The sequence below is a fragment of the Acipenser ruthenus genome, chromosome 13 (assembly GCF_902713425.1).
Source record: "Acipenser ruthenus chromosome 13, fAciRut3.2 maternal haplotype, whole genome shotgun sequence".
NCBI lineage: Eukaryota > Metazoa > Chordata > Actinopteri > Acipenseriformes > Acipenseridae > Acipenser > Acipenser ruthenus.
The window spans coordinates 27,119,895-27,191,983 of record NC_081201.1 but is presented as its reverse complement, the minus strand read 5'-3'; the positions used below and the strand labels follow the sequence as shown (position 1 = coordinate 27,191,983).

The window sequence follows — 72,089 nt, the reverse complement described above, 5'->3', positions numbered from 1 at the left end:
TTTTGCAATGGTCATCTCAGTCTCCGGACTTGAACCCCATTGAAAACCTGTGCTTTCAATTGAAGAGGGCAGTCCATAAGCGCAGACCAAAGGATATCAAGGATCTGGAAAGATTCTGTATGGAGGAATGGTCTAAGATCCCTCCCAATGTGTTCTCCAATCTCATTAAACATTATAGAAAAAGACTCAGTGCTGTTATCCTTGCAAGGAGAAGCTGCACAAAGTACTGAAAACAAGGGTGCCAATAATTGTGACACTAAATTTATAATTTGAGAAATGTGTAATTTTGGTTGATTCCATTGAATCATTAATAAAGTCAAATATATTCCACATGTTGGAAAATTACAATATTGCTCAGTACTGGTATTATTTATTTTATATCTTTTTTGATCATCTTTATCAAGGGTGCCAATAATTTTGGAGGTGACTGTATATATATACCTTATATACCTTTTTCAATTTATGTCAGTTTTTCATTAAGTATATGGAAAATGCAAAGCGGCATGTAATTCAATATGTTAACGTAACATTATTCAGTAGTTTTCTTTCGACTTTATGAAATAAAATTAGTTCATTCTATTGGGTGATGCAAAACTTTTGACCATAGCTGTAAAGCAGTAAAGTGACTGAGAAACGTTTTTCCAGCAATAGTAAAAACCTGATGTAATTATTAAGATGTAGCACAGTTATAGTTCAAAACCTGCTTACGAATGGCAATTCCATAATAAAAATATATCCGTAGGCTTTAGCTAACGATTCTATGAATTTCACAAATGCATGCGTATCAATAATTATTTAAAAATAACTTACTGTATGCCTGTACTGATACTTCGATCTGTGAGAATAACACAACAGAACTGTCCTGAAATTGCTTTATTTTGTTTGTCTGATTACATTATTTAAGAAGCAAGCTAACCATTTTACATCCAACAAGTGGAAATCACATCTGTGTATTCATATTAGCATACTGTAATGTGACAAAAAACCATAACGAATTGATTCTTATTTCTATTCCTCATAACAAACAGTATCATATTCACTCATAGCAATCTCTGAAGTACTTACTCCATACTGTTGACTGGGGACAATCACAGCCGGGTAAAGATTTCTTTAAGTTGTCTTGCAATCAGGACACTGCAAGATGCAGGAAAACATGACAAAAACCCCTCTTAAATACTGTACCTGATGGCACACGTGGCACAATAGGTCCATAAAATATCGCTGTTGTAATCCAAATCAAAACGCAATAGATACGTGATTCTTATCATATCATTAAAAAAAATGATTGATGAACAAATTGAGCTTAAATGTACTTTGAACTGTGCCACGTTTTTAAAAATGGAGTAGTTGAAACCAACATGTGAAAAAGTTAAGAGCTAAGAAACTGGGACAGCAGTAAGGGGCCAGGCTGTCAAGCAATGTGAATCCAGTCATGCAATGTAAAGTGCATACTTTACAAAGTGAGCAGCACATCATTGTAAATACTTCCTTTGGAATCCTGTATGCCTTGGTTTGTTGATATATATGTTCATATATTACCTGAACTTGGCTGGAACTGGAAAAATGAGACGATGTATGTGTTTAGTTTAACATGCGTATGATATATACAATACTGTCAAGATACTGTGAGAGATGAATACATGCAGATTAATACAGTGGGACATTTGTTATCCAGTTTACCACACCCAGACCCTTTGCTATACCACACCTAGACCCTTTGCACCTAGACCCTTTGCTTTACTATTTAATACCTCAGCCGGCAGGACTGAGGACCGGGACCTATTGGCAGCTATGATATAAAATGCTCAGTGAATGCCTGACCTGTGGCAGGCATATCCCAAAAGTATTGGTTGGTGGTCATCTTTCTTTCAGGGAACCGGGGTTACATCCATAACCTATCGATATGCTGTGTATTGCAGCCGTGGAAAGTGGTTCCCCCTAGAAGTGCGTCTTCTAAGGCACTTGGAAATGTAAAATGCACACTGTCCACTCATGATGTTCCAGCAAGCATTTATAAACACTGCACAGCCTATAATTTGACTTTTATATTAAGAAACCAAGGGGAAACCATTTCTCACAGCTGGATTACATTCGGGATGGGGTAAAATTTGTGCCGTGGCAGAGTGCTGCTTTACACTCTGCCAGTTTAGCACTGTGTCATTCAATCTTGATACATGTCCCCCTTGGTCTCTTAAGCATACAATCCACCTTACAAACACACTCCAAACATATGTCCTCTACAACAGATTTCAGCTTAAAAGATATTGGGCCATATTTTCAAAGTGTTTCCTCCATTCTTTAATTAACTCTGATTTTTGTTAAATGAGAAAAATCCTGTTAATGTTACAAAATGAAAAAACAAAAACTTGCAATGTATAACATAGTTTTGGGGTTCTGGTTTTGGAACACTTTCAAACAACAGAAGTTCATTAAAGACTGGGGTTATGAACATCATTTAGATATTTTATTTAACATCATGTAATCAAAGAAACTACAAAAGTTTACCGGATGCCATAACAGTAGTACAGTATTTCATATTAGATTTTGAAATGTCCAATTTTTCCATTTTTGTCAGTTTTTCGTTAAGTATATGGAAAACTACAAAGAGTATGTCATTCAATATGTTAATGTAACATTGTTCAGCAGGTTTCATTTGACTTTATGAAGCAACATTTGTTAATTCGATAGGACAATGCAAAACATTTGGCCATATTTTACCCCACTCGCTCACTACTGTAAATATATGTGTATCTCTAAATAGATAACAGTCTCCTCTCCCTAATATATATAACATATTTGAATCACTAATAGCTTCCCCAATTTCAGCGGCACTCCTTATTATATCAATTTTCTGCCAATGCATTCTGCAATGGCAATTGTGCAGACTGGTACTATGTTGAATGTTAAATACATACAATCTAATAATACATTCAAATTTGTTAACAAAGAAGTTAACCAATTTGAATTTATTCTAAAAACAAAAGACAAAGAGAAGAAGTGATACCTTTTATTAGACTAACTAAACAATAATTAATCACAAGCTTTCAAGATCTCAGAGGTCTCTTTTTCAGGTGAAATTACAAGAAACAAGAAACTCTATGCAAAAAGAAAAAAAAATGCTCAAGCAAATACAAGGCAATAACATCTATTGGTATTACAACACCTGGCTGTTAAAAACATTTTTTATTATAACCAAAACATTTCCGGTTTTTCATGTTGTGAACAATGAAGAAGGAATCTGGTATGCAAAACTATTGTCATTTACAAACACCCTTTCAAAGCTTTTCGTCTCACGCCACATGAGTATATATTTACATATATAACTATATGTTTAACAGCTGTCTCCAGTTTCCTTCACATTGGACTCTTATAAGGAAACCTCCTGCATTTGAGAACGATTTCCACCAGCCTGCAATCCTAACTGGGGCTGACAGAACCCCCAATCACACTGGTTTCATCTTAGTCTGCTGCTGTCTATGTAAACCAAGTGATTTTTTAAAAGAAGCCCCTGAATCAATGTTTCTGATGTTTAGAAACTGAGGAAGAGGATACATTCTGTATCATATGCAGTACAGGAGTCATTCTGAGACACTTTAATTATGTGCAGTTAATTATTTAACTTCCCAGCATGTTAAGACATTATTTAGTGCTTAATGTTTTGTGATGCAGATTTTGATTAGTTATTTTGTTTCAGTTCCTGTCAATCCACTGTAATGTTTTTAAAACTAACAGCCATTGCAGCTAAAATATTTTCAATGAACAAGGAAGCATCTAAATAATCCTCAGTGAAAAACAAGCTTGAGCAGAACAGAAACAAAAACTTATTGGTGAGAATGCCACCTAGGTTGGAAAGGAACCAACTTGGAACTCTGCCAGTTTCAGGTTTTGATAAATCGAAACATATGAGCTAGCATTTAAAGGTCAATTAAAGTGCAATACATCTACAGAACTTGTATCAGATAGCTAATAATAGGGTAACACCTATGCATCATCAGTCAAGGTTCAAATCGCGTGATTCTGTGATGACACTATGGGTCGTTGTACTGTGTAATAACTAATAAATATTGTTATTGACAACATATGTGATAACATCTTGTCAGTGGTTGCCATATGCGGAGGAGTGTCAATGAACTGTAAACTTGCACACTAACTTACAAATTCCCTAATAATTACAGCTGACAGTTGAGGACAGAAGGTAACAAATTAACTATTATATACGAGTAAGGCTGAGGCAATTATCGATTTCTTGATGCATTCTATCGTTTGACAACTATCGATAGTCAAGCCTGTGCATCGTTTTTGCGTAAAGAGTTTAATCAAAGGAAGTTTTTATTTTTTAATAGATTTGGAACTCGCTGAATCTGCATGCGATTGAGCTCACGTCCCCATATGCATAAAAGGTGGCGGTAATTTGCGGCCATTAAAAAAAATGACTGGGCAGTATTTAACATGGGATTTATAAAACTACTGCCTGGTTATTGTACCGGCCAGTAATGGGTTTAGATCATGGATTGTTACCGAGGATTGTATCTAACCAATTGTTAGAGGTATGCAAATGAGCTGTGTCCCCTACATAAGACGTAAATGGCATTCACCGTCAGTTTACATTGTCATGTTATGGCTATGGGACATGTCTTGAGAAAGACAAGTTGTCTGAAATAATCGAATGTCAGGTTTTAAAAAGATAATCAGAACTGGCACATACAGGTGCTGGACGCGAGTGAGAGGTTAGGGGCAGTGTATGTTTCTTTATTTAAAAAAAAAACGATAATATTTTTATATAGCTTATATAGACAAGCCTTCCTGAAAAAGAACTGTAACCACAAGAAATTTAATTTTTGTCACCGTTCATGATATTTGACTTTTGGTTGAGAAAAAAGTGATCTCTAATGTTAACACATTTCCTTTCCAGCGCATAAGAAAGTATAGAAGGCACTGGAGCGTCAGCAAGCTCCGGTTATTTTTCTCATATTTTTAAAATTTTGGTTGAATGACAAATGGCACAGCAAGACAGTAGCACAGAATTACATTAAAATAGCCTAGTATTCATTGTTAAATAGTGAAACAAATATGTTTTTACTGTATTCCCTCATTTTGCAAATACCTGCACAATTCATTCGCATACAATACTTACAGTCATAATACATATAAACTCTGTTTCTCATCACTAAATTTTAACACTAATATGTTTTGTGCGTTTAAAACAGCTTTCTTTTTATGTGTATAAAGCCTATAGCTGACAAAAAACAATCAGACTGCACCCAGCTACCTCCAGACCCTCATCTCTCCCTACACCCCCACTCGACCTCTCCGCTCCGCCTGCACTAGAAGACTAGCTCTACCTCCGCTACGCTCCCCTGCCTCCAGAGCCCGCTCCTTCTCCACCCTTGCTCCGCAGTGGTGGAATTACCTTCCTACAGATGTCAGGACTGCCCAGTCCCTGACCACATTCCGGCGCCTCCTTAAGACTCACCTCTTCAAAGAGCACCTGTAGAACTCCTCTGTTTGTATCCTGGGACACTATCACCCTTCATGTAAATGTGCTTTATTTTGCTCTTATCTGCCCCTATTTTACTGCATTTAATCCTGTACTTCAGAATACTGTAATCTGCCAAGTGCTTAACCTGTAGTACTTTGTATTTAATCATATCCTGATGTAACTATCACTATTATCTGCTGTATTATTGAATTGTGGTTTGTCACACTTATACTTTGCTTGAACAAAAGTTATTGTATTTCTTGCTCTTATTGTATTACTTGTATTGTAACACTTGAAATGTATTTGCTTACGATTGTAAGTCGCCCTGGATAAGGGCGTCTGCTAAGAAATAAATAATAATAATAATAATAATAACAATAATAATAATAATAATAATAATAAAATACAATGAGATACAATGTAAAGGCTTTTCTTTCTTTCTTTCTTTCTTTCTTTCTTTCTTTCTTTCTTTCTTTCTTTCTTTCTTTTTCTTTCTTTGGTGACTGCTATTTAGGTGTTTTTTGTAACAGCAAGGTCTATCCCTGTTCAAAATAATTGTAATGCTTTTTTGATCAAGGTGAAGCATAACCCATTTGTATGTATTCATATTGGGAGAAAAATAACTTATAATCAGCAGCTGATTATTCAACTTTTTTCAGTTTTACTTTAAGAAAATAAAAAAGCATTCTCTCAGACAAAGTCTAGATGTTTATTTGATAATTTCACTGTTAAAAAACAAGACAATGACGTTTCGACCACTAGGTCTTTGTCAGATTGAATAAAATCATCAGAGAAATCACTTAAATAGAGCAACAAAGTATCAATTAGTTACATCACAATTAGAATGATAATATTTTCAATTAGTCAAATCACATCACATAATTAAAAAATAATACCATTATACATTTCACAATTATGACTCAAATTAAAAAACATCTCTTTAATAATTAAAAGCAGATAAGCAATAACAGAGGTCAGTTCATTTTCTATTAGTCAATTCATGTCACAATTACAACAAATAACTATTTTAAATGGTACAATTCACAATATTTAAAAGTTGAAATATTTCTCTAATGATTCGAAGCTGGTAAACAATGACAAAAAGCAGTTCATTGGGTCAATCCACATCACATAATTCGGACCTAATACGATTATCAATGATACGTTTTGCGGCTGTTTTTCCAAATGGTAACATCTCTTTAATATTTAAAAACGGATAAATCTGTTGTCATAATGTCACAATCAGAAAATAACAAAACAGGAGTACCAAGAAATATTCCCACCTCTGTCATTGAATTTTTATTTATTTTAGTAGAGTATTTCTTAAGGTAGAGCATATTATAGAGACACATTTGTGGAGAGATTATACAGTGCATTTGTACTGCAATGATTCACACAGGTCAACAGAACCCATGTATCTTTCATTGCCTGGGTCATGCCTTCTCATAGTAGTCGAGTGCTTGTGGTATCTTGTTTCTGAGTTGATGAGCTGAACCCAAAATGGCAAAACCTTCTGCATGTTGATTCTTTGCAATTTTGGCAATTTTTTGTAGCTGACCATAACACTGGTTGCCTCGTGAAGATGTATTTTGGATCTGTAATCCAATTTTATAATGTTTAATAGCATCAGGCTCTGATTTTTTGTAATAGTACTGGAACTTCCCAAAACAAAGCTGTAATCCCTGTATATCATCAAGCCAGGTAATTGGCATGTCAAATAACCTCTGATATATATCTTCTGCTTGTGACATGTGGTTACATTCTGCATACATTTGTGCCATCTCTAACTGAGGTTGAATTTTAGATAGCTTCATCTTAACAGCCTTTTCTAAGTGTACAATACTTAATTTAACAAATTGCTCAACCTCTGTGGGATCCTGATTCCACTGGCCCTGGAATTTACCAATGTTGGATCTGTAGGTAAGTCCTAATTGATAGTGTAGAGGATATGAATCAGGAGCTGCTTTCAACGACTCTTTTAATATCTCCAAGGATTTGTCTGGACAGCCATGGTTTCTGAAAAACCTTGCCGCATATCCAGCAATACTGGGGCTTTGTGGTGACAGCCTCAGAGCTTGCTTCACTAGTTCCAGGGCTTCCTCATTTTGTTCATAAACCTGCAGTTTTATTCACAGGTGTACCATGAGAAATGGGTTTTCTGGATCTAGCTCTAGAGCATGTTTTAACTGTTTTAGTGCAACTGAGTCTTCAGCACAAACTGAAGGTCCAAACGTTTCAAGGCAGTACAGCACAATAGCATAATCAGCATTCCACTCCTTCTCATCTGGCTCTTCTTCAAAAGTCCTTTCAAAACATTCTTCTGTTATCTTATACTGTTTCTTGTCACAAACCTTCAAAAAGGACCATCCCTTTTCCCCATACACAGCAGGAAGGAGGACACTGTAGCGGGAGGCTGTGGGGAACATCTTGCAAATGTCTTCCAGTTTCTCCAGGTAGCTCTCAGCTTGGGTCAACTTATGCATGTGATAGTACACCCAGGCAAAGTTTCCATAAGTAACAATGGTCAGCTTCTCAAATTCATCTTCATGGTCCTTCTTTGTTATCTCTTCAGCTTGTTCTAGATATTTCAGGGCTTCTGCATTAAAACATTGTAGGTGCAAGGTTATTGTAGAGTTTTCTCTTAGATTTTTCCAGGGAGAATTGTATATTTTCAAGTGTTGTCATTTCCAAATCGTTAATTTTAATTTCTTCTTTTTTCAAACCCCATGTGAAGTGACACTCTAGTTGAAGCAGTTTGTCATGCAGGGTATTTTGTGAGCTGTAAATTATAAGATATCAAGATGATAATGAAATTCAATATTATGATTACATTTTCCAGAAGAATGAAGTATTTGATAAGAGCTATATTGACATTCCTGTACAGAACCCATGTGCTGAAAGCTGCTTACACACTGAGGCCTCAGACAGACCTGCTAATATACATTTATAAAACTAAACTAATCAAAAACCCTGAGATAGAAATGTAGCCTGTGTCAAGCTGCAATGCTTTCTCTTTACAGTCGATAGCTTGTGGTTTTTCCTTTCTGAGTTGAAGAGCTGAACCCAAGACAGCCATTGGAGAATGTGTCTGTATTGATTCATTGGATTCTTGCATTTAAAAAAATCAGAGGTGCAGTAGAGAGAAATAGTAGTAAAAGAAATATTGGATTTGTACTTAGTAGAGATACTAGTATGAATGTAAATTACAAGATATTCAAAAAGACATCGAGTCAAAACATGTGTAATTGAATTTGAATTTATTTTAGTATTTCTTAAGGTACAGCATATTATAAGGACACATTTGTGAAAAGTTAATACAGTAACACATCAGCACATTTTGTGAAATCAGCAGCTGGTTATTCAACATGTTTGTTTTTTTTGGGGAGGGGGGGGGGGGGGTAACTTTTATTTTCAGAAAATAAAAAAGTAATTCCCTCAGACAAAGTCCAGAAATGTATTTGACCATTTCAGCTTTAGAAAAAACCAAGACAATGACAAATCATCACAGAAGTCACTTAAATAAAGTAACAAAGTATCATTTAGTTCTATCACAATTAGAATGATAACATTTTCAATAAACCAAATCACATCACATAATTAAAAAATAATACCATTATTGATTATACATTTCACAATTATGAATCAAAACATCTCTTTAATAATTAAAAGCAAATAAGCAATAAAGAAGGTCAGTTTATTTTTTATGTCAATTCATATCACAATTACAACAAATAACTATTGAATTATATAATTCACACATTTTAAAAGCTGAAATATTTCTCTAATGATTCAAAGCTGGTAAACAGTGATGAAAATCAGTTCATTGGGTCAATTCACATCACATAATTAGGACATAGTTTAATTTTCAATTTTACGTTTTGCGGTTATTTATCCAAATAGTAACATCTCTTTAATATTTAAAAACAGATTAATTTGTTGTATGAATGTCACAACCAGAAACTAACCAAACAGGAAATACTAAGAAATATTCCCACCGCTGTCATTGCATTTTAATTTATTTTAGTACAGTATTTCTTAAGGTAGAGCATATTATAGGGACACACAGGTCAGAAACAGTACTCTTGTATCTTTCATTGCCTGGGTCAAGCTGCAATGCCTTCTCATAGTTGTCGAGTGCTTCCGGTAGCTCGTTTCTGAGTTGATGAGCTGAACCCAAAATGGCAAAACCTTCCGCATTACGTGGATTTCTTGCAATACGTCTTCTGGCAATTTTTTGTAGTTGAGCATAACACTGGTTGCCTCGTGAAGATGTATTTTGGATCTGTAACCCAATTTTGTAGTGTTTAATAGCATCAGGCTCTGATTTTTTGTAATGGAACTGGAAGCTCCCAAAACAAAAATGTATTGTTTGTATATCATCAAGCCAGGTGACTGGCATTTCAAATAATTTCTGATATATATCTTCTGCCTTCTTTATGTCTCCAGATTCTGCATACATGTGTGCCAGATCTACCTGATCTTGAATGTTTGATGGTTTCATCCTAACTGCTTTTTCAAAGTATAAAATGCTTAATTTCACAAATTTCTCAACCTCTGTGGGATCCTGATTCCACTGGCCCTGGAATTTACCAATTTTGGATTTGTAGGTAAGTCCTAATTGAGAGTGTAGAGAATATGAATCAGGAGCTGCTTGCAATGCCTCTTTTAATATCTCCAAGGATTTGTCTGGACAGCCACATTTTCTGAAAAACCTTGCCGCATATCTAGTAATATGGGGGTTATTTGGTGACAGCCTCAGAGCTTGATTCACTAATTTCAGGGCTTCCTCATTTTGTTCATAAACCTGCAGTTTTATTCCCAGGTATACCATGAGAACGGGGTTTTCTGGATCTAGCTCAAGAGCATGTTTTAACTGTTTTAGTGCAACTGAGTCTTCAGCACAAACTGAAGGTCCAAACGTTTCAAGGCGGTACAGCACAATGGCATAATCAGCATTCCACTCCTTCTCATCTGGCTCTTCTTCAAGAGCCCTTTCAAAACATTCTTTTGCTATCTTATAATGTTTCTCGTCACAAACCTTAAAAAAGGACCATCCCTTTTCCCCATACACAACAGGAAGGAGGACACTGTAGCGGGAGGCTGTGGGGAACGTCTTGCAAATGTCTTCCAGCTTCTCCAGGTAGCTCTGGGCTTTGGTGAGCTCAGCCATGTGATAGTACACCCAAGCAAAGTTTCCATAAGTGACAATGGCCAGCTTCTCAAATTCATCTTCATGGTCCTTCTTTGTTATCTCTTCAGCTTGTTCTAGATATTTCAGGGCTTCTTCGTTAAAACCTTTCAGGTGCTTCACATAGGCAAGGTAATTGTAGAGCTTTCCCTTATATTTGACCACGGAGAATTCAATATTTTCATGTATCGTCATTTCCAAATGGTTCATCTTAATTTCTTCTTTTTTCAAATCCCATGTGAAGTGACACTCTAGTTGAAGCAGTTTGTCGTGCAGGGTATTTTGTGAGCTGTAAGAAATTACAAGATATCAAGATGATAATGAAATTCAATATTATGATTACATTTTCCAGAATAAATATGTATTTGATATTGACTATATTGACATTCCTGTACAAAACCAATGTTCTGAAAGCTGCTTACACACTGAGGCCCCAGACAGACCTGCTAATACACATTTATAAAACTAAACTAGTCAAAACCCTGAGATGGAAATGTACTCCAAACCCCTTAATTTACAAAAGTAATTTACACTAACATTAAAATGAAAAACACTTTTTGAAATGTAACTTCCTATAATTTTCTTTCATTTTCCTCTGATTTTGTTTTAGTGTGCATACCTAAAGCACGCTTTGAAAAGGTTAGCAACATCCTGCAGTTATTAACTGAAAGAATAAATATTTGCTTTAAAAATGAAACATTGCTTTGGTATAGATCGGTGGGGGGGTTAAAAAAATCAATCCGTTAATGCTTTGAAACTGAGTCGATGAATCAGTAATGAACGCATTTCTCATTAAAATTCTTAATTGTCGCAGGTCACGTACATCCCTTCCTGTCTCAATTACTAGATATCGGAAACTTGTTAGTCAAAATGCATGTTAACGAGATTAAGAAAAATAAATGAATGGAAGCATAATTCGCTGTTATGGAAACTACAACCATACAGGGAGACAGCTCCCACCAGCTAGCAGCAGCCAAATGGAAATAAAAAATAATGGGAATATCTATTTTGTGTATAATTTGTAAACTTCATTTAAAATTGTGCGTTTTGTCATCCAGAATGTACACATTTTTAGAACACTTCACATATAAAATGCTGGTTTACGATTATCTGGCGTGTGGGTAAAAAATGGACGGTACGGATTAAAAAAAAAAAAAAAAAAAAAAAACTTAAATCCCACTAGTCATTTACCCTCATTATTTTGACACAGCTTACTATATAAAACTCTTTTAATGTGCATTTTTGCTTGCCTCTTTGAATAAACTCAACATGATTAGAAGTAGCCACCGAACACTTACAGTATTATAAGAACATTTTATATGCATACAAATGTGTGAAAGTGTACATTGTACATTAAGTGTGGGGGAAGTCTGACAACATTATAAATACGTTTAGGCAAAATCCATGTCAATGATCTATTGCCTGTAAGGAAACTTTATTGTAATATCTATCTAGTATGCCGTTTTCTATACCAAGATATCATTATTTACTCTTAGGTTTTTATTTGTATAATTCAAATAAAATCTACAGTACAGGTCAGTTGTCATATAATGTACGTATCCAGAGTTCATATAGGCTACAGTTGCATTGGTAATTTGTGTAACAATACATAGGTGCAAATAACGGTATATCATTTTAGCAATAGAACAAACTTTCCGTAAGGTTAGAAATGATTAAAACAAGTGAATACATTTTATTTATAACCACAAGTATAGAAAAAGCTTAAATATTTTCATACCTACAAATATTGAATTATCTAGTAGTCTGTAAGAAAGGAACCCTACTCTTGTACACTCTCTCTCTGTATTGTCGGCGTCACAGCCGCTACACTCTTTCTTTAATTAAAACCCTCCTTTTCCAAGTGCAAATGAACTCCTGATCAATTATGACAATTAACACAGATTTCCTTTTAAATTCCCACGCAAACAAAATAAATAGTCTCAAGAAGCACTGCTTGTTAAGATATTATTAACATTATTTTGTAAATCAACATAATTTTGGAAATCACATTAGCAAGATTATTTAATAACGAAATTTACGAACTTTTGAAAATCCTGCCATAAGCATACATTTAAATATTAAAAGAATACTTGCACACAATCCACCTTACAAACACACTCCAAACATACGTCAACATATTTTTATTTGAATTATTTTTGCCATATACGATAAATGCAATGGAACAATGTTACTCCATAATACATTTTGGAATCTAGAATGTGCTATGGCTTTCAAAAACACTTGAACATTATATTTCCCCAAATTAGTTAATAAAATAATAATATTAGTGCAAGCCTGGTAAGTTATTATTATTATTATTATTATTATTATTATTATTATTATTATTATTATTATTATTATTATTATTATTATTTATTTCTTAGCAGACGCCCTTATCCAGGGCGACTTACAATTGTTACAAGATATCACATTATACATTTTTTCACATTATACAGATATCACATTATTTTTACATACAATTACCCATTTATACAGTTGGGTTTTTACTGGAGCAATCTAGGTAAAGTACCTTGCTCAAGGGTACAACAGCAGTGTCCCCCACTGGGGATTGAACCCACAACCCTCCGGTCAAGAGTCCAGAGGTCTCTGATGGGTTCTTAGGGAATTGTAGAATTGTCCCTTATATTTTTGCAGGGAAATTCTATATCTTCAAGTAGCCTCGTTTCGAAATTATCAATATTAATGTCTTATTTTCTCATTTCCCACGTGAAGTGACACTGCAGTTCATTCAGTTTGTCTAGCAGGCTCTTTTCTGGATTTGAAATGCAAGAAAGGGAAATCCAAGGGCCACAGTTGGAGAATTACAGAACGTGGTTGCATCTTGGGGTTACCAAGTCTCCAAATCTACAATTAGACGCCACCTCCATGCCAATAGGCTATTTGGGAGGGTTGCCAGAAAAAAAAAACCTTTATTGAGAGCAACCAACAAACGTAAGCGCCTGGAGTTTGCTAAACGGCATTGGCACTTCTATTGGAACCGGGTGCTATGGCAGATGAGACGAAAATAGAGCACTTTGGCCACGCACACCAGCGGTGGGTTTTGGCGTCGAAAGAAGGATGCGTGTGCAGAAAAGAACCTCATACCTACTGTGAAATATGGAGGTAGATCTTTGATGTTATGGGGCTGTTTTGCTTCCACTGGTCCTGGGGCCCTTGTTAAGGTCAACGGCATCATGAACTACCCAGTACCAGGACATTTTAGCCAAAAACCTGGTTGCCTCTGCCAGGAGGCTGAAACTTGGCTGCAAGTGGATCTTCCAGCAAGACAATGACCCCAAGCACACATCAAAATCCACAAAGAAATGGTTAATTGACCACAGAATTAACATTTTGCAATGGTCATCTCAGTCTCCGGACTTGAACCCCATTGAAAACCTGTGCTTTCAATTGAAGAGGGCAGTCCATAAGCGCAGACCAAAGGATATCAAGGATCTGGAAAGATTCTGTATGGAGGAATGGTCTAAGATCCCTCCCAATGTGTTCTCCAATCTCATTAAACATTATAGAAAAAGACTCAGTGCTGTTATCCTTGCAAGGAGAAGCTGCACAAAGTACTGAAAACAAGGGTGCCAATAATTGTGACACTAAATTTATAATTTGAGAAATGTGTAATTTTGGTTGATTCCATTGAATCATTAATAAAGTCAAATATATTCCACATGTTGGAAAATTACAATATTGCTCAGTACTGGTATTATTTATTTTATATCTTTTTTGATCATCTTTATCAAGGGTGCCAATAATTTTGGAGGTGACTGTATATATATACCTTATATACCTTTTTCAATTTATGTCAGTTTTTCATTAAGTATATGGAAAATGCAAAGCGGTATGTAATTCAATATGTTAACGTAACATTATTCAGTAGTTTTCTTTCGACTTTATGAAATAAAATTAGTTCATTCTATTGGGTGATGCAAAACTTTTGACCATAGCTGTAAAGCAGTAAAGTGACTGAGAAACGTTTTTCCAGCAATAGTAAAAACCTGATGTAATTATTAAGATGTAGCACAGTTATAGTTCAAAACCTGCTTACGAATGGCAATTCCATAATAAAAATATATCCGTAGGCTTTAGCTAACGATTCTATGAATTTCACAAATGCATGCGTATCAATAATTATTTAAAAATAACTTACTGTATGCCTGTACTGATACTTCGATCCGTGAGAATAACACAACAGAACTGTCCTGAAATTGCTTTATTTTGTTTGTCTGATTACATTATTTAAGAAGCAAGCTAACCATTTTACATCCAACAAGTGGAAATCACATCTGTGTATTCATATTAGCATACTGTAATGTGACAAAAAACCATAACGAATTGATTCTTATTTCTATTCCTCATAACAAACAGTATCATATTCACTCATAGCAATCTCTGAAGTACTTACTCCATACTGTTGACTGGGGACAATCACAGCCGGGTAAAGATTTCTTTAAGTTGTCTTGCAATCAGGACACTGCAAGATGCAGGAAAACATGACAAAAACCCCTCTTAAATACTGTACCTGATGGCACACGTGGCACAATAGGTCCATAAAATATCGCTGTTGTAATCCAAATCAAAACGCAATAGATACGTGATTCTTATCATATCATTAAAAAAAATGATTGATGAACAAATTGAGCTTAAATGTACTTTGAACTGTGCCACGTTTTTAAAAATGGAGTAGTTGAAACCAACATGTGAAAAAGTTAAGAGCTAAGAAACTGGGACAGCAGTAAGGGGCCAGGCTGTCAAGCAATGTGAATCCAGTCATGCAATGTAAAGTGCATACTTTACAAAGTGAGCAGCACATCATTGTAAATACTTCCTTTGGAATCCTGTATGCCTTGGTTTGTTGATATATATGTTCATATATTACCTGAACTTGGCTGGAACTGGAAAAATGAGATGATGTATGTGTTTAGTTTAACATGCGTATGATATATACAATACTGTCAAGATACTGTGAGAGATGAATACATGCAGATTAATACAGTGGGACATTTGTTATCCAGTTTACCACACCCAGACCCTTTGCTATACCACACCTAGACCCTTTGCACCTAGACCCTTTGCTTTACTATTTAATACCTCAGCCGGCAGGACTGAGGACCGGGACCTATTGGCAGCTATGATATAAAATGCTCAGTGAATGCCTGACCTGTGGCAGGCATATCCCAAAAGTATTGGTTGGTGGTCATCTTTCTTTCAGGGAACCGGGGTTACATCCATAACCTATCGATATGCTGTGTATTGCAGCCGTGGAAAGTGGTTCCCCCTAGAAGTGCGTCTTCTAAGGCACTTGGAAATGTAAAATGCACACTGTCCACTCATGATGTTCCAGCAAGCATTTATAAACACTGCACAGACTATAATTTGACTTTTATATTAAGAAACCAAGGGGAAACCATTTCTCACAGCTGGATTACATTCGGGATGGGGTAAAATTTGTGCCGTGGCAGAGTGCTGCTTTACACTCTGCCAGTTTAGCACTGTGTCATTCAATCTTGATACATGTCCCCCTTGGTCTCTTAAGCATACAATCCACCTTACAAACACACTCCAAACATATGTCCTCTACAACAGATTTTAGCTTAAAAGATATTGGGCCATATTTTCAAAGTGTTTCCTCCATTCTTTAATTAACTCAGATTTTTGTTAAATGAGAAAAATCCTGTTAATGTTACAAAATGAAAAAACAAAAACTTGCAATGTATAACATAGTTTTGGGGTTCTGGTTTTGGAACACTTTCAAACAACAGAAGTTCATTAAAGACTGGGGTTATGAACATCATTTAGATATTTTATTTAACATCATGTAATCAAAGAAACTACAAAAGTTTACCGGATGCCATAACAGTAGTACAGTATTTCATATTAGATTTTGAAATGTCCAATTTTTCCATTTTTGTCAGTTTTTCGTTAAGTATATGGAAAACTACAAAGCAGTATGTCATTCAATATGTTAATGTAACATTGTTCAGCAGGTTTCATTTGACTTTATGAAGCAACATTTGGCCATATTTTACCCCACTCGCTCACTACTGTAAATATATGTGTATCTCTAAATAGATAACAGTCTCCTCTCCCTAATATATATAACATATTTGAATCACTAATAGCTTCCCCAATTTCAGCGGCACTCCTTATTATATCAATTTTCTGCCAATGCATTCTGCAATGGCAATTGTGCAGACTGGTACTATGTTGAATGTTAAATACATACAATCTAATAATACATTCAAATTTGTTAACAAAGAAGTTAACCAATTTGAATTTATTCTAAAAACAAAAGACAAAGAGAAGAAGTGATACCTTTTATTAGACTAACTAAACAATAATTAATCACAAGCTTTCAAGATCTCAGAGGTCTCTTTTTCAGGTGAAATTACAAGAAACAAGAAACTCTATGCAAAAAGAAAAAAAAAATGCTCAAGCAAATACAAGGCAATAACATCTATTGGTATTACAACACCTGGCTGTTAAAAACATTTTTTATTATAACCAAAACATTTCCGGTTTTTCATGTTGTGAACAATGAAGAAGGAATCTGGTATGCAAAACTATTGTCATTTACAAACACCCTTTCAAAGCTTTTCGTCTCACGCCACATGAGTATATATTTACATATATAACTATATGTTTAACAGCTGTCTCCAGTTTCCTTCACATTGGACTCTTATAAGGAAACCTCCTGCATTTGAGAATGATTGCACCAGCCTGCAATCCTAACTGGGGCTGACAGAACCCCCAATCACACTGGTTTCATCTTAGTCTGCTGCTGTCTATGTAAACCAAGTCATTTTTTAAAAGAAGCCCCTGAATCAATGTTTCTGATGTTTAGAAACTGAGGAAGAGGATACATTCTGTATCATATGCAGTACAGGAGTCATTCTGAGACACTTTAATTATGTGCAGTTAATTATTTAACTTCCCAGCATGTTAAGACATTATTTAGTGCTTAATGTTTTGTGATGCAGATTTTGATTAGTTATTTTGTTTCAGTTCCTGTCAATCCACTGTAATGTTTTTAAAACTAACAGCCATTGCAGCTAAAATATTTTCAATGAACAAGGAAGCATCTAAATAATCCTCAGTGAAAAACAAGCTTGAGCAGAACAGAAACAAAAACTTATTGGTGAGAATGCCACCTAGGTTGGAAAGGAACCAACTTGGAACTCTGCCAGTTTCAGGTTTTGATAAATCGAAACATATGAGCTAGCATTTAAAGGTCAATTAAAGTGCAATACATCTACAGAACTTGTATCAGATAGCTAATAATAGGGTAACACCTATGCATCATCAGTCAAGGTTCAAATCGCGTGATTCTGTGATGACACTATGGGTCGTTGTACTGTGTAATAACTAATAAATATTGTTATTGACAACATATGTGATAACATCTTGTCAGTGGTTGCCATATGCGGAGGAGTGTCAATGAACTGTAAACTTGCACACTAACTTACAAATTCCCTAATAATTACAGCTGACAGTTGAGGACAGAAGGTAACAAATTAACTATTATATACGAGTAAGGCTGAGGCAATTATCGATTACTTGATGCATTCTATCGTTTGACAACTATCGATAGTCAAGCCTGTGCATCGTTTTTGCGTAAAGAGTTTAATCAAAGGAAGTTTTTATTTTTTAATAGATTTGGAACTCGCTGAATCTGCATGCGATTGAGCTCACGTCCCCATATGCATAAAAGGTGGCGGTAATTTGCGGCCATTAAAAAAAATGACTGGGCAGTATTTAACATGGGATTTATAAAACTACTGCCTGGTTATTGTACCGGCCAGTAATGGGTTTAGATCATGGATTGTTACCGAGGATTGTATCTAACCAATTGTTAGAGGTATGCAAATGAGCTGTGTCCCCTACATAAGACGTAAATGGCATTCACCGTCAGTTTACATTGTCATGTTATGGCTATGGGACATGTCTTGAGAAAGACAAGTTGTCTGAAATAATCGAATGTCAGGTTTTAAAAAGATAATCAGAACTGGCACATACAGGTGCTGGACGCGAGTGAGAGGTTAGGGGCAGTGTATGTTTCTTTATTTAAAAAAAAAAACGATAATATTTTTATATAGCTTATATAGACAAGCCTTCCTGAAAAAGAACTGTAACCACAAGAAATTTAATTTTTGTCACCGTTCATGATATTTGACTTTTGGTTGAGAAAAAAGTGATCTCTAATGTTAACACATTTCCTTTCCAGCGCATAAGAAAGTATAGAAGGCACTGGAGCGTCAGCAAGCTCCGGTTATTTTTCTCATATTTTTAAAATTTTGGTTGAATGACAAATGGAACAGCAAGACAGTAGCACACAATTACATTAAAATAGCCTAGTATTCATTGTTAAATGGTGAAACAAATATGTTTTTACTGTATTCCCTCATTTTGCAAATACCTGCACAATTCATTCGCATACAATACTTACAGTCATAATACATATAAACTCTGTTTCTCATCACTAAATTTTAACGCTAATATGTTTTGTGTGTTTAAAACAGCTTTCTTTTTATGTGTATAAAGCCTATAGCTGACAAAAAACAATCAGACTGCACCCAGCTACCTCCAGACCCTCATCTCTCCCTACACCCCCACTCGACCTCTCCGCTCCGCCTGCACTAGAAGACTAGCTCTACCTCCGCTACGCTCCCCTGCCTCCAGAGCCCGCTCCTTCTCCACCCTTGCTCCGCAGTGGTGGAATTACCTTCCTACAGATGTCAGGACTGCCCAGTCCCTGACCACATTCCGGCGCCTCCTTAAGACTCACCTCTTCAAAGAGCACCTGTAGAACTCCTCTGTTTGTATCCTGGGACACTATCACCCTTCATGTAAATGTGCTTTATTTTGCTCTTATCTGCCCCTATTTTACTGCATTTAATCCTGTACTTCAGAATACTGTAATCTGCCAAGTGCTTAACCTGTAGTACTTTGTATTTAATCATATCCTGATGTAACTATCACTATTATCTGCTGTATTATTGAATTGTGGTTTGTCACACTTATACTTTGCTTGAACAAAAGTTATTGTATTTCTTGCTCTTATTGTATTACTTGTATTGTAACACTTGAAATGTATTTGCTTACGATTGTAAGTCGCCCTGGATAAGGGCGTCTGCTAAGAAATAAATAATAATAATAATAATAATAATAATAAGATACAATGAGATACAATGTAAAGGCTTTTCTTTCTTTCTTTCTTTCTTTCTTTCTTTCTTTCTTTCTTTTTCTTTCTTTGGTGACTGCTATTTAGGTGTTTTTTGTAACAGCAAGGTCTATCCCTGTTCAAAATAATTGTAATGATTTTTTGATCAAGGTGAAGCATAACCCATTTGTATGTATTCATATTGGGAGAAAAATAACTTATAATCAGCAGCTGATTATTCAACTTTTTTCAGTTTTACTTTAAGAAAATAAAAAAGCATTCTCTCAGACAAAGTCTAGATGTTTATTTGATAATTTCACTGTTAAAAAACAAGACAATGACGTTTCGACCACTAGGTCTTTGTCAGATTGAATAAAATCATCAGAGAAATCACTTAAATAGAGCAACAAAGTATCAATTAGTTACATCACAATTAGAATGATAATATTTTCAATTAGTCAAATCACATCACATAATTAAAAAATAATACCATTATACATTTCACAATTATGACTCAAATTAAAAAACATCTCTTTAATAATTAAAAGCAGATAAGCAATAACAGAGGTCAGTTCATTTTCTATTAGTCAATTCATGTCACAATTACAACAAATAACTATTTTAAATGGTACAATTCACAATATTTAAAAGTTGAAATATTTCTCTAATGATTCGAAGCTGGTAAACAATGACAAAAAGCAGTTCATTGGGTCAATCCACATCACATAATTCGGACCTAATACGATTATCAATGATACGTTTTGCAGCTGTTTTTCCAAATGGTAACATCTCTTTAATATTTAAAAACGGACAAATCTGTTGTCATAATGTCACAATCAGAAAATAACAAAACAGGAGTACCAAGAAATATTCCCACCTCTGTCATTGAATTTTTATTTATTTTAATAGAGTATTTCTTAAGGTAGAGCATATTATAGAGACACATTTGTGGAGAGATTATACAGTGCATTTGTACTGCAATGATTCACACAGGTCAACAGCACCCATGTATCTTTCATTCCCTGGGTCATGCCTTCTCATAGTAGTCGAGTGCTTGTGGTATCTTGTTTCTGAGTTGATGAGCTGAACCCAAAATGGCAAAACCTTCTGCATGTTGATTCTTTGCAATTTTGGCAATTTTTTGTAGCTGAGCATAACACTGGTTGCCTCGTGAAGATGTATTTTGGATCTGTAACCCAATTTTATAATGTTTAATAGCATCAGGCTCTGATTTTTTGTAATAGTACTGGAACTTCCCAAAACAAAGCTGTAATCCCTGTATATCATCAAGCCAGGTAATTGGCATGTCAAATAACCTCTGATATATATCTTCTGCTTGTGATTACATTCTGCATACATTTGTGCCATCTCTAACTGAGGTTGAATTTTAGATAGCTTCATCTTAACAGCCTTTTCTAAGTGTACAATACTTAATTTAACAAATTGCTCAACCTCTGTGGGATCCTGATTCCACTGGCCCTGGAATTTACCAATGTTGGATCTGTAGGTAAGTCCTAATTGATAGTGTAGAGGATATGAATCAGGAGCTGCTTTCAATGACTCTTTTAATATCTCCAAGGATTTGTCTGGACAGCCATGGTTTCTGAAAAACCTTGCCACATATCCAGCAATACTGGGGCTTTGTGGTGACAGCCTCAGAGCTTGCTTCACTAGTTCCAGGGCTTCCTCATTTTGTTCATAAACCTGCAGTTTTGTTCACAGGTGTACCATGAGAACTGGGTTTTCTGGATCTAGCTCTAGAGCATGTATTAACTGTTTTAGTGCAACTGAGTCTTCAGCACAAACTGAAGGTCCAAACGTTTCAAGGCAGTACAGCACAATAGCATGATCAGCATTCCACTCCTTCTCATCTGGCTCTTCTTCAAGAGCCCTTTCAAAACATTCTTCTGCTATCTTATACTGTTTCTTGTCACAAAACTTCAAAAAGGACCATCACTTTTCCCCATACACAGCAGGAAGGAGGACACTGTAGCGGGAGGCTGTGGGGAACATCTTGGAAATGTCTTCCAGTTTCTCCAGGTAGCTCTCAGCTTGGGTCAACTTATGCATGTGATAGTACACCCAGGCAAAGTTTCCATAAGTAACAATGGTCAGCTTCTCAAATTCATCTTCATGGTCCTTCTTTGTTATCTCTTCAGCTTGTTCTAGATATTTCAGGGCTTCTGCATTAAAACATTGTAGGTGCAAGGTTATTGTAGAGTTTTCTCTTAGATTTTTCCAGGGAGAATTGTATATTTTCAAGAATCGTCATTTCCAAATCGTTAATTTTAATTTCTTCTTTTTTCAAACCCCATGTGAAGTTACACTCTAGTTGAAGCAGTTTGTCATGCAGGGTATTTTGTAAGCTGTAAATTATAAGATATCAAGATGATAATGAAATTCAATATTATGATTACATTCTTATCAAGTATTTGATAAGAGCTATATTGACATTCCTGTACAGAACCCATGTTCTGAAAGCTGCTTACACACTGAGGCCCCAGACAGACCTGCTAATATACATTTATAAAACTAAACTAATCAAAAACCCTGAGATGGAAATGTAGCCTGTGTCAAGCTGCAATGCTTTCTCTTTACAGTCGATAGCTTGTGGTTTTTCCTTTCTGAGTTGAAGAGCTGAACCCAAGACAGCCATTGGAGAATGTGTCTGTATTGATTCATCGGAGTCTTGCATTTAAAAAAAATCAGAGGTGTAGAAGAGAGAAATAGTAGTAAAAGAAATATTGGATTTGTACTTAGTAGAGATACTAGTATGAATGTAAATTACAAGATATTCAAAAAGACATCGAGTCAAAACATGTGTAATTGAATTTGAATTTATTTTAGTATTTCTTAAGGTACAGCATATTATAAGGACACATTTGTGAAAATTTAATACAGTAACACATCAGCACATTTTGTGAAATCAGCAGCTGGTTATTCAACATGTTTTTTTTTTTTTGGGGGGGGGGGGGGGGGGTTACTTTTATTTTCAGAAAATAAAAAAGTAATTCCCTCAGACAAAGTCCAGAAATGTATTTGACCATTTCAGCTTTAGAAAAAACCAAGACAATGACAAATCATCACAGAAGTCACTTAAATAGAGTAACAAAGTATCATTTAGTTATATCACAATTAGAATGATAACATTTTCAAAAAACCAAATCACATCACATAATTAAAAAATAATACCATTATTGATTATACATTTCACAATTATGAATCAAAACATCTCTTTAATAATTAAAAGCAAATAAGCAATAACGAAGGTCAGTTTATTTTTTTATGTCAATTCATATCACAATTACAACAAATAACTATTGAATTATATAATTCACACATTTTAAAAGCTGAAATATTTCTCTAATGATTCAAAGCTGGTAAACAGTGATGAAAATCAGTTCATTGGGTCAATTCACATCACATAATTAGGACATAGTTTAATTTTCAATTTTACGTTTTGCGGTTATTTATCCAAATAGTAACATCTCTTTAATATTTAAAAACAGATTAATTTGTTGTATGAATGTCACAACCAGAAACTAACCAAACAGGAAATACTAAGAAATATTCCCACCGCTGTCATTGCATTTTAATTTATTTTAGTACAGTATTTCTTAAGGTAGAGCATATTATAGGGACACACAGGTCAGAAACAGTACTCTTGTATCTTTCATTGCCTGGGTCAAGCTGCAATGCCTTCTCATAGTTGTCGAGTGCTTCCGGTAGCTCCTTTCTGAGTTGATGAGCTGAACCCAAAATGGCAAAACCTTCCGCATTACGTGGATTTCTTGCAATACGTCTTCTGGCAATTTTTTGTAGTTGAGCATAACACTGGTTGCCTCGTGAAGATGTATTTTGGATCTGTAACCCAATTTTGTAGTGTTTAATAGCATCAGGCTCTGATTTTTTGTAATGGAACTGGAAGCTCCCAAAACAAAAATGTATTGTTTGTATATCATCAAGCCAGGTGACTGGCATTTCAAATAATTTCTGATATATATCTTCTGCCTTCTTTATGTCTCCAGATTCTGCATACATGTGTGCCAGATCTACCTGATCTTGAATGCTTGATGGTTTCATCCTAACTGCTTTTTCAAAGTATAAAATGCTTAATTTCACAAATTTCTCAACCTCTGTGGGATCCTGATTCCACTGGCCCTGGAATTTACCAATTTTGGATTTGTAGGTAAGTCCTAATTGAGAGTGTAGATAATATGAATCAGGAGCTGCTTGCAATGCCTCTTTTAATATCTCCAAGGATTTGTCTGGACAGCCACATTTTCTGAAAAACCTTGCCGCATGTCTAATAATATAGGGGTTATTTGGTGACAGCCTCAGAGCTTGATTCACTAATTTCAGGGCTTCCTCATTTTGTTCATAAACGTGCAGTTTTATTCCCAGGTATACCATGAGAACTGAGTTTTCTGGATCTAGCTCTAGAGCGTGTTGTAACTGTTTTAGTGCAACTGAGTCTTCAGCACAAACTGAAGGTCCAAACGTTTCAAGGCGGTACAGCACAATGGCATAATCAGCATTCCACTCCTTCTCATCTGGCTCTTCTTCAAGAGCCCTTTCAAAACATTCTTTTGCTATCTTATAATGTTTCTCGTCACAAACCTTAAAAAAGGACCATCCCTTTTCCCCATACACAACAGGAAGGAGGACACTGTAGCGGGAGGCTGTGGGGAACGTCTTGCAAATGTCTTCCAGCTTCTCCAGGTAGCTCTGGGCTTTGGTGAGCTCAGCCATGTGATAGTACACCCAAGCAAAGTTTCCATAAGTGACAATGACCAGCTTCTCAAATTCATCTTCATGGTCCTTCTTTGCTATCTCTTCAGCTTGTTCTAGATATTTCAGGGCTTCTTCGTTAAAACCTTTCAGGTGCTTCACATAAGCATGGTAATTGTAGAGCTTTCCCTTATATTTGACCACAGAGAAGTCAATATTTTCATGTATCGTCATTTCCAAATGTTTCATCTTAATTTCTTCTTTTTTCAAACCCCATGTGAAGTGACACTCTAGTTGAAGCAGTTTGTCGTGCAGGGTATTTTGTGAGCTGTAAGAAATTACAAGATATCAAGATGATAATGAAATTCAATATTATGATTACATTTTCCAGAATAAATATGTATTTGATAATAACTATATTGACATTCCTGTACAGAACCAATGTGCTGAAAGCTGCTTACACACTGAGGCCCCAGACAGACCTGCTAATATACATTTATAAAACTAAACTAGTCAAAACCCTGAGATGGAAATGTACTCCAAACCCCTTAATTTACAAAAGTAATTTACACTAACATTAAAATGAAAAACACTTTTTGAAATGTAACTTCCTATAATTTTCTTTCATTTTCCTCTGATTTTGTTTTAGTGTACATACCTAAAGCACGCTTTGAAAAGGTTAGCAACATCCTGCAGTTATTAACTGAAAGAATAAATATTTGCTTTAAAAATGAAACATTGCTTTGGTATAGATCGGTGGGGGGGTTAAAAAAATCAATCCGTTAATGCTTTGAAACTGAGTCGATGAATCAGTAATGAACGCATTTCTCATTAAAATTCTTAATTGTCGCAGGTCACGTACATCCCTTCCTGTCTCAATTACTAGATATCGGAAACTTGTTAGTCAAAATGCATGTTAACGAGATTAAGAAAAATAAATGAATGGAAGCATAATTCGCTGTTATGGAAACTACAACCATACAGGGAGACAGCTCCCACCAGCTAGCAGCAGCCAAATGGAAATAAAAAATAATGGGAATATCTATTTTGTGTATAATTTGTAAACTTCATTTAAAATTGTGCATTTTGTCATCCAGAATGTACACATTTTTTAGAACACTTCACATATAAAATGCTGATTTACGATTATCTGGCGTGTGGGTAAAAAATGGACGGTACGGATTAAAAAAAAAAAAAAAAAAAAAAAAAACTTAAATCCCACTAGTCATTTACCCTCATTATTTTGACACAGCTTACTATATAAAACTCTTTTAATGTGCATTTTTGCTTGCCTCTTTGAATAAACTCAACATGATTAGAAGTAGCCACCGAACACTTACAGTATTATAAGAACATTTGATATGCATACAAATGTGTGAAAGTGTACATTGTACATTAAGTGTGGGGGAAGTCTGACAACATTATAAATACGTTTAGGCAAAATCCATGTCAATGATCTATTGCCTGTAAGGAAACTTTATTGTAGTATCTAGTATGCCGTTTTCTATACCAAGATATCATTATTTACTCTTAGGTTTTTATTTGTATAATTCAAATAAAATCTACAGTACAGGTCAGTTGTCATATAATGTACATATCCAGAGTTCATATAGGCTACAGTTGCATTGGTAATTTGTGTAACAATACATAGGTGCAAATAACGGTATATCATTTTAGCAATAGAACAAATGTTCCGTAAGGTTACAAATGATTAAAACAAGTGAATACATTTTATTTATAACCACAAGTATAGAAAAAGCTTAAATATTTTCATACCTACAAATATTGAATTATCTAGTAGTCTGTAAGAAAGGAACCCTCCTCTTGTACACTCTCTCTCTGTATTGTCGGCGTCACAGCCGCTACACTCTTTCTTTAATTAAAACCCTCCTTTTCCAAGTGCAAATGAACTCCTGATCAATTATGACAATTAACACAGATTTCCTTTTAAATTCCCACGCAAACAAAATAAATAGTCTCAAGAAGCACTGCTTGTTAAGATATTATTAACATTATTTTGTAAATCAACATAATTTTGGAAATCACATTAGCAAGATTATTTAATAACGAAATTTACGAACTTTTGAAAATCCTGCCATAAGCATACATTTAAATATTAAAAGAATACTTGCACACAATCCACCTTACAAACACACTCCAAACATACGTCAACATATTTTTATTTGAATTATTTTTGCCATATACGATAAATGCAATGGAACAATGTTACTCCATAATACATTTTGGAATCTAGAATGTGCTATGGCTTTCAAAAACACTTGAACATTATATTTCCCCAAATTAGTTAATAAAATAATAATATTAGTGCAAGCCTGGTAAGTTACTGCATTATTCTTGGAGGTCTCTGATGGGTTCTTAAATGAACACCAAAGAGCTTCACATAAGCAAGGGAATTGTAGAATTGTCCCTTATATTTTTGCAGGGAAATTCTATATCTTCAAGTAGCCTCGTTTCGAAATTATCAATATTAATGTCTTATTTTCTCATTTCCCACGTGAAGTGACACTGCAGTTCATTCAGTTTGTCTAGCAGGCTCTTTTCTGGATTTGAAATGCAAGAAAGGGAAATCCAAGGGCCACAGTTGGAGAATTACAGAACGTGGTTGCATCTTGGGGTTACCAAGTCTCCAAATCTACAATTAGACGCCACCTCCATGCCAATAGGCTATTTGGGAGGGTTGCCAGAAAAAACAAAAACCCTTTATTGAGAGCAACCAACAAACATAAGCGCCTGGAGTTTGCTAAACGGCATTGGCACTTCTATTGGAACCGGGTGCTATGGCAGATGAGATGAAAATAGAGCACTTTGGCCACGCACACCAGCGGTGGGTTTGGTGTCGAAAGAAGGATGCGTGTGCAGAAAAGAACCTCATACCTACTGTAAAATATGGAGGTAGATCTTTGATGTTATGGGGCTGTTTTGCTTCCACTGGTCCTGGGGCCCTTGTTAAGGTCAACGGCATCATGAACTACCCAGTACCAGGACATTTTAGCCAAAAACCTGGTTGCCTCTGCCAGGAGGCTGAAACTTGGCTGCAAGTGGATCTTCCAGCAAGACAATGACCCCAAGCACACATCAAAATCCACAAAGAAATGGTTAATTGACCACAGAATTAACATTTTGCAATGGTCATCTCAGTCTCCGGACTTGAACCCCATTGAAAACCTGTGCTTTCAATTGAAGAGGGCAGTCCATAAGCGCAGACCAAAGGATATCAAGGATCTGGAAAGATTCTGTATGGAGGAATGGTCTAAGATCCCTCCCAATGTGTTCTCCAATCTCATTAAACATTATAGAAAAAGACTCAGTGCTGTTATCCTTGCAAGGGGAGGGTGCACAAAGTACTGAAAACAAAGGGTGCCAATAATTGTGACACTAAATTTATAATTTGAGAAATGTGTAATTTTGGTTGATTCCATTGAATCATTAATAAACTCAAATATATTCCACATGTTGGAAAATTACAATAGCTCAGTACTGGTATTATTTATTTTATACAGTCTTTTTTGCTCATCTTTATCAAAGGTGCCAATAATTTTGGAGGTGACTGTATATATATACAGTATATACCTTTTTCAATTTATGTCAGTTTTTCATTAAGTATATGGAAAATGCAAAGCGGTATGTAATTCAATATGTTAAAGTAACATTATTCAGTAGTTTTCTTTCGACTTTATGAAATAAAATTAGTTCATTCTATTGGGTGATGCAAAACTTTTGACCATAGCTGTAAAGCAGTAAAGTGACTGAGAAACGTTTTTCCAGCAATAGTAAAAACCTGATGTAATTATTAAGATGTAGCACAGTTATAGTTCAAAACCTGCTTACGAATGGCAATTCCATAATAAAAATATATCCGTAGGCTTTAGCTAACGATTCTATGAATTTCACAAATGCATGCGTATCAATAATTATTTTAAAATAACTTACTGTATGCCTGTACTGATACTTCGATCTGTGAGAATAACACAACAGAACTGTCCTGAAATTGCTTTATTTTGTTTGTCTGATTACATTATTTAAGAAGCAAGCTAACCATTTTACATCCAACAAGTGGAAATCACATCTGTGTATTCATATTAGCATACTGTAATGTGACAAAAAACCATAACGAATTGATTCGTATTTCTATTCCTCATAACAAACAGTATCATATTCACTCATAGCAATCTCTGAAGTACTTACTCCATACTGTTGACTGGGGACAATCACAGCCGGGTAAAGTTGTCTTGCAATCAGGACACTGCAGGATGCAGGAAAACATGACAAAAACCCTTCTTAAATACTGTACCTGATGGCACTCGTGAGTTCAGTCTGGAACAATAGGTCCATAAAATATCGCTGTTGTAATCCAAATCAAAACGCAATAGATACGTGATTCTTATCATATCATTAAAAAAAATGATTGATGAACAAATTGAGCTTAAATGTACTTTGAACTGTGCCACGTTTTTAAAAATGGAGTAGTTGAAACCAACATGTGAAAAAGTTAAGAGCTAAGAAACTGGGACAGCAGTAAGGGGCCAGCCTGTCAAGCAATGTGAATCCAGTCATGCAATGTAAAGTGCATACTTTACAAAGTGAGCAGCACATAATTGTAAATACTTCCTTTGGAATCCTGTATGCCTTGGTTTGTTGATATATAATAGAACGATTATCCAGAACAATTAAGTTACCTGAACTTGGCTGGAACTGGAAAAATGAGACGATGTATGTGTTCAGTTTAACATGCGTATGATATATACAATAACGTCAAGATACTGTGAGAGATGAATACATGCAGATCAATACAGTGGGACATTTGTTGTCCAGTTTACCACACCTAGACCCTTTGCTTAAAAAAAAGATCATGTTATCCTTGAATAGACAACCGCCTCCTCTTCAGATATTGGAAAACGTTTGGAACGAGAAAGCAGAGCAGTGGCACCCCAAAATGTAATTAATTTTCTATAAATGCAGAATGACGAAAGTAGATCATATACTGCCTATTTTACCCCACTCGCTCACTACTGTAAATATATTTGTACCTCTAAATAGATAACAGTCTCCTCTCCAAGAATATACTGTATAATATATTTTAATCACTAATCGCTTCCCCAATTTCAGGGGTACTTCTAATATAACCAATGTCCTACCAAAGCATTCTGCAATGGCAACTGAACAGACTGGTACTACATTTAATGTTAATGCATACAATATAACAGAGGTGGCCAAAAGGTGGCTCCCGGGCAGTTCAAGTGCCGCTCCCAGTGAGATGCTGGGTGATGCACACTTTGTGACTCAAATGAACTGAAGAAAGAATAACACATGAAAAGAAGTTCAAATAAAACACAAGTTTATTATTTTTGTTCTCTGTATTCACCTGTGTTTATTTTTCATTCTTCTCTCCCCTTCTCTCTCTTCAGTTTCTTTGAGCTTGCTTGTTCACTACAAGAACATTTCGTACTTAATGACCTTTCGACAACAGATGTGCAGTTGAAAGTGAATTTCATAATTGACGTGCTTGCATTGAGCAAACCATCCACGAGTAAAAAGCTTTGATATTCAAGACAAAAGTATCATTCTTTGTGGAAAGCAGTTGAAATGTATCAAACTTAACTCAAGGTTGTAAGTATGTATCAAATCTGGTGAGATGTATTCAGATGGACATTCTAAAATAAAGAGTTAAACTGCATTCTTTCCCTTGGCTCTTTTTGTAATGCCCACATGCAATACATTTTTTAAAAATTTCAAGGATCTGAAATAAGAGTAGTCTAATGTCCCAAGCTATGTTGTACTGCTATTGTTTAATGTAGCATTAGTAACAGAGGATGCTCAATGCTGACACAACAATGAGGTTAAACAATTTGAATTTATTATAAAACCAATAGACAAAAAGAAGCAGAGGTAATACCCTTTATTAGACTAACTAATAATTAATCAAAAGCTTTCAAGACCTAATTTGAAGGTGAAAGTAAAAACAAGAAACTCTATGCAAAAGAAAACAATTCTTAAGCAAATGCAAGGCAATACCATATATTTGTATTATAACACCTGACTGTTAAACACATTTAAATTACAAAGTCAATATTAAATGTTAAAAATAATGGCTTAACACACATAATGAAAGCTTGGGGACACCAAATTCTCAATTCACTGCTGCAGCTGATTCTGTAAAGCCGTCTTTCTCTCTGCTGGACAATGAAGTCAGTGCCATGCCATCACATGTTTTATTATAACCCACAAATATCGAGTTTTTCATGTTGTGAGCAATGAAGAAGCAATGTGGGATGTGAAACTATTGATAGAACTGGGCCAGTTAGGTCAAGCAGATCCTTGTACAATACAAACACCCTTAATTCAAAGCTTTTCATCTCACATCACATGAGTGTGTGTGTGTATATATACATATGTGTGTGTGTGTGTGTGTGTGTATATATATATTTTCCCCCGCAGCTATATGTTTAACAGCTGTCTCCAGTTTCCTTCACATTGGACTCTTATAAGGAAACCTCCTGCATTTCAGAACGATTTCCACCAGCCTGCAATCCTAACTGGGGCTGACAGAACCCCCAATCACACTGGTTTCATCTTAGTCTGCTGCTGTCTATGTAAACCAAGTGATTTTTTAAAAGAAGCCCCTGAATCAATGTTTCTGATGTTTAGAAACTGAGGAAGAGGATACATTCTGTATCATATGCAGTACAGGAGTCATTCTGAGACACTTTAATTATGTGCAGTTAATTATTTAACTTCCCAGCATGTTAAGACATTATTCAGTGCTTAATGTTTTGTGATGCAGATTTTGATTAGTTATTTTGTTTCAGTTCCTGTCAATCCACTGTAATGTTTTTAAAACTAACAGCCATTGCAGCTAAAATAATTTTTTTTTTTTTCAATGAACAAGGAAGCATCAAAATAATCCTCAGTGAAAAACAAGCTTGAGCAGAACAGAAACTAAACTTATTGGTGAGAATGCCACCTAGGTTGGAAAGGAACCAACTTGGAACTCTGCCAGTTTCAGGTTTTGATAAATCGAAACATATGAGCTAGCATTTATAGGTCAATTAGCTAATAATAGGCTAACTTTTGCTAGGCAACACAGAGATTCTTGAATCCACCCTTGTCACATCAGTCAGGGTTCGAATCGCGTGTTTCATATATTGTGATGCACTATGGGTAGTTGCAATAACTAATAAATATTGTTATCACCAACATACGTGATAACATCTTGTCAATGGTTGCCATATGCAGAGGAGTGTCAATAAACTGTAAACTTGCACACTAACTTACTAATAACCTAGCTGACAGTTAAGGTGACAAATTAACTACTGTATATGAGTCTGAAAATAATAACATACAGGAGTTTTATTTATACGTTTATTATTTATGTAGTATTCACATTGTGTACATTTTATTAAAGAGGTAGTATGACTATAAAAATAATAATGATACTGTACCAAAAGTGTAAAAATGTTGTGCTCTAAAGAACATATCCAGTTACAAACTTTAAATTGTACATGACATGTTTTTGGTCTGTTTGTTTTTAAACCTTACTGTAAAATCATACATATGAGACCACTCAGCCGCTAGTCTAACCTACATCTTATTACTAAATACTGTTAAAAATAAATGAAATAAAGATATTGTTTAGGCACAAAAAAAAAACTTTCTAGTTTGCATGTTTAACAGAGCAGAATGCCTGGAAAATCCAACACTTTATGTTCGTAATAATGTAACTAACTGTAAAGATTTATGGCTTTTAGGAAAATACCGTCTCTAACGGACTCCTCCCCTATTGACTTTAGCAATTGTTTACAAAGCAGGTTAGGCAGAGCTGAAGCGAGTGTGTCACTGCCGCTCCCTTTCAATCCCACAATGCCACACTTAAAACAAAACCCAACATCATTATTTGGTTCAGAGTTCTCATTTACCACTTATAGTGTTGAATAGTGTTGAATAGCATTTGCTTCATTGTGTTTGCGAAAATGTTGGAAATCCCCATAAACTAGGTATAGGCTTGGCTTCTTATAGACCCTCGTATTTTGCATTGTAAATAATTTCTGGAATATTTAATCTGTCATTTCAATGCTTTGGTGCTCTGAGTACATTTTTGCAAGTTCCATATGAACTATAACTAGGCTTGCTACTTTTCGATATTGTGCTATTACACCGTGTAACAATTTTTTTTTTTTTTTTTTTGGTTCCTGGGTAGTAAGTGTTATTTCCTAATTGCTTATGCCTCAAAAGTATAGAAAATGGCTATTATTCCCCACAAACTTTGATTTTGTGACCAGGACAGTGATATTTTGAAATTTACCTATTTTCCAGAACATTCCAGATAGATTCAGTGCTGGGTGAAATAAATGTATTTTTGTAGGATGGTACAGAGGGGAAAAGAGAGCCATGAAGTTCACTATCCCAAGAATTTGGCGGGAACCCACTGACCACTCAAGCAACTGCTACTTCTGCATGGTGGACCCTTCCAAACGTCGGACTGGCAAGAATGCACCTGCTATCACGTATCCGGACCTTCCTTCATCCATCGCCCCGGTGCCACACTGACATGAGCTCCCCGTACCCACTCCTCCAGAGAGAGAGCAGCCGTCTTTAGAAGAGAGCAGCAAGTCAGAGAGCGAGGAAGACGTTGTAGATCCAGATGACAATTTCAGAGGTAGAGCTGAGGAGAGAAACCCATACTACCCCAACCAAAAAGACCTCAACGACTTGATTAGAGATCTTGGTCTCACCAAGTCCAATGCCGAGCTTTTGACGTCTAGGCTCAAGCAGTGGAACTTGTTGGATGAAAGTGTGCAAGTCCCAGATCAGAGGAAGCGTCACCAACCTTTTTCCAGCTTCTTCACCCGTCAAGATGGGCTCTGCTTCTGCCACAATGTGACCAGTCTGTTCGAGGCAATCGGAATCGCCTGTAACCAGAATGAGTGGCGCCTCTTCATTGACAGCTCATCCAGGAGCCTCAAAGCCGTGCTGCTCCATAATGGTAACAAGTACCCGTCTCTTACCCTGGCTCACTCGGTGCACCTCAAAGAGGATTACAACAGCATCAAGACCTTGCTGGACACCTTGAAGTATGATGAGTATGGCTGGGAGGTCATAGGAGACTTCAAAATGGTGGCATTCCTGATGGGTCTCCAAGGCGGTTTTACCAAGTTTCCCTGCTATCTTTGCCTTTGGGACAGCAGGGACACCAAGGCGCACTACCACAGGCGGGACTGGCCACAGCGGACCGAGTTCTCTGTGGGGAGGAACAACGTCAAGTGGGAGCCACTGGTAGACCCCCGGAAGGTGCTGATGCACCACTGCACATCAAATTGGGCCTTATGAAACAATTTGTCAGAGCTCTAGATAAGGAGTCGGCAGCCTTCAAGTACCTTCAAGACGTCTTCCCTAAGCTGTCTGAGGCAAAGGTCAAAGCCGCTGTCTTCGTCGGACCACAGATAAAGAAGATCCTGGAGTGCAATGAATTCCCCAAGAAGCTCACTAGTAAGGAGAAAGCGGCTTGGAACAGCTTTGTCGCAGTGGTTCGGGGCTTCCTGGGCAATCACAAGGCCGAAAACTATGTGGAGCTGGTTGAGACTCTGGTGAAGAACTACTGCACAATGGGCTATAGGATGTCCCTCAAAGTCCATATCCTTGATGCTCATCTTGATAAATTCAAGGAGAACATGGGAGCGTACTCGGAGGAGCAAGGCGAGCGCTTCCACCAGGATATACTGGACTTTGAACGCCGCTACCAAGGACAGTATAACGAGAACATGATGGGAGACTACATTTGGGGGCTGATTCGTGAAAGTGATTTACAGTATAATCGTAAATCTCAAAAAACTACTCACTTCTAAATCTTTTGTAGTCATTTTTGTATTACTTTAGTATAAATACATGTTAATTTGGATTCATATGTTTTTTTCTGACTTTATGTGAACGAAAAGACACAAATTCGCCCGTTTTCTCATTGGAAATAGGTAAATTTCAAAATATCACTGTCCTGGTCACAAAAGCAAAGTTTGTTGGGAATAATAGCCATTTTCTATACTTTTGAGGCATAAGCAATTAGGAAATAACACTTACTACCCAGGAACAAAAATTGTGTTACATAGTGTTATTAAAGATGATGGGAGTCAGAGTATAAACTGAACAAACCTTGTTTTATTCAGGCTCCTCTTTTTCCAGTTCCCCCTTTCATCCCCTAGATGGCGGTGTTGTAACATAACACAGTAATCCTATGTTAACTCAAAATATCCTAACACTACAATATTAATCAGTAAAGCTCGTTAAACGTCGAATTCCCAAAAAATATGAGTTCGACTGAAATAATTTATATATGATAAACGTCGCTAAAACCACTCGTTATTTTTTTTTTAATTTCCATTCCAAAAAGAATCATTTAGAAATCATCTCTGGTTTGTGTAGTTTTTATACTTGCTGTCTGTCCCGTCTCCGTTCCGCTCTGAATGGCTGGGGGTCGCTGTCAGTCATCCCAGTGGTCCGTACTGTAGTTTCACCCTGTTCTGACAGATCTCATTGACTGAAGCAGTGCTAGAATGCGTCTCATTTGCCAGCTGCAGCACCTGTCATTCAAAGCATCTACTTTGAAATTAGCCGGTTAAGGTGAATGTAAGCTTTTGCTTTAGGTATACAGTGGTAGTTACTAGTTTGATTTTAAAATGGGTCGCAAGAGAAAAACACTTTATGAATATTTTAAACAATACCCTGCCCGACGCCTGAAGACCCGTCTGCCTTGCCTGTGACTCCGGCTGTGCTAAAGCAGGAGAGGGGGAGCTTAGACTCCGAATAAGTTAGTTCTGTTAAACTATCTAATGTTTTGTTCTGTGCATATTATTTTTACTCGTAAATGTATGCTATAAAGGTCTGTGTAATACACTTTTGTATGCTGCGTTTACTACGGTTTATTTGAGACAATTTTTAAATGTATAGCTCAGCTGTGACCAAACATTATTTCAATTAGTAACTATTTGCATGTTGAATATGATAAAGGGGTTTCGCTAAATGAGACGCTTTTCAATGGCAAAAAAGTTGTTTTTTTTTTAAGCATAAGGTCAATTTCACCAATTCTTTGATTGAATTGAAAAATAAAGATAAACAAACGGTAAATTCTTTCTAAAATAAACGTCGATATTAGTCGTCGATTTGGCAAAAAAAAAAAAAAAAATAGAACAGCAGCAAGCCTAACTATAACAAATGATGTCTTCTTCTATCTGTCTGCAACTTCAAAGTGGTAAATGCTCAGTCTGGCAGCGCTATCGCTGTCTGTGCTGTTCTGATTAAAGCCTGCTTCCTCTTGGATCTGGACCATTTTCCCTTTGTAACAGAGGCTTCTCTTATGCTGGAGAAAACCTGAATTGGGTACCACTGTCAGAAGCCCTTTTAACAGTTCCAGGGATTGATCTACAGACCCATATTTTCTGAAACAGACTGCTACATATCGAGTAACAATGAGGTTATTGAGGGACATTTTCAAAGCTTGCTCTGCTAATGTAATAATCTTCCTGCTGCTTAACTTTCTGCAGCTGTAATCCCAGGATTGATATTATAATTGCATTTTTTTGTTCTAGCAGCAGAATATGTCTTAACTGCTTCAAAGCGGCAGAGTTTTCAGCATTCTCTTCTCCCTCTAAACTTACAAGGCGATACAGTGCATTGGTATAACGAGTGTTCCACTCTGTCTCATCAGGCTCTTCTAGAGCCTTTTCAAAACACTCCTTTGCTCTCTTATAATGTATCTGTAAGAACTTCAAATAGGACCATCCCTTTCCCCCATACACAGCAGGAAGGGGGACACTAGCAGGAGGCTGTGGGGAACTTCTTGCAAATGTTTTCCAGCTTCTCCAGGTATTTCAGCTTTGGTGAGCTCACAACCAGGCAAAACTTCCATATGTAACAACAAGCAGCTTCTCAAATTCATCTCCATGGTCCTTCTGTGTAATTTCCACAGCTTTTTCTAGATTTGTCAGTGCTTTCTCATTGTCACACACTTAAGTGATTGTATATGTTTCCATTATACTTCATTTGAGAAAATGTTAGATCTTCATCTATCTGCGAGATCATCAATGTAAATATCTTCTTTTTTCAAATCCATTGTAAAGTGGCATTCTAATTGAAGCAGTTTGGCTGCCACATCTTTTTCTAGCCTTGAACTGTAATTAAAATGTACAGAGAGGAGGTATGTGAGACAGAGCGGAGTAGAAAGAAGGAGAAAAGAAAAATAACAATTGCTACTCGTGCTGGGTTTACACCAGCACAATACTTGTTTGTGAAAGATTATTTGTGTTTGTGATTTGTTTTGTTTAACCATTTTTATTTTGCTCTGTGAGTAGTGGTTTTTGTATATCCTTTTTGTTTATTTGTTAATTAAATAAATACTCGCACCAGCGCTTCAACTCACAGTACCTGTGTTTGTGTGTCAACTTCCTGGTCTGGGGACGTCACCACAAAGCCGACCTGTCACACACACATTTTAATTTTCTTCATTTTAACAACCAAATAAAAATGTTTGAAAACTGAAACATTGGTGGGTTGCCTAGTTTATCCACCACATGTTTATTTTCCAAAATACAAAATACATTGATGGTAATATTACGCAAAAATGACTTCAATCTGAAACTGAGGGATATTGAGTTTTTCCAGAATATGCCTGGTTTGTGCAACCTTAGTTTGCAGTTTACAGCTAGAGCCAAAAGTCTTGCATTAGATAGAATTTTAGGATTGAGACATAATTAAAATAGTATGGATTTTCGGAAAAATACAAAGTGGTATGTAATTCAATATGTTAACATAACATTATTCAGCAGGTTTCATTCAACTTTATGAAGCAAAATGTGTTGATTCTATAGGGTGATGCAAAACTTTTTTCCATAGCGTAGATTGGAGACTGCAGGTGGAACTGGTGGTAGCCACAGTTTGATATTAGAACGAGATGAGATTGAGATTTACTGGTTTCATGTTGCAAAAGGAAACATGGTATTAAAATCACTCATCTCTCTGTGTAGCACAAAAGACATTGACAAAGATTTGTTGATGATATTTAAAAAAAAAAAAAAAGTTCAAGGATGTGATGAAAATATTTTTATATATTTTCCCCTTGGAATGTCCAATTATGTTTTTTACATAACAGGAACACAGTTACCGCTATCCCACACATGCGGATAAGGTCAAATACCCAAACATGCATACTGTACTACTGGGAAATGTTATTCATAGTTTTCTCTGCTGCTGTTATTGTTAGCAGTATCAGTTGTTTTCATTCAACGAAAGGCACAGGACACAGAGCACTCAGATATTCCTCGTTGCCAACACAGCAAAGCCTCTTCATAGTACTTTATTGCTTGGAGTTTCTTATCTTTCATTTGATGAATAAACCCCAGAATTCCAAAGGCTTTCCCTGCAATACATCTCCTGGAAATTTCTTCCAGTTTATCATAACACTTCTCGTGATCCGAAGAGGGACCCTCTATTTTGAACCCTTCTTTGAAGTGCTCTATAGCACCCGACTCTGATTTGTTATATTGAAACTGGAAAATTCCATAATGACAACGTGTCTGCCTCTCTTCTGGCCTGAGAGTAGTCAATCTAAATAAAGTCTGAAATAGTTCTTCTGCCTTTTGGATGGTTTTGTATTCTGCATACATTTCTGCCAAATCTATCTGAGGGTAAACAAATGAGGGATTCAACTGTGCCACTGTTTCCAAGTGAAAAATGCATTGCCTGGAGAGTTTGTGTTGTTCCAATAATGATCGCCTTGTCTTTTCAAAATGAATACTTTTGATTTGTAACAGAGGGTTATTTGGTAGTTCAGAAACCTTGAATTGGGTGACCTTTTCAGTGCTTCTGTTAAAAGTTCTAAAAGATTTGTCAAAAGACTTCTGCTTTCTGTAAAATGTTGCTACATATCGAATTACTAGGAGGTTGTCGGGTGACATCTTCGAGCTTGTTCGACTAACTCCAGAGCTTTCTTGTGCTGTTTATGTGCCAAAAGCACCATGATAATGGGGTTCTCTGGATCAAGCTGTTTCAGTGCAGCCAAGGGTTTCACAGTGGTGTCTTCTTGTTCCATCCTTTCAAGGTGGTACAGTGCAATGGCATACCCAATGTTCCACTCTTTCTCAACAGGTTCTTCTTCCAGAGCCTTTTCAATGCATCATAATACTTGTCACAAACCTTTTAAAAGGACAATTATTTTCCACCATACACAGTAGTTTTTTTTTTTCTTTTTCTGAAGCCTGAGCTAGGAAAATGTACATTTAAAAGCTATCAGAGTTTGTTTGATTAAAAATAAGCGAGGCTGTTCAGTGCAATTTTCAAACTGGAATCAAGACCAATGGGTTTCCAACAGGGTCTGTTAGGATCTGAAACCCCTTAGACCCGGCCCATCCAAATGCCTTTCAAAGCAGTATGGACATATCCAGGTATCCAATAGCTTCCATGTCAGAGGCATCTGGCTCAAATTAAAATTGACTCTTATTAATATAGTGCAGTCCGTTAATAAAAATCACATCTGTCCCGGGTGCTTTGATTCTTATAAGCAGATGATTCTTAAAAGCAGACAGATATGATTACTGTGGTGCAGAATCAAACTTAGTATGAGAATGATAAGAGCTTGTTCCCTGGCAGAAGTGTAATGGCTTGACCACTAGATGTCACAAATTCCCGCTAGGTTTATTTGGTTTGTTTTATTACCGGTTGTTTCGCCACCGCAGTGTAAGAAAAATAAAACCAACACTGGTTTAAAATTGTAAACTCCATCCTGATAATTTACACTGTCCTCAGCCACTCTGTTGCATTACAATTAGCAAAAGCTTGCCATCAGCAGTTTAAATACAGTACGCAGATGTCAATGGTGCTCAATCACAGAGGACAATACATCAAAACAAGTCCTCCTGGGTAAGCAACTTGTTATTAATCACGATTATGTTTACTCAAGGCTGCAGAATCCTATTTTACTACAGTATACTTGAGAAGCAATCGTCTCGTGAGGGTGCCTAGTTTAACTGCTGTGCGGTGTTATGTGTAATGGCCTGTGAATTAAAATGACATTACAGTACAGTATTTTACTGTCAGGACTACCACTGCATTTAAACATCTATGGCTTACTTATTTTCTATTCCAATGTAAATGTCACAGTTTTTCATTAAGCAGAAATGCTATCTCTGCAATCCCCCTCCTACTCCTCATCCACACTGTGCTGTGCCGTCTACATGCATATCACACAATAACACTTCTGTATTCAGTGTGTATTCAATGAACATGTATTCACTTTATTGAAACACATTTTCACTAACAGAGAACACAAACATCATACCTGCACAATGCAGCTTTTATTGACTGTACACATCATTGCACTTGATCAAGTATTGTATTACATGTTGTCAGTTTGCCCCGAAATGATTCTTATAAGGGGATTGCTTGATTCTTACAAGCAGATTATTTTTCTTTGGTTAGTATAGGAATGATTTGGTCCCAGTGGTTTTGATCACTATATGTGGTTGATTCGCATATCAGTGATTCCTATAAATGGTCTGCAATGTATAATACTAGTAACAATCAGCCCAGAATTCTGCTCGAATAGCCCTCTCCTGGAATTCCCCATTTTTCAAAAATTACAAAACAAGCAAACAAATATATTAAGAAGACATATTAATGTATTATTCTTTTTTGTAAACCAAAAGTATGGAAACCTAAAACTACCAATTGACAAATAAAAGTGTGCTTCCCAGAAAATAATCAGTCACTACAAAACCCCACATTTGAAACATACAGCTATGGTCAAAAGTTTTGCATCACCTATAATTTTAGGATTAAAAAATAAAACCTATATGAACATCGTTTAGATCTTTTATTTAACATTAAAAAAAAAAAAACCTACAAAATGATGTCGTAAAAGTCTACCGGAAGCCATAATAGTAGTACAGTATTTCATGTTAGATTTCAAAATGTTACATTTTTCAATTGTCAGTTTTTTTCATAAAGTATATGGAAAACTACAAAGTGGTTTGTAATACAATATGTTAACGTGACATTATTCAGAAGGTTTTAATCGACTTTTAATTAAATGAAGCAAAATTAATTAATTCTGTAGGATGATGCAAAACTTTTGGCCATCGCTGTATTCATATAATGTTATAATTTTTTTCTATCAAAATAAATGTAATATGAACATTGAATCCTACTTACTCCATAATGAAGACTGGTTGTCAGTAACCAAATAATTAGTTGATTCAAGCCTTTCTCTCTTCAGGACCTGTTGAAACTAAATTGTTACTGCGTACCTTCATTTAAAGAGAGCCCAGTAACAGGCTTGAATAAGAAAACAGCAAATATTCCAATAATAGATCTCATGACGAAGTATAAGGACCAATTAAAGATACAGTATATTCTCTTAAGTAACCCAAAAATGCATTATGAGGTTGCCACTACTAAACTGGGAAGGCTGTACTGTTATATTAAGCATATCATTTATGACAATAATTGAAATGTATTGTAGATTAAATCTGTGTTGTTTCAAGATTATTTGCACAAACGTACCCGGCTGCTGACAGAACCACTGTTGCTGACATTCGGGGTAGGGTAGAATCAATCCCAGAACCAGAGGTTTGTGTTACCAGTCCTTTGGCCATCAGATGGTTCATTTAGACAGTATATGTAAAATCGTAATAGCACATGCTCATTTAAGAAAGCTTGTTTAACTTCTCTCAAACCAGAAATACTGTTCAGGAAGTATCCCTTTCAGCCAGAATTTTTTCCTCACATTGAAATATTGTTGCTGGGCTAACTCCTCCATCACTCCCAGGTTTAAAATTCTATTAATGAGAGTCGAGGTTTTTGCATCACACCCCCAGATATGAGAGCGACTGCTGAGATAAAGCATGCATTGATGAGATGTTATAGCTGCATAAGGTAAATAAATAACTTAAAAATTAAATTCAGTTTGAATTAACTGTGATATACAATCACTAGCTTTCAAGACATCAAATACTTTTCTACAGGTGTGTGTGGAAATTTAAAGAAAAAGGTATTGTTTATATTCGCATGTATTTTTGTGTGTATCTGTATCACATCTAATAAACATTATAAAATCTACTATCACTATTTGAATAACACTGTAAAACTGTTTGTTTTATTAAAACAAATAACATAGTAATAAGCTATACTACTTTTAATAACAGTATGCCATATTCAAAATACAGTAATACTAGTCTTATAAAAAAGATGCATGTATACACATACAGTATATATCATGTCTTACATTTGTGATTTTGGTCTGGCATACTATCTACTTTAACATATGAAATACATCACTGTAGAGCGTTGCTTTGCACATGCATTGCATTATGGGTACACAACATACAATTCCAGGGCCCTCGTTAAATCTCATTGGAAAACAACACAATGTTTGGTCCATATTATCAGACTTTAAACCCTTTTAAAACTGGAATACTGCCTGTCATTCCTACCTTTGGGAAATGTTCATGATCAGGGAATGAGGTTATCAAAAACCTTCACTATACTACCCCTGCTAAAGATAATATAAGTAGATAGGGAAATAAGAAAATCCAATGGATATTATGGTTGTAAAATGTTTATTTAAACAGTGTTGTCTGCAAACAGAGTAGTACAAATCATAAGAAACAAAATAGTAAGTGGTATTGATATCATGATCTAACATGTGATTAGTTTTCCGTTTTCTCAACTCTACGTTTTGTGCTTTTAAAAAAAAAAACAAGACAAGCAGATATATGTTTGGCTAGTGCCTTCATCAAGTCTCTAGTAAGTTTTACCTTGTTATAAATTGCAATCCATTTGGTGCATTAAAATCTTGATCATACTTATAAAAAATAATTGTGACTTTCCCTTATTTAAACAACAAAGAAAATGGAAAGCCACACACTCAAAATGTATTAAGAAAGAAACCATCGTTTCAGCTGCAAAGCCTTCATCAGGGTATAGTGAGCCACTAATACAGTGGGTTTTTTTATAGACAAAGTAGCAGATGTTAACAATCAACAAATTAAGAAGTCACAATCAGTCTACACAATTGATAGTTATATAGAGACATAATAGATTGTAACAAGTTATTAATTAAAGATAAGTATAGAATCACTTGGATAATGTTGCGTAATTCATCAATAGTAATAATGCAAAAGATAGCTAATATATAACCAATTATACTTTATAATGGATAATTGTAACACCTAATCATTAGCTTTTAAAAAAATAATTAAACTAAATGAAATTAACAAAAACACAATCTTTATTATTGAAATTTCTAAACATATATCTGTAAATTCAATGCATATTATGGTTGCAAACATCACAAATGTTTATTTAAACGGTGTTGTCTGCAAAGAGTAGTACAAATCATAAGAAACTGAATAGTAAGTAAGTGGTATTGATATAATTATCTAACGTGATTAGTTTTCCATTTTCTCATCTCTACGTTTTGTGCCTTTAAAAAAAAATACTAGTAGTCAAGCAGATACAGTGCCGTAAAAAGTATTTGTCCCGTCTGACTTTATGCATTTTTGCATATTTTTGACATTGAATGTTATCAGATTTAATAATATTAGATAAAAGGGACGCTGAGTGAACAAATAACACAAAAATTTGATACATATTTCATTTTTTTTATTAAAGAAAGTTATGCAACACCCAATGTCCCCGTTTGAAAAAGTAATCGCCCCCTTAGACTCAATAACTGGTTACGCCACCTTTAGCAGCAATAACTGCAACCAAATGCTTCCTGTAGTTATTGATTAGTCTCTCACAGCGCCGTGGAGGAATTTTGGCCCACTCCTCCATGCAGAACTGCTTCAACTCAGTGACATTTGTGGGTTTTCGAGCATGAACTGCTCGTTTCATGTCCTGCCACAACATCTCAATGGGGTTTAGGTCTGGACTTTGACTAGGCCATTCCAAAACTTTAAATTTCTTGTTCTTCAACCATTCTAATGTAGACTTGCTTGTGTGTTTCGGATCATTGTCTTGCTGCATGACCCAGCTGTGCTTCAGCTTCAGCTCACGGACGGATGGCCTGACATTCTCCTGTAGAATTCTCTGATACAGAGCAGAATTCGTGGTTCCTTCAATGATGGCAAGGCGTCCAGGTCCTGATGCAGCAAAGCATCCCCAAACCATGACACTACCACCACCATGCTTGACCGTTGGTATGAGGTTCTTACTGTGGAATGCAGTGTTTGGTTTTCCCCAGACATAATGGGGCCCATGTCGGCAAAAAAGTTCCACTTTTGACTCATCTGTCCATAGAACATTGTTCCAGAACTCCTGATGATCATCCAGGTGCTTTTTGGCAAACTTGAGACGAGCATTCATGTTCTTCTTAGTGAGCAATGGTTTCCACCTTGCTACTCTGCCATGAATCCCATTTTTGCCCAATGTCTTTCTGATGGTGGAGTCATGAACACTGACCTTAGCCAAGGCGAGAGAGGCCTGCAGATCCCTGGATGTTGTTCTAGGGTTCTTTGTGACTTCCTGGACGATTTTACGCCTTGCTCTTGGAGAGATTTTGGCAGGACGGCCATTCCTGGGAAGAGTCACTACTGTCCCAAACTTTCTCCATTTGGACAATATGGCTCTGACTGTGGTTCGGTGGAGCCCCAGAGCCTTAGAAATGGCTTTGTAACCCTTTCCAGACTGATAGGCATCAACAACTTTTTTCCAGAGGTCTTCAGGAATTTCTTTTGTTCGTGGCATGATGTGTCTCTAGAACCTGTGTGCTGACAACTTCACTCTGATGGTAAGGGCCAAAGTTAGTCAGATTTATATTGGGCAGGGCTGGCCCAAATCAGGCCTGGTTGTTAATCAAAGTACTCAAACAGCTGACCCTAATTATCCCTTTAATTGGGTTGAGTTAACTAGGGGGGGCAATAACATTTTCACACGTGAAGATTGCATGTTTGATTACCTTGCACACCAAACAAATGAAAGAAGCACAAAACTTTGGTGTCATTTTTTCTCTCAGACTCCCTCCATATACTACTACAACCCACAAAAAAATCTGACCAAATACAATGTGAAAAATGTGCAAAAATGCAGAAAATCAGACAGGGGGCAAATACTTTTTCATGGCACTGTATATGTTTGGCTAGTGCCTTCATCAAGTCTCGAGTAAGTTTTACCTTGTTATAAATTGCAATCCATTTGGTGCATTAAAATCTTTATCATGTAAAAAACAATTGTGACTCTCTTATTTAACCATTACCATAGAGCTTCCACTAGCCATTTTTCAAATTCTGTTTTATTAAATGTTCAGCTTTTCATCACAGAGAGCACTTAGGTCCTCAGCATTAAATGATGAAAACTGCTTTGCCTTCAAAGAGTACTCCATAGCTTTCTTCTTTTGTCCATCTTGCATGTAAACAAAAGAAAATATTTCATAGGCCTCGCTGTCTCCTGTGTTGGTCTTAAGTCGCTGTTTTGCAATTTGTTTGAGCTTTTTCCCAGCCTGAACCCTGGATGACGTTCGCAACTGTATTTCATAAGCAGCTTTGAAGTGGCAAATAGCACTGGGTTCGTTCTTCTTCTTAAACAACAGAAACAAGGCATAGTTATTTAGTGTATACTGCTTGTCAGAAACACCAAGAAATGGATCTTCTAGCACATCAGTGTAAATCTTTTCAGCTTCTTCCAGTTGCCTGTTTTCTCCATAGGCTTCTGCTAAATTGACTTTAGCGTGTAAATTGGAGGGCTTTATTTCTACAGATTTCTTAAAGTAGTGGATGCACTCTGCCACCTTGGCCATTTTTTCATCCAAAGGAACTCGCTGCTCGTTTATTTTTACTGTAAACATTTTGGCAAACTCCTGTTTGTAACACAGACCAATTTGGTGGTGCAAGAATGAGGACTGTGGGGCCAGTTCTACGGCCTTTTTAAGGATTTCTAAGGACTTATCAATGGCACCTTCCGCCCTGAAATATTTTGCCACGTATCGTGTGACCTGTGGCACATCAGGAGATACTCTAAGGGCATTTTCCACTAAGTTTCTGGACTCTTCCTTTCTGTTCCATTGAAGTTTTAGAGCCAAGAATACCATAGCCTCGGAGTTGTTGGGCTCTAAGCGTAAAACCTTTCTTAACTGTTTCACAGCTTCACTGGACTCTGTTTTCACTTTTCTTCTCCTAAACCCTTCAAGTCGGTAAAGAACCACTGCATATCCACTATTAAGTGACAGATTATCTGGATCTCCATGAAGGGCCTTTTGGAAACTTTCTTTTGAACTTGGATAATATCTGGCTCCAAGTTTCAGCAGAGTCCAGGCCTTCTCTCCATATACTATTGGCAGGTTGGCTGAATAACGCGATGACCGAGGAATACTTCTGCAAATATCTTCCACTTTGCCAAGATAGGTGTTCACTTCTGAGAGATTGCCAATGTGATAGTAAACCCACGCATAGTTGCCATAGGTAACCAGCAAGTGCTTCTCCAGAAAAGGTTTTTCATCCCTTAAAACATGTTCGGCTTTACGCAGAAATTCGAGGGCTGTCTCATTCTGTCCTTCCAAGTGACTGATGAAGGCAAGTATGTTGAAATAGGTAGAGTGGTATCTGCTGTGAAAGAACTTCACTCGATCCAGCAGCTTTTCAGAGATGTTATCCAGATCTTTAATTTCATCTTTTTTTAAATCCCATGTGAAGTGACACTCAAGTTCTTGCAGGCTTGCTTCCAAATCTGTCCTCTGTGGAGTGCTTGGGGGCGAGAGAGAAAAGAAATATGATTTTACAATACTGTGGAAACCAATATTTATCACTAAATACTAAACCTTATGTATGTGTAACGGACAATCGTCTTTGACATGCTGGCATTATGGATACTTGTTGAGCCCTGCATATGTTCAGATGCCTACCAAAACCAAACAGTAGATGTTGAATGCATTAACAATTAAAATAAAAATGTGATTACGCATATGTACTCAAGTGGTTCCTAACTCTGACTATGTGCTGTATATCTGTATGGATTAGAAACCTGATTGACCAAACATCATTTTTAAAATCTATTTTACAATGACATATATAATAAAATATAATAACACTAGTATACCAAAATATCTTTCCTTCTTAAGTTTTCGCCTTTAACATCCACCTCCCCCATATTTCACCTTTCACTCCATTGAACTTTCCCATATATTTACTCTTTCTATTTTCTTTCCCTTTTTCTGTCACTCCTATACTCTTTTCATGTACAATGACCATGTGGTAAATACTGCTCATTCACCATTTCTGTTCAATAGGACCGATTAGATGATCTTTACTCTTAATCACTGGGCTACTGTGAAGCATCTTAACATTTACTTGAAAAAAGTTGTATATGTCTATCATAATTCCCTACCTAAAATACAACCAATTAAACAAAAGGCTGATATGTTCATTGTGGCAGCAAGTTCTGGTATCAGAAATTACAGACACCCTGTATAAAATCCAAATAATCATATAAAAAAGAAAAAACTACAAACGCACTGGCTCTTGCTAATAACTGAATGTCAAAAATAATGTTCACTTAGGTCACTTAGGTTTGGTACAGGAAGGGGATTCTTGCAGCCAGAGTTTTGTACAGGCAAGAAACTAACTGGGTCAAAACAACTTTAATGACTCCCATCATGTAGTACAGAAAGCCATTCTAAAATATTGGAAAGGCTGAACCCATTTACTCTTATGGAGACCACTTTTTAAATGACTTATACTTTTATTTGTAATAGCTGTTCAGTTTATTTTAACGTACCAATGATGCATGTTGGCCTATATTTAGCTGTGTAAATAATTATACTACTCTGTTTTATTATTTGTTATATAAAAATGTCATCAGACAAAACAGATGTTACTGAAATATCACGTTGTAGTTAATGCATAACAATTATAAATACAACACAATTGTTTGATAGAAGTTCACGGGTGTCGATAGTTTAATATCAAATACGCAAGAGTCTTCTGCGTTGTTCTTTTATAACAATCGTAAATATATACAACAGATGGATATTCATTAAACAAAAAACAACAACAAAAACATTTACCTCATTGTGTTGGAGAGAATGATCGCCACAATCTGAAAGATATCAATGCCTTAATACTAACTGTTGTGTGTGACTGAACAATAAACCACAACATCAGATTAAAGCGCTTTGGGATTTTCCCAGAAACGAAACTGAAACGGATTGCTGTATTACGACACATTCGTCTGTTCTGGAAAAACTAAACCCAGGCAAGTGGACTTTCTTTAGCCTACATTAACGACACTTTAAACAGTTCCAATAGCCCTTCGCTGGGCACAAATATATTTAAATTACAAACACGTGTATATACATTGCATGCATTACATCTTAAAGCTTTGTTATCGTTCGCCATCAGTAAAAACAACACTGATAAAACAAGGTTCTTATCAGGTCTGAACAACTGTAACAATGAATATGATTCATCCCCTGCATAAAAATATTGGAAAATCCCAAAGTTTCACTCAACATGAATATCTATGTGTGTTTAGTAATATGTATTGAATAATGTGGTACGAGTATAAAATACAGTATATAGTTGCGTCTGATATTGAAGTGAGAGACAGCATTATTCTGTTTGATTCAGAATACAGGTATAGGGTGCTGTGTAACATACAAGCTGTTTTTCACCCCACTCAAGAGTTCAGCGACCTCTTGTGGGGTGGTTATACAGCACCCTATAATATTCTATAATGAAAAGAAAAAAAAACACCCACACACATTCCAATTGAAATAAAATACATGTGCAGTAAATATACATTTATTTCTCAAATAGGAACATTTTGCACTGCAGAAACACCCAATTGTTATTCAGGATTTGGATATGTTATTACACACAAAGACACCTGTCTTCCCAGTTAATTGTGTGATCATGGTCATGTTGGAACCAAACTTCCACTTTGAATCCGTCTACACAGCAGCTTCTCATTGGTTTGCTTTTATATGAAATACTTTACTTTTGGTTATAGTGTCTTCAAGCATCTGAGAAGTGGGTTGCATCAGTGCTACCCTAGCATTCTTTTGAAACTGGTCTTCCTGGTTGTAATGACATGAAATAAGAAACATTGATTGTACTCTTTTAACTAGTGGCTTGTGCAATGTACAAGCCACTTTATAAATGTTGTCTTTGGACGAACTTAGACTTGCCCGGGCTAGCCGCTAAATTCAGTGAAAACTGTTGAAAAAACGGGTTTCGTCCAGTTGTCTTGTTCAAGTTCTGGGCCAATCTATATTTGGACGTGGGCGAGTGCCGGAAAAAGTGATAACTTCGCGATTTGCCCAGTAGCCCTTGGCGAAACTAGATTGGCCTGGGCAAAACAGACTCGCCAGACCACCGGGTTTCGCCCTATATAAACTATTAAGTTGTACATTTTTTTTGTTTGTTTGTTTGTTTGTTTTTCTTTAAATTTAGTCGTCGCCAATCATTTTACCCCAGTTTTCACCCCAATTATTATCTGTATCCTCGGCTCACCGCTCGCAAACCCCCCCACGCCGACTCGGGAAACGGAGGAACACGCCGACTCGGGAAACGGAGGAACACGCGTCCTCCGAAACGTGCTCCTGCCAAGCCGTCATTTTTCGCACTGCAGATCCACAGCAATGCCACCAGACCTATAGTGCCGGAGGACAACACAGATCTGGCGGCTCCACTGCAGAACCACAGGCGTCCTATCGGGCGCAGGGGTCACTGATGCGCGGTGAGCGGTGGATTCCCATATGGAAAGAACATATATTTTACATATATTAAAAGCAATATATGTTCAACTTATATGCCTGTTATTTTTTTATGTTGCTTTTGTATGTGTATTTATATATGTTCATATATAAACCATATGTGGTTTTGGCACAAAATTGGCCCCTTTTTGTAGTATGTACAATATAAGGATTTTATGTGTTTGTATATGTAACATACATTGCTCCCCATATATGTTATTTGTACTGCAAATATGTGTTTTTATAGTTTAAATATGCTTTTTTAATCATTTACATATGCTTTTTTTTATATAATTTTAATGTTTTTTTTTTAATATAAATTATTTTTTATACTTTAAATATGCCTATTTTATACTTTAAATATGTGTTTCTTATACTTTGAATATGATTTATTTTATAAGTTATTCAAGATGTTTTTTATATTTTAAATGTTTTTTTATATATATTTTTAATGATTGTTTTATACTTTAAATATGCTTTTTTATAAGTTAAATATTCTCTTTTTATACTTTAAATATGTTTCTTATAGTTTAAATATGATTTTTTTTTATAAGTTAAATGCATGTATACTTTTTATACTTTACATGTACTGTTTTTTATAATGGAAATATACCCCTTCATTTTGTGAATGTTCTATACAAATCTACATATTTTCATATCCATGAACCAATGAAGAAAAACATTAAAATATACACACAACATTTATAAATATAGTTGTCGTCAAAGGTTTACATACCCCACACTGTAACCAGAAAATAGAATGCTACACTGACACTTCATATAAATATAATTCCTGGTATTTTTCCTCCATAGAAAAGATAACACAAGATTTATACACAAAATGTTTGTTTATTTTCAACACTTATTCAAAAATAAGTAACATTTACATTACTTTATGTAATGAGCTAATATGTAATATGCTTAGTTTAGAACTACTATTACATTACATATGACTTATATCACTCGGCAAACTTTTTTTTAAAGGATAAACAGTTTTTTTGAAGAATAAATCACAATTTTAAAAGAAAACAGTTTTTGAGAATTCAGACCTTTACAAATCCTTTTTGCATTCACAGAATAGGCTTTATTGGAATTGAATTGAAAAGGGAATTAAAAATGGAATTGGAATTGACCCCAACTCTGTTGAAAACAAAACAAAAATACTGATCTGGTCCTTCAAATCTTCACTCTGGTTTCATTCTGTGTCATAGTTCATTTATCTTGCTGTTAATTGCACCACCAATTACACTCTTTGGGGTACAGGGAAACTTTTTCAAGGTAGCCCCTAAAAAACATTGATCACATAGATTTAACAACTTGCACATAGATATATAAAAATATTTTAAAAAACGCACCACATATCTTTGAGAAGGGTTCATTAGTTACATATTGCCACAGTAAATCAACAACATTTTTGTGTGTGGGTGTATTTAAATGTTTTGGTGTATGCTCTTAAACTTGTCTTACACTACAGTTCATAGTAAAATCTGTACTTGGGGAAGCAGCTATGCAAAGGCAGTCTTTTCTCCATTAATACCTTGCTTAAGCATTGCATTGATGTGGCACAACTGGACTGAAATGTGAAGTATTTGCTCAAAAGTCAAATTTACATGAGACATGAAAGTTTATATTGTCAAAGATCCCATGGCACTATTTATTATTATTATTATTATTATTATTATTATTATTATTATTATGTATTCATATGTCTGAAGCATTAATCCAAGGTGATTTACAAGGTGTTGTTGAAAGAGTGAGGTGGCTAAATTCCAAGTCAGGCTTTCCTCAATCAGGTCTAACACATTTCTTATGACTCCACCTTAACTGCTGTGTAGCAATCTGCTGGTACAAAATGGCTGCACCCCAGAGGGTACTGCACTTGAGTGGTGGGTGAAGTGAGTCTGTAAAGCACTTTGAGATCTTTCTGGCTGCTACATGTAAGGTATTATTATTTATTAATAAATTAACTCTAGTCTCTGAAACTAAAACAAAGACCAAAGGAACATTAGAAATGCTAACCCTTTTTGTTCTACAGAGTTAAAAAGGAGAGTTAGAAATTTTGTACAACAGCATTTACATACCATATATGGCTTCCACCTTTAAGCGATCCAGAGGTGTCTTTTTCTCCGTAGTTGGATCTCTCTTGCTGCCACCACCACGAAGATTGCTCTTTAGTAATGTTGGAATGTCAAAGACAGCAAGGTTCCGTCAGGGTTCTTACATATGATGTATTCGTGCTGCACCTCTCTGCAAGGATCCAGGACAGTTAGTCAATATACACTCCAGTGCCTGGGAATATTTCCACCTAAAAGACAATGGTAAATAAAAAACAAGTTCATCCCCAAACTATTCTTATATTATGTTAAGTGGAATACTCAGACCTCATCAGTAAGGCTGTGATTTTGTTACAGAAATTTGTTATAAAAACCACAGTATGTCTCAATTCTAAGTCTATTAATTTACAGACAAAATAAATAAATCAGTGAATCTGTGACACCCATAACTCAATCACATTCTTATTATCAACTATAAATATGAATATAACTGATAATGTAGCATCATTAGATTGTTTATAACTAATAAATGTTTTCAATATATATATATTTTTACCTTGTCTTTGTAATATTTTAGACCAAGAGTGTTTTACCTGTTTTGGTGCGTCTTTGTCAGAGTCAGAACAATTTGGTGTGGGGCTGTCAGAACCACTTGATGGTGACACACTTTTGGCTTCATCGTTGATAAACGTGGCTTTTGTTACAATTTTTTTCAGATTTTCCAAAATGTCTGGAATCTCTGGGGAAAAAAACCTTAGTATTAAATGCTAATCATTTTTTGTAATATATTTAATACAAAGTGAAAACAAAACCATCAATGCCTGCAATTATACTTGAGAGACTTGCTGTATGTTATTAGCAAACTGACCTTTTTGTGGGTCATTAACATTAGCTACAAATACAATAGAAAAAAAGAAAAGAAAGAGACAATACAAGAATTACCAGGTCTAATGTAATGCATATAGTCATTAATGTAGGGGATTTGCACAAGTTATGTTGAAAAACTTAATTTATTTAATAAACAGTATTATTAAACTATTAGACAGTGCACATTAAGAGTCTGTATTGTGGTTCTAGATTACTTCAGTATGATCAACTATAATACATTACTCAGGAAAATCACACATGGAATCTAAATTACTGAAGACTAACATTTATCAAGTTAAGGAATTATTTGCTATAAATAAAAAACTTACCATCAACCATACTGTTTCGAAGATCTTGTTTTTCATTTTTAAGTCTAGTGTTTTCCTTTTCGAGCTGCTTAACTTTTTGCTGTAGCTCAACTTCACTGGACTCTTGAAATGTCTGTAGAATATTATGGGACCTAATTCTTGAAGCTCCATCGGTTTGCTTTCTTATTTTGTGCTGTATTCAGAGAGAAAAAAAGTTTAAAATGAAATATATATATATATATATATATATATATATATATATATATATATATATATATACACTTTTTTGCAATCACATTTCATCAAGAAATTATGAACTAGACAATTAAAAAAAACATCTTATAAACTGAACCCACACAACCAACTTACTTATATATATATATATATATATATATATATATATATATATATATATATATATATATATATATATATATATATATAAATGAAAATGATAAAAAAAAAAAAAATACTGCAATACATTTATTTAATATTTGAAGTACATTACATCTCACCGGTAACTGCGCTTCATTAAGGTCACTATCATCTGAAATTTGAAGTTTTTTGTTTGGTTTAGGTACTCTCTTTTTAGGAGGGGGCATTTTCGTTAGGTCATTAAGTTTTCTTCTTAGTTCGCCTTCTTTTCCTAAAATAAAAATAAAATAAATAAAACCCTGCATTATGTCCAGATATTTGGGGATTATATTTATTCGTCATAAAAATACTGCGCTTTGACCATACAAATTAAGATGGACAGCCAACACTGAATCAAAACCGAAGTTAAATTAAATGTGGTTTAATTTATTTTGTGGGTTTGGGGATTTTATTGTAAAGCACAGCACACAGTAAATAGTTCTTACAAATGCCAGTCGTCAAGTGTGACGAGTTTAGCGCCCTCAGCACCACCTACCATGTTACAACAGTATGAACGAAGTACAACAAAGTAATCAAATAAACCTTCATTTCAAATATACTGTGACATTATATATCTGTCCATGACTGGTAAGTATGTTTTAAAAAAAAAAAAAAAAAAGTCTTGACACGGTATTTGATATATAATGATCTGCGCTTCATGGACAGGCCATCCACCTTTTGAGGTTTGTTCGTGTCTCTCCACTCTGCTCTGAAGCTTCGCGTAGTCTCTTCGTCATCATCAGCAATGCTGAATAAATCAAAATTGCGAATCCAAGTAGTTGGAATCACGCTGTAAGAGTCTTTGTCGACCCCGCTTTCCCACTTCACCAACCGCCACACTACCTTCACCTTCTCGTCCGTTTTTAAATTTTCTGCGCGGTTTTTTTCCCCCAACAGGTCACTGCACAAAAAACAGTCCCGCTCTGCATTCTGGTACTTGGCGTTCTTAATAACACCAACAGGGTGTAATCGCATAGACCACCGAAGTATAAAGTACTACATATCCCATCAGTTACAGTTTTTTTTCTTCTTCTGAAACTGCAAGCGCACTGCATAAAATTTCTGATTGAAAAGGCTTTGCTTTTGCATGCTACTGAAATGCCTGGGAAACCTAAAGGGGAGTTACTCAACTACTTCATAGGCACAAACAGAAAGATTAAGTTTGCTGAAGAAATTGAAGGTGGAGCTGCTTTGGGACCATCTTGTCAGAGAGTTCTTAAAAGGGAGCATTATCTTGCACTGCACAGCTTTGTTAATGAAGTGGATCCAACAATAATTGCAACTTATTATGACAGAATTGTTATTGGAAAAGAAATTGTTCACACAAAACTATACAGAAAGGCAAAGAAGAGAAACAGCTATACTGTTATATTGAAAGATTCCTCTTTTTTATCAATAGAAACATTTGTAATTTTGGACCTTGGCTGTGGCAGAAAATGCTATGCATTAGGAAGGTTCTTTCAGAACAGGAATTTTAAAATGTGTTCTGATAATGCATTGAACATAGGATTAAGTCACATTTTCCTAGTTTCTCCAGAGTTGGGCCATCTTGTTGCAGTGGACAGTTGTGTTATACAGCAGAAATGTGTTTTTGTACATATACCTGGCCAAACTGTTGCTTTTGTTTGCAAACAGCCAAACCGTTTTGAGCTGTGCAGATAGGTTTCTGCTAGTTTCAATTTGTGTCATTTCATGAAAATATGTTCAAACTGGAGATATAATAAAACATAATTATACATCTGATCAGAGGTGGAAATAAGACCCCTAATGCATACATGTTTAGTGCATTTTAGGTTTTATTAACTGCAGCTCCTTGTATAAACTGTACTGAAGAAGCAGAAAAAACAAGAGTCTGCAGCTCATAAAAACACAAAATGGCTCCAACTGCTGTGCAGTGGGAGTCTTATTTCCATCTTTGTCATCTAGATGAATGAAACAGTAACAATCCAAAATACAGTAACTATTCACAATGCATAACCCAGGTATTTCTGCCACACCTGACAGGGTTACTATTTTTGTTGTGGTATAGAATGTTCTTTTTTTTCAAATGTGTTGCAGTAAATTATGTGCAGCATTTTTTATTCTCAGGGATTACTGTTATGTAACAATTGCAATGGGGGATGCAGTCTGTGGTGAAAGCAGCAGGGCTTCTTTTGTGTAGAGGAAAATGTGAGTTACAAAAAGTCAGGTTTGAAAAAGTACTTGCTCTGTAAACATGTCTAAAAATTGACAAATTAAAGAATAAACCAAATAACGTATTTGAACAAAATTATATTAGGTGGTTTTAGTTTAGATAAATTAGCAGACATTTGTATTGGAGTTAAAGACTAGAGTAAACAGGTTGAAAATATGCCCCAAAGGATTGGAGCAACTGATAGAAAATCTCATAGTTATTGAGGATTGATCTTTAGTAAAATGTTAACATTAAATTATGTTGGTGTTAAGGTAGCTTTAATTGTGCCTTGTGTAACTAAGGTATCTTGTATCTTATGTAACCTGTATGTATTTGATATATGCTTTTTAGATTAGCAGATGTGATTTTACACGAGTTATGAAAATGTGGTGTGTGATAAAAATACTGATACTTTTATTTTCTTAATAAACATCAAAAATATTGTAATTTTCTTATTTTCATTGTTTTTATTTGGAATAAGTGCAATAACTCACATTTTTGTAAATAAATGTGTAGAATATATTTATGGCATACAAATCAAGTTACATCATATTTTTAAACATATATGTTCACAGTTTGCTTTTTTTTTTACGTTAGGAATATATGTACATAAATATACAGATATGTGCTGCATATAGGTAACATATAAAACAGTGTACAATGACTATATTTATAATATATTGAAAATATGTGTTCTTTCCGTATGGGTTCCCCTGCCGACCTAAGCCCTCCCTACCCGGGCAGCGCTCAGCCAATTGTGCGCCGCCCCCCAGGAACTCCCGGTCACGGTCGGCTGTGACAGAGCCTGGATTCAAACCTGCGATCTCCAGGCTATAGGGCACATCCTGCACTCTGTGTGGAGCGCCTTTACTGGATGCGCCACTCGGGAGCCCCTAGGTTGTACATTTTGATGCTCAAACATTTTAATTTAAAAATGAAAAGCCGCTTTTGAGAATTCATGTAATGTACATAAAGAAAAGATTTAACTTTCCCTTTAGGAAAAACATTTTCTTTAAAGATAGTGCAATTATAATGATCAGCCATGAGGTGGCAGCAGCAACCACTGAGTAAAATGTGTAAACAAGAACACAGTTTTAACATATCTTCCTTTTCCATTTTCTGCTTTAGGTAAAGAGGGTTGTTGTTTATACGAAATTTACATTAAATGCAACGGGCCCTAATCATAAAACTTTAAGGACTGTTTCAGTTATGTTTTTAGGGACCGTTTTTGAAGATAGTTGAATCTCTTAGATAAAACAGTGCTTGAAAAATAATAAAAAAATACTAAAAAAAGGTTTATGGACTTGTTAAATTAATCAAAATGGGCTTTAAAACAACACTCCTTGACAAAAGCTTCTTAAAGCAGTCCCTATATTTGGCTCTATGTGAGATGCTGTGTTAGTTCACACATGCCTTGAGCTGTTCAGGATTGTCAGGGTCACACTGGCCAGCTTGTTCATAACATACTATAGTAATCTCGGTTCACGCAGGCAGGCCCATCACACAAGGCGAGAAAATCCACACACAGGCATAGGGCGGGCGCGAACCCGGGTCTTCTCCCACTGAAGCATAGCGCCGATACCGCTGTACAAAAGAGCCGATTACTTTGCAAGGAGCGTATATATCGGGTTTATGTCTCTGTGTGTGATTACCTCACCTACCAGCCCTACTGCTGCCTCCCCCCGTGCACGCTACAATACATTGGCTTTTAAATGTTCTCCCTCTTCACTATGAATAAAGCCAAACAAAAGCCTTTGCTTTGCTAGGAAGATTTTTTTTTTTCCAGACAGGCATTTTGCAATTATTTCTATTATTCTTTACAAAGCTTTCTAAACAGGGTACTTCTGGGCATTTTGTAACAGCTGTTCCAGTGCTTTCAATAGAGATCATTTTTATACAGAAGTTCCCTTTAGAACTGGGGTTTGGCATGCTTGCAAGCAGGTCTTTGTAAATGGGTTCTGCTTTTCTGTGCTCATTATTCTCACTGTAGGCATAGGCTAGATTTAGTTTGGTAAGGACCAATACACAATTGTATAATGTCAGTATCTGTGTGTCATTGCTGTTAATGCTGTGGTTTCCAAATTGATATAAGGTTAATATATATAGTCCTAGTGTAAGCATGGGGAAAGCTACTTCTTTTATAGTTTTGCAGACAGAAAATAAAAATAAAGCGATTGATTTGCTATGTTTGGATGTTTAATATTCATAGCCTTGGCTTTTATTATTTTTTATTTACACAATGATGGTAGATCCACTGCTGTGAGATCAATTGAACTTGTACAATTCAATTTTAGGGGTTAATTTGATTAACCTATACCACAGGAACAAGACACAGCTGGGTTCTATTTGTGTACTGGAAAATTCCCCAGAATTGCATCACCCGTTTCAATCCATGCAATCCAGGGGAATTTCCCAGCGCAGAAAACAATCTAGCTGTGGCTTATGTAACTATTGAGTCTGTCCGCTGTGAGATGAGGTTAAAAGCTCTAAAACCAAAAATGCAGGCAAGCCCGGCTCTTTTGCATTGTGGTTAAGATGCTTGGTTGCCTAGGAAGTTGTCAAACTGCTTTCCTTTCTATCTCTCAGCACCAGATGCAAGAAGTCAATCAACATTTAAATTGAAACGTGAGACTGAGCGCCAAAACCAAGTCAGAAATGATGTGATACATGTTTTATTCTTTAACAAACTATTGATTTTAAATGACACCCCATTGAAGTCTTGCTCCGGTTTTTAATAGCATGTTTTAGAGTCTTACATATTCTTACATATTGCTTTGGAAGAAAGCATGTAAAAGGGACGGGACGGGACTGGTGGGACACTGCTAATTTAATTAATAAGTGTTGAATGACTTGCAGTAGGAGAATAGTGCAGTTCCGCAACACTGTACTGTTCTACTGTAGATATTCATTTGAGTTTTTCCGGCTTGGATTTGGGGATTTTTATTTAAATGTTTTACCGATATCCAGTACCGGCCATACCGGCTTACTTTCACCTCTGACTATTGAGTAGCGAATGAGAAGAATAAGTAGCCTATACGGTACTGTACAACTTGCAACTAGTATGAAAAGCTGCTGGAAGATAGCGGAACCCAGATTCAGAGCATGGATCTGACAGTATTTCTTCTTAGTGATTGATTGGAAAAACAGACGTGATCGCCGTAATCCCCTGATATCATACACTATATCCTATAGACATATGTCCTAAATATATCTTAAATATATTGATACATTCAAGGACACGGAGTCCCCTTTATCCTATTGGACCTATTTTCTAAGTGTTCAAGTATTAAACGTAGATCGTTTTCAACAGATTATAAACACATATTCGTATTTATATTCTTTACATTGCAATGCTTAACACGTGTTTTATTGCGCGTCTAAAGTACAGTCTAAAACCATTCAAATAAACACTAACGTGCTCAGTTCCATAAGATTTATGTTTACAGTAATTCTTAAACATTTGGTTTTACAGTGTGTTCGATGTTTATGGATTCTAAACCATAATCACTAATTAATACAAAATAGCCTATGTTTTAGAAATATGTTTTGTATCTCTTTTATCCATAACTATTTAACACTCAATCGTGCTAAATTTAGAATAATAAATTAAACTCATTGACAATAATTTAGACTAGAAGTCTTTTTCAATGCATTTACATTATTGTTTCTAAATTGTATTTATTTTGGTTGGCTGGCTTTCAGGTTTTTATGGGCTGATCAGTTTTCAGTTTGTATTTCCTCTCGTCATGCAAAGGGCGGGTACTGAGTCTGATTTAAAGGACGCTGCTAGAGCAGACAACACCATTCAGAGAATAAGAACAGGATGAACGGGAATAATCATTCTCTTCTACACGACTGCACTGCTACCAGCATGCAGGACACGCTGGTACTGCAGAACACGTGGGACCTAATGAGAGCCAATGACAACTTGCTTAAATCATTATTCTTTCCAGTAATTTTCTCTTTCACAGTCTACATGGGATTTTGCTTACCATTTGTGCTGTTGGATGTCCTCTCACCTAAAATGACTTGTTTAAGAAAGTACAAGATACAGCAACAGAATTACCCTACTTGGGCAATGATGCGAAGCTGCATAATGCAGACTGTCTACAACCACATTGTCTTCATTTTTCCATTGACTGTCGCTCACTGGTACTGGAGACCTGTCAGTTACCCGGTGCAAGCCCCGGGGCTCGTGAAAGCACTATTGGATATTTTCGCATGTCTGTTGCTGTTTGATTTCCAGAATTTTGTCTGGCATTTGATGCATCACAAAGTTCCTTGGCTTTACAAAAACTTCCACAAGGTTCATCACAAGTATACATCCACGTTTGCACTGACCACTGAGCATTCCGGTGCCTGGGAGACGCTTTCCTTGGGATTCTTCGCTGCCATCAACCCCTTGCTGTTGAACTGCCATCCTTTGACAGAAATGATGTTCTTTGTTGTCAACATTTGGCTGTCTGTTGAAGATCATTCTGGTTATGATTTTCCATGGTCTACCCATAGACTCGTACCATTTGGACTTTTTGGTGGGGCGCCACACCACGACGGTCATCACATGAAGTTCAAATTCAATTACGCACCTTATTTTACACACTGGGACAGACTCTTTGGCACTTTGTTGAAAACCCAAGTTAAAGACCACTAAATGAACAAAACATTTAAGAAGCAATACTAAAATGTTCCTGCTGGGCAGTAACAATATATATAGACCCTATGTGTGTGTGTGTGTGTGTGTGTGTGTGTGTGTGTGTGTGTGTGTGTGTAAGTGTGTCAGATATTTAAATTATTTATTTTATATTAAAAGAATGCATATTTTATTTCAAATCTAATCTAATTTATTATTGTTATTGTTATTGTTATTATTAATACATTATTGCTAAATTATAAATTTACAAATGCTGTCTGTTTTTTTCATATGAAGTAAAATATAGTAAAATATTTACATTTTATTTCTGTCTGTTGTGTTTATTCTGGTTTAATAATTATATTTTTTAAAATATAAAATGCTTTGCAATATACATATAGCATCCGTAAGTTCACAACACTTTTCTTTTTTTTTTTTAAAAAAAAGACCCCAGGATGTGATTACTGAGACACAAATTCCCCAACGTTTTACACTCCAAAAGAGCTTTTTTTTCAAATGGCTTATATATATATATATATATATACAGCTCTGGAAAAAATTAAGAGACCACTGCAAAATTATCAGTTTCTCTGGTTTTACTATCTATAGGTATGTGTTTGGGTAAAATGAACATTTTTGTTTTATTCTATAAACTGCTGACAACATTTCTCCCAAATTCCAAATAAAAATATTGTCATTTAGAGCATTTATTTGCAGAAAATGACAACTGGTCAAAATAACAAAAAAGATGCAGTGTTGTCAGACCTCGAATAAAGCAAAGAAAATAAGTTCATATTCATTTTTAAACAACACAGTACTAATGTTTTAACTTAGGAAGAGTTCAGAAATCAATATTTGGTGGAATAACCCTGATTTCCAAGCACAGCTTTCATGTGTCTTGGCATGCTCTCCACCAGTCTTTCACATTGATGTTGGGTGACTTTATTATTATTATTATTATTATTATTTATTTCTTAGCAGACGGCCTTATCCAGGGCGACTTACAATCGTAAGCAAATACATTTCAAGTGTTACAATACAAGTAATATAATAAGAGCAAGAAATACAATAACTTTTGTTCAAGCAAAGTATAAGTGTGACAAACCACAATTCAATAATACAGCAGATAATAGTGATAGTTACATCAGGATATGATTAAATACAAAGTACTACAGGTTAAGCACTTGGCAGATTACAGTATTCTGAAGTACAGGATTAAATGCAGTAAAATAGGGGCAGATAAGAGCAAAAATAAAGCACATTTGCATGAAGGGTGATAGTGTCCCAGGATACAAACAGAGGAGTTCTACAGGTGCTCTTTGAAGAGGTGAATCTTAAGGAGGCGCCGGAATGTGGTCAGGGACTGGGCAGTCCTGACATCTGTAGGAAGGTCATTCCACCACTGCGGAGCAAGGGTGGAGAAGGAGCGGGCTCTGGAGGCAGGGGAGCATAGCGGAGGTAGAGCTAGTCTTCTAGTGCAGGCGGAGCGGAGAGGTCGAGTGGGGGTGTAGGGAGAGATGAGGGTCTGGAGGTAGCTGGGTGCAGTCTGGTCAAGGCATCTGTAGGCTAGTACAAGAGTCTTGAACTGGATGCGAGCGGTGATCGGGAGCCAGTGGAGCGAGCGGAGTAGTGGAGTAGCGTGGGCGAAGCGAGGCAGAGAGAACACCAGGTGGGCAGCAGAGTTCTGGATGAGCTGGAGCGAACGGGTGGCGGACGCAGGGAGGCCAGCCAGGAGGGAGTTGCAGTAGTCTAGGCGGGAGAGTACCAGGGCCTGGACCAGGAGCTGGGTAGCATAGTTGGTGAGGAAGGGTCGGATTCTTCGGATGTTGCTCAGGAAGAATCGGCAAGTGCGTGCCACAGTGGAGATGTGCTGGGAATAAGAGAGGCAGGGGTCCAGGGTGACTCCAAGGTTCTTAGCTGAGGAAGAGGGAGAGAGTGTGGTAGATTCCAGAGGAACAGAGATAGAGAGATCAGAGGAGGGGGAGGAGGAGGGAAAGAAAAGGAGGTCAGATTTAGAGAGTTTGAGTTTGAGGTGATGCGAGTGCATCCAGGAGGAAATAGCAGACAGACAGGTAGAGATACGGGAGGAGATGGTGGAGTCAGAGGTGGGGAAGGAGAGGAAAATCTGAGCATCATCAGCATAGAAATGGTATGAGAAACCATAGGATGCGATGAGGGGGCCCAGGGAGCGGGTGTAGAGAGAGAACAGGAGAGGACCCAAGACTGACCCTTGGGGGACTCCAGTTAAGAGAGGGTGAGGTGTGGAGGAAGCAAGTTTTCTTCCAGGACAACCTTGTACTTGGCTTGATTCATGCCAAAGCTGCCCGATTCCAGCCTTGCTGAAGCACTCCCAGATCATCACCGATCCTCCACCACATTTCACAGTGGGTGCGAGACACTGTGGCTTGTAGGCCTCTCCAGGTCTCCATCTAACCATTAGACGACCAGGTGTTGGGTAAAGCTGAAAATTTGTGCTTCAGCAAGGCTGGAATCGGGCAGATTTGTCTTTGTGAAGGACGCATGAATCAAGCCAAGTACAAGGTTGTCCTGGAAGAAAACTTGCTTCCTTCTGCTCTGACAATGTTCCCCAACTCTGAGGATTGGTTTTTCCAGCAGGACAATGCTCCATGCCACACAGCCAGGTCAATCAAAGGTGTGGATGGAGGACCACCAGATCAAGACCCTATCATGGCCAGCCCAATCTCCAGACCTGAACCCCATTGAAAACCTCTGGAATGTGATCAAGAGGAAGATGGATGGTCACAAGCCATCAAACAAAGCCGAGCTGATTGAATTTTTGCGCCAGGAGTGGCATAAAGTCACCCAACATCAATGTGAAAGACTGGTGGAGAGCATGCCAAGACACATGAAAGCTGTGCTTGAAAATCAGGGTTATTCCACCAAATATTGATTTCTGAACTCTTCCTAAGTTAAAACAAAAGTTAGTATTGTGTTGTTTAAAAATGAATATGAACTTGACCAGTTGTCATTTTCTGCAAGTAAATGCTCTAAATGACAATATTTTTATTTGGAATTTGGGAGAAATGTTGTCAGTAGTTTATAGAATAAAACAAAAATGTTCATTTTACCCAAACACATACCTATAGATAGTAAAACCAGAGAAACTGATAATTTTGTAGTGGTCTCTTAATTTTTTCCAGAGCTGTATGTATATATATATATATATATATATATATATATATATATATATATATATATATATATATATATACTGCAAGTAAATGCTCTAAATGACAATATTTTTATTTGGAAGTTGGGAGAAATGTTGTCAGTAGTTTATAGAATAAAACAAAAATGTTCATTTTACCCAAACACATACCTATAGATAGTAAAACCAGAGAAACTGATAATTTTGTAGTGGTCTCTTAATTTTTTCCAGAGCTGTATGTATATATATATATATATATATATATATATATATATATATATATATATATATATATATATATATATATATATATCAAATATGAGGTGATGCAACACTTTTGTCAATAGACAAAATAGATTAGTTAACATCGTGATATAATGACCATAAGTGATGTATTTTTTTTTAATATTCCACCAATGTTTGAGGCAGCTTGTATGCCTGCAGCTTAGATAATGTAAACAAACTGGTAAACCAACGATTTCTGGTTTCTCATGCAGTGCTCAGAAGGCTAAACTACCGAAGAATATAGTATACATTCCAAGGAATCATATTGATTGTGGTCCACAGCAGATTCAATTCAAAACAGACATTCGCATTACCCAAATGCTGTTTTTTACTGCAAAATTGTAATTTTTCCATGACTACAAACAAGGAAAAGTTTTATGTGAAAAAAAAGAACATTCCTCACATCAATGTATTCTTGTGTGTTTGCCATGAAGTTTTGCAATTAAAATACCCACTGTAGGCTGGGTGTCCCTTTTTCATAAAATGGCTTGAAAATGCCATGTGCCTAAGTGAAAAAAAACAATGGAAGAATCACTGTTTCAAAATAATGATTTTATCAGGAGATTTTTTTCATTGGCTTCCATTATTTTCATGTCATTTCAGAGTGATCATAACTTGTCATCTTTCCATTGCTAATCCTGATCCGAGGTGGAGCTGCTGTAAACTTCCGTTGCTTATTGAAATGTTATAGGTGTGCTGGAATGCTACAGTCATATTGCTGATGTGAACTTTCACTGCCTCATTGTGTAACCCTTGTTTCACTGCTCTGTACAAAACAGACATGCTCCTCAATGATTTGTGCCCTAAAAACACAATAAACAAAGAAACCCTTTCACTATAATTATCAGCCTCCACTTTCAAAAGGAAGTAAATAATAGGATTAGTCACTTTTTGAATGAATACTATATTGTTGGTTTTATTATTTTATATTACACTGCAAAACAGGAAATCGTGATTAGACTATCACAGTGTCAATAATACACATTCCACAATATAAAACATAACTCTATAAACATTACCTAAAGGTAAACGGTTCTCTAGCTTTCTACCCCACATTGTTAATAGCAGTTTATGAAAATGAAAAAAATGACAATTACATTTCTAAAACAATGTAAGACTATTTACAGGTCCTTAAATGTCTTGTTTGGTATCTTTATTGGGTGTTTTTCCCTTTCTGAAAAAAAACTGTCTAACAATTGGAAAGACTTCAAAGAAACTAGTTAATAACCTCTCCAAAATAATTAAATATCCTGGTTTATCCTGTCCAGGCAGTTATTAAGCCTGACAAAATAGTTGATAATCCAGCTGATCCACAAATAAACCTGATTAGAAATGAAAATTTTTGGGCTCCTGAGCTGCGCATCCAGTAAAGGCGCGACGTGTGGAGTGCAGGATGTGCTCTATAGTCTGGACGTCGCAAGTTCGAGTCCAGACTATTCCTTTGCCGACCGAGGATGGGAGCTTCCCGCCTGGGGGAGGGAGGGTTAGGTCGGCCAGGGTGTCCTCGGCTCACCGTGCACCAGCGACCCCTGTAGTCTGGCCGGACGCCTGCGGGCTTGCCTGTAAGCTGCCCGAGAGCTGCTTTGTCCTCCAATGCTGTAGCTCTTGGGTGGCTGCATGGTGAGTACGCAGTGTGAAAAAAAGTGGTCGGCTGACGGCACACGCTTCGGAGGACAGCGTGTGTTCGTCTTCACCCTCCCGAGTCAGCGCTGGGGTGGCAGTGGTGAGCTAAGCCATTCCAAATTTTATTATTTTGGAGAAAATAATAAAAAAAATAATTGGCAACGACTAAATTTATAAAAAAAAAAAGCCAGTTATTATTCTAAATGCGTCATTCTGGCAGAACTCTCCACCATGTAACATATGTATCACATATCACAGACCTGCACTTCCTGTTGGCATTTATCCAGACAGTCCAGGACAAATTCCCAGAATTAGGCAACTGCACTTACTCAACGCTAGAATATAATTACTGCTGCAATATTAAAGAGAAGTTAAACTTTTCTTTTTCTATGAGTATAATAAATATCAGCAAGTATCAGCATGTGTTGCCAAGTATCAGCACTTGTAAAGTTGTGGTTTGCTGATAGTGGTCCGTGGTAACTGAGCAGGTTTCCTACCTTGGGGAAAAGGTTGTAAAGCCGTGATATACACAAATGTTGGATTTTGAGAATGTCTAGCATTACACAATGTTCTATAGAGGGTGGAATTGTGCAAATGTATTTGGCATTAGTCATATAAAAATACATGTTTTTAAAGCTGATTTCAATGCTTTTCTGGTGGGTGATTCGTCCCAAAACTTAGTTTGATGTATTTTTCATACCTCTGTGTATTACTGCAGTTTACAAAAATATGAAGCCACCCTCCATATCAAAAGCAAAAACTTTGATTGGATCCTTCATAAAAAATTTAATTAGCACAGTTTCATAAAAAAAAAGTATTTCCTCACTTAGATTGGATGGAAATACTGTACATTCAGACTTCTTTTAATAATTGAGGTAAACTGGATGTCAGTGAGTCAAATTAAAAGTCACCCAACAAATTGTTTTTGTATACATGCCAAGTTTATTCCAGACAGATACAGTAGGCTTCCAAACTATAAACAAACCTACAGCTGTCTAATAAGTAGGAGAAGGAGAAAATGAAAATAAATGTCAACCATTACGAATTGGGAAATGACCCTGGTGTCACATGACCTGAACACATATTTAAAAAGCTGCCTGATAGGCCCGGTGTGACCACATGTCTGTTGCATTCTGGAACCAGACGCTATGTCACACAGCAACCTTTATCATTTGATTCCTCACTCCAACCTAAGCAGACGTATCTTCACTTGCTTTGTTTTCGTGAGAATCTCTTTCTCTTTGGAGACTGTTTTGGTATAAAAGTACCTGGCTATACCTCCTCGGAAGCCGGCTTGCCCCTTCCTTTGGATGCCATGGTAGTTCTCTATAGTTCATCTAAATCACACTGCTGTGTGGTTTTGGCAGCTGAGAAGTAGTGGATGTTGCCTCAAATTATTTTTGTGTCTTGGTTTCTGGTCCGCGTTGTGCCAAACCGAGTTGTTTTGTTGCACTCCCGTGCATCCCCGTGCTCTTCCTCAGTGTCCCCGTGCCCGGTACACCTCGGTACTTAGCACTCCCGTGCATCCCCGTGCTCTTCCTCAGTGTCCCCGTGCCCGGTACACCTCGGTACTTAGCACTCCCGTGCATAGGACCAGTGTCTTACCCGGTGCTTAGTTCAGGTGCATAGCACTCCATTGCAGAGCACCTCACCCAGTTAGTCATCCATACAATGTCGACTCCTCACTGAGAGTCACCCTGGAGGAGCTGCCGAGCCACCATGGTGAGGTGGTGAGCTTCTCCTGACCTCAGAGGGAGATTCAGTTTCAGAGGTGGTGATGGGGAGGAATGGTGGGGCAAAAAGTGCAAAAGAAAAAGATAGGGGGCTTGACGACGGGTTTAAATAGAAAACTGATTGAAGATTGCAAGGGCTCCGCCACTGAACATGGTCACAATTGCACCTTTTATGGTGTACAGGGCCTGCTATGAAGAGAAACAAAACATTCTTATTGAAATGAAGGATTTCATGAATCAAGAACTGTTGAGTGTGCCTGTGAAAGCTGCATTCTGAAGTTTGTTTCAATGATTGTCTCTCATTAAGACAAGTGGGGGCCCTTTAAGAGAGTCAATGCAATAAAACTGATTTCCTGAGGTTTTTGCTACAGCAAAAGTATAGCCCATATAAAAGAGAACCATCATAAAACATTGTACACGCTCACCAGTGGACAGCGCTCACCCTTGGCAGCTGTAACTGTGAAAACTTGTGCTTCTTCTTGGCAACCTACCATTGACCTTCCATTCTCCTGACTGTTGTGGGAAGCTGCTGAGGTAAGAGAAATAGCTGTTTCCAAGAAATAAGACAATCCTTTTTTTTTTTTTTTTTTAAAGAAACTAAGTTTTGCTAAGTTATAATAAGCTCATCTGTATATATGATTCCTTTTTACATCACTTTTATTAGCCTGGTGTATATATATATATATATATATATATATATATATATATATATATATATATATATATATATATTGAGATTGTAATTCAAATCCTTCCTCTGATTCATTTGTTTGTACTTTATGAGTAAATATTATGAGAAATACTAATTTTAGAAAAAAAGATCCCCTTTGAAAGCATATGGGGGTGGCGTTTCCATAGAAAATCCAGGTATAGCAGTCAAAGAAATACAAAAGAACGATAGCATGTCTTCTTAATAAGTTTCGATTAGAAATGTGCCATTTACAAAGGTGACAGTGCTTTCCGTTTTAATATGTTGATAAAGATAAGATTTAAATTTTCCACAGACTTGAAAGTATTTTAACCAAAACCACATGCTGTTCAGTTTTTCCCTCAGTGCTGTGTGTCAGTGTGCACTCTACACTGTAATCAACATTATTGTGGGAAGTCAGTGTCTTTTTTTTTACAGTAACTGATTTATAACTCAAAAAAAATCAAACAGACGGGGCTGATGGTCTGTGGTTGGCAGTTACTCATATTTCAGGAGGTACAGTATCAGAGTTGAAGACAAATAATGCACAACATTCTCACACAACGAAAAATACACCTCAAAAATAATACATAAAGCAATGGCAAAGTAAAATTTACATTTAAAGAACAGCTAACAATAAAATGAAGTTTGGCAAACAGGAACATAAACATGAAAAACATAAATAAAACATAAATGAGTAGTAAGCAGATTCCAATTACAGTCTACAAAGAAGTATCAGTTACCATATAGATAACAAATTAAGTAAACAGTTCATGTTTGTACATTTCCAAATTGATCTCCAGCAAAACGTCTTCCAATTTACCTCTGATTGGAATGACAAGCACTTGCACTAGCATCCTCCGAAATGAGTGCTGTCAGCCTTCTGCTTTTTTTCGCTCTGCAAGCCTGCCGTGCAGCCATATCGGCCCGGCGAGTCACAGGGTTCGCTGGTGTGCAGTAGAGCAAAGGACCTAACTCCTACCCCGCCCGGACAGCACTTGACCAATTGCGTGCCACCCCTGGAAACTCCCATCCATGGTCAGCAGTGGCATAGCTTGGATTTAAACCGCCGATCTCCAAGCTATAGGGCACTACAACCTGATTAGATTAGTACAATCACACATCTGGGTATAACTGTGTTACACGGGAGGACATAGGGGGGATGTGCAATGCAAGAGAGATATTTGGGGGGAATACCTTCTAGGTGGTAAGTAAACCACGTGTTACACATGTACAGTTAAAGTGCTAAAAAATTTAAAAAGGGAGAACCATATGGAGAACCAAATATTAAAAACAAGATGGCATGACATAAGTGCTGTAATTACAATGTGCTGTACCCACTACTTCCACTTTCAAGCAAATCAGCTTGGAATTCATCTCACTGGTTTGGCGTACAACTAAAGAAATGTTTTGACCCGTTATTTTACTTTTACCAGTGTTGTTATAATCATTAATTGTTTAAAAGTTGTTGTTTTTTAAAACAAGGATGTCCTGATGATAGGGTTGCCAACTGTCCAGTTCTTGAACTTGCTGTCCAGTTTTTAAACTTGCTGTCTGGTTTTTAAACTTGCTGTCTCGTTTTTAAACTTGCTGTCTGGTTTTTAAACTTTCTGTCCGGTTTCTAAACTTGCTGTCCAGTTGTTAAAATTGCTGTCCGGTTTTTAAACATGCTGTCCAGTTTTTAAACTTGCTGTCTCGTTTTTAAACTTGCTGTCCAGTTGTTAAAATTGCTGTCCGGTTTTTAAACATGCTGTCCAGTTTTTAAACTTACTGTCCGGCCACACATTGCCTGTTAACACTCAGTGCTAACGTCGCCGAAAGGCCACCACTGGCTCTGTGCCAGAGGAGCATATTTGTGACAGACTGCTGTGCCTTTAATTATCAATTGCTGTTGCTAAAACAACAAAAGAACTGGACGAATTGATGTCACCATGTTGAGCAGCACAATTTCAGCTTTTGATAGGTACATAATTTAATAAATGCTGCCATTCAATTATTTTCAGCAAATTGCTGTAAAGATAGATGTTGCTAACAGCCAGACAGAGAAGGAGGCAGTGCCTGTTGTGTAGCAAGCCTGCAGTGGTTCTGTGATAGTCTGTCAACTTTATTGTCTTTAAAAATAAAAATAAATAAAAAAAGGTCAGTTGCTAATATATTGCTAATATGTATTTAATTACATTTATAAAGATATATTTGAATAAAATATTTATCTCATGGCATAAGTGTATATTGCTTTCAGTGTTCAGTGAGGTAGCTTGTTGTATGAATAGAACTAGTTACCACACTTTACTTAGTCAAAATATTTAGATGCTCCGTGAAATGTCTATCTATCTATTTATCTTGCACGTCTATAGCGCCCTTCATGTGTTCACATCACAAAGCGCTTCACATAAAAAGAGCAAAGGACATGAGGGACAATTAGGTCGGACAGATAGGATGGGGTCGGATCATGCAATGATTTATACACCAGTAGAAGAATTTTATAGTCAATGCTGGACTTCACTGGGAGTCCGTGTAGAGACTTCAGGACAGGGGTGATGTGCTCAGTTGATATTGTTCTTGTAAGAACAGAGTTTTGAAGCAGTCTAGGTTTTTATAAGGTGCATATTATCTGCATATTACCATGTATTCATATTATTATTATTATTATTTTTTTTTACTACAACAAAGTGTAGTTTGTTCTAATTGTGTAGAAATATTTTGCTGGCTAAATAAAAAGATACAATGACAATGGAAAAAAAAGAACTACACTGAAAGATATTGTACTTTATTTAGCATTTCACTCCTTTTTTTGTTCCAGAGTACTGGTTGGTGTTGATTGTTATAAATATTTCGTCTTTACTGGTTGAAAATCCCCATAATCATTTGTAGCAGGCAGTGTGTGTGTGTGTGTGTGTGTGTGTGTGTGTGTGTCTACGTGTGTGGGTGTTTGTGTGTGTGTGTGTCTGCGCATGTTTGTGTGTGTGCGTGCGTGTGTGTGTCTGTGTGTGTGTGTGTGTCTGTGTGTGTGTGTGTGTGTGTCTGCGTGTGTTTGTGTGTGTGCGTGCGTGCGTGTGTGTGTGTCTGCATGTGTTTGTGGGTGTGTGTGGGTGTGCGTGTGTGTGTGTCTGCATGTGTTTGTGGGTGTGTGTGTGTGTGGGTGTGTCTGTGTGTGTTTTGGGAGGGGGGGTGTTCTTATAAAAAGATAGTAAGTAAAACTTTTTTTTTATAAATATAGTACTTATAAAACATTTTTTTACTTACTATGTTTGTCTCTAAGTATGTCCATGGATAATGTCTATGACATGGTGCTGTATACAAAGTAATTCATTTTGAAAATAATAGTAGGCTACTGTAATTATTATTATTTATTTATTAGTAGACACCCTTATCCAGAGCAACTTATAATTGTTACAAGATATCACATTATTTTTACATACAGTTACCCATTTATACAGTTGGGTTTTTACTGGAGCAATCTAGGTAAAGTACTTTGCTCAAGGCTACAGCAGCAGTGTTTCCCACCTGGGACTGAACCCACGACCCTCCGGTCAAGAGTCCAGAGCCCTAACCACTACTCCACACTGCTGCCCACATGCTCTTTATTGACACCACAGCTGTCATACACAACTGAATTACACCTTGACAAATATTTACCACTTAAATACTCTATCTGTTATCAATAATTATGACAGAAGTCTTGGCATTTTTTGGTTGTGTCTTGTATTTCCCATTCACGTGAATTGGTGACAAATTTCAGAACATCCCTTCGCTGTTCCTCAGCTGTTCCTGGCTTTTCTATCCCTGTTTATATAGCTAATGCTATGGGCCTGTCATCAAGTCTCTTGTAGCAATATTTGGCTTTTTGACAAACATGGCAATCACTTTTTCTGTTTTGTTCCGATTCACACCTCTGTCCCCTTTTACCCCACTTTACTGTATTTGAAAACTATTTTTAATGACTAATAAATAATTTAATTGTATTTATTGCATAAACTTATAAAAAAGTAAATAATAAAATAATAATGAATGCAGTGTTTTATCCCATCACAAATGAAACGCAACATGCAATGAGGTCCTATTCATTTAGCAAAACTAAAGATGTGTGATTATATCCTTATTGTATGACAACAGCTCTCTGCAGGACACTAACCCCTGCTGTTTATTGACCTTTAGGGATTTCCCTTTTTAATACACTAACATAATAGGAGAATGCTGGCATTTCTATTTACTGCAAGAAACAGACTGCGGCACCAATGGGAAATGACTGGATTCCGGTGGAAAATAAACATAAAATCCTGTGATCAGACACTAATTACCTATTGTGTACACAAAGGAAGTTATGATTCATTTTTTTCATTTGTTTCCTGCTGCATAACAATGAAAAAAATCTCACTTATTATTCTCCCCTTATTTTAGAGATATCCTAAAATATATATATATGACCTTTCTTTATCGAATATGGAAACCATGATGACGTCACAAACAATTTGATGTGCTTTTCCCACTGCACTCAAATGAAAATAATTGTTGAAATACAAAACTTAAAAACATGACTTTATTATCTGCCCATTCTGCAAATAATTACAGGTTAAAGATTCTACAGTATTTGTATAACTACAAACAAGAAACCTCAATAGTTCAGACAATCAGTATTTTAGAGCAGGGCAGGTATTAAGTAGTACAGAAATCTTCAGTTTCAACAGGTCTCAGTGATATTTACACCTGCTTGGGCTGCAGAATCACGCACGTTCTTATCTTCCATTATAGTGGGTGGTCATCTTTATATCTTTATATCAGCAGACAACCCAAAACTCAAAAATAACCCTGTCTATATCAGTAGGAACATCTGGT

The 72,089-nt window shown here is 36.3% G+C and overlaps 4 protein-coding genes and 2 pseudogenes across 4 annotated transcripts; 1 reads left to right on the top strand and 5 right to left on the bottom strand.

The window, feature by feature from the left end:
• Positions 1-20,863: 20,863 nt before the first annotated feature.
• Positions 20,864-22,492, bottom strand: LOC131740139 (interferon-induced protein with tetratricopeptide repeats 1B-like; annotated as a pseudogene).
• A 941-nt stretch (positions 22,493-23,433) lies between these two features.
• Positions 23,434-24,801, bottom strand: LOC117973478 (interferon-induced protein with tetratricopeptide repeats 1B-like). Its single transcript, XM_034926042.2, has one exon. It carries the CDS (start codon positions 24,799-24,801, stop codon positions 23,434-23,436), a length of 1,368 nt encoding a protein of 455 aa, XP_034781933.2.
• Positions 24,802-35,800: 10,999 nt separating this feature from the next.
• LOC131740138 (interferon-induced protein with tetratricopeptide repeats 1B-like) lies at positions 35,801-37,747 on the bottom strand. Its single transcript, XM_059035261.1, has 4 exons — positions 37,719-37,747; positions 36,638-36,743; positions 36,071-36,356; positions 35,801-36,024 (listed from the first exon to the last, which is right to left on the bottom strand). The coding sequence occupies exons 1-4, from the start codon at positions 37,745-37,747 to the stop codon at positions 35,801-35,803; spliced, it is 645 nt and encodes a 214-aa protein (XP_058891244.1).
• A 99-nt stretch (positions 37,748-37,846) lies between these two features.
• LOC131740137 (interferon-induced protein with tetratricopeptide repeats 5-like) lies at positions 37,847-38,525 on the bottom strand (annotated as a pseudogene).
• Positions 38,526-44,860: 6,335 nt separating this feature from the next.
• LOC117418098 (interferon-induced protein with tetratricopeptide repeats 5) lies at positions 44,861-47,803 on the bottom strand. Its single transcript, XM_034030690.3, has 2 exons — positions 47,624-47,803; positions 44,861-46,304 (listed from the first exon to the last, which is right to left on the bottom strand). Exons 1-2 carry the CDS (start codon positions 47,626-47,628, stop codon positions 44,861-44,863), a joined length of 1,449 nt encoding a protein of 482 aa, XP_033886581.3. The 5' UTR covers positions 47,629-47,803.
• A 10,953-nt stretch (positions 47,804-58,756) lies between these two features.
• On the top strand, positions 58,757-60,083 carry ch25h (cholesterol 25-hydroxylase). Its single transcript, XM_034031720.3, has one exon. The coding sequence runs from the start codon at positions 58,952-58,954 to the stop codon at positions 59,777-59,779; it is 828 nt and encodes a 275-aa protein (XP_033887611.1). The 5' UTR covers positions 58,757-58,951; the 3' UTR covers positions 59,780-60,083.
• Positions 60,084-72,089: the final 12,006 nt, after the last annotated feature.

Coding starts and splice junctions, on each gene's coding strand:
- ch25h (XM_034031720.3), top strand. CDS start 58,952: ATGAACGGGAATAATCATTCTCTTCTACACGACTGCACTGCTACCAGC.
- LOC117973478 (XM_034926042.2), bottom strand. CDS start 24,801: ATGACGATACATGAAAATATTGACTTCTCTGTGGTCAAATATAAGGGA.
- LOC131740138 (XM_059035261.1), bottom strand. CDS start 37,747: ATGTGTGGGATAGCGGTAACTGTGTTCCT. Junction 36,744..37,718: donor ATAGCGGTAACTGTGTTCCT/GTTATGTAAAAA, acceptor TTTTAATTACAG/TTCAAGGCTAGAAAAAGATG. Junction 36,357..36,637: donor TTGATGATCTCGCAGATAGA/TGAAGATCTAAC, acceptor TATGGGGGAAAG/GGATGGTCCTATTTGAAGTT.